The 72,089-nt window shown below is 37.9% G+C and overlaps 4 protein-coding genes and 2 long non-coding RNA genes across 6 annotated transcripts; all 6 read right to left on the minus strand.

Moving 5' to 3' along the window:
- Nucleotides 1-17,253: 17,253 nt before the first annotated feature.
- Nucleotides 17,254-18,060, minus strand: LOC147603080 (17.5 kDa class I heat shock protein-like). The gene is made up of 2 exons (XM_086797031.1): nt 17,802-18,060; nt 17,254-17,668 (listed from the first exon to the last, which is right to left on the minus strand). Exons 1-2 carry the CDS (start codon nt 17,935-17,937, stop codon nt 17,493-17,495), a joined length of 312 nt encoding a protein of 103 aa, XP_086653157.1. The 5' UTR covers nt 17,938-18,060; the 3' UTR covers nt 17,254-17,492.
- Nucleotides 18,061-25,425: 7,365 nt separating this feature from the next.
- Nucleotides 25,426-26,254, minus strand: LOC147603081 (uncharacterized). Its single transcript, XR_015265700.1, has 2 exons — nt 25,993-26,254; nt 25,426-25,909 (listed from the first exon to the last, which is right to left on the minus strand). It is a non-coding gene; the product is annotated as an uncharacterized LOC147603081 (long non-coding RNA).
- Nucleotides 26,255-29,031: 2,777 nt separating this feature from the next.
- Nucleotides 29,032-29,943, minus strand: LOC147603082 (17.5 kDa class I heat shock protein-like). The gene is made up of 2 exons (XM_086797283.1): nt 29,688-29,943; nt 29,032-29,554 (listed from the first exon to the last, which is right to left on the minus strand). The coding sequence occupies exons 1-2, from the start codon at nt 29,821-29,823 to the stop codon at nt 29,379-29,381; spliced, it is 312 nt and encodes a 103-aa protein (XP_086653409.1). The 5' UTR covers nt 29,824-29,943; the 3' UTR covers nt 29,032-29,378.
- A 10,955-nt stretch (nt 29,944-40,898) lies between these two features.
- On the minus strand, nt 40,899-41,809 carry LOC147603083 (17.5 kDa class I heat shock protein-like). Its single transcript, XM_086797065.1, has 2 exons — nt 41,555-41,809; nt 40,899-41,421 (listed from the first exon to the last, which is right to left on the minus strand). Exons 1-2 carry the CDS (start codon nt 41,688-41,690, stop codon nt 41,246-41,248), a joined length of 312 nt encoding a protein of 103 aa, XP_086653191.1. The 5' UTR covers nt 41,691-41,809; the 3' UTR covers nt 40,899-41,245.
- A 6,841-nt stretch (nt 41,810-48,650) lies between these two features.
- LOC147603084 (uncharacterized) lies at nt 48,651-50,115 on the minus strand. Its single transcript, XR_015265730.1, has 3 exons — nt 50,076-50,115; nt 49,757-49,990; nt 48,651-49,673 (listed from the first exon to the last, which is right to left on the minus strand). It is a non-coding gene; the product is annotated as an uncharacterized LOC147603084 (long non-coding RNA).
- Nucleotides 50,116-52,795: 2,680 nt separating this feature from the next.
- LOC147603085 (17.5 kDa class I heat shock protein-like) lies at nt 52,796-53,786 on the minus strand. The gene is made up of 3 exons (XM_086797425.1): nt 53,692-53,786; nt 53,452-53,597; nt 52,796-53,318 (listed from the first exon to the last, which is right to left on the minus strand). Exons 1-3 carry the CDS (start codon nt 53,784-53,786, stop codon nt 53,143-53,145), a joined length of 417 nt encoding a protein of 138 aa, XP_086653551.1. The 3' UTR covers nt 52,796-53,142.
- Nucleotides 53,787-72,089: the final 18,303 nt, after the last annotated feature.

Consider the following 72,089-nt stretch of genomic DNA (forward strand, 5'->3'; position numbering starts at 1 on the left):
AAAATAGGAGCCAAAAGCCCAATTTTGAGGCGGCTCTCTAAGGTCATGACACATTGAAAACCAGATAAATCACTACAACATAAAGCAAGCATAGATGCACAAGCTACGAGGCCGTCTTTCATCGCATCTAGTTTCTTTGAAACTAGACGCAAATATAGATGCGATTTTAGACCCGCTTATAGATGCAGTCTGCAACTATTTCCTATGAAGTTGCAATTGTGGACCTTGCAAAGAAAAACAGAATCTTCAATTTCCAAAAATATCATTTGCTGAACTATGTGCACAAGATTTTAAAAATATGCATGATTTTTTGGTGCATTTATATACAAATGAATCTCCAGAAAGCATATTTGCAAGGAAAGAGAGAAAAAATAGGTATAAATGGAGTAATGTGGTGAAAGAGATGGATACATGCAAAGGCTTAGTTATATCAAGTAATGCCATGAAAAACAATTCAAAGGACAATGATTCAATCCCCAAATCTTTTCATCAAAGTGAAGCTTTTAAAAAAATCTTGAACCTTCACAGTTGGATACATGTAAAGTCTCGGGCATATCAAGTAATTCCATGAAAAGCAGTCCAAAGGTGAATGGTTAATTAATGCCAGGAAAAGCAACATATCACAATAAATCTATACATGTAAAAAGGCATGAATCTTTACATGTAATCTCAAAAACATAAAAGCAACATATCACAATAAATCTATATCGGGCTATCTATGTCTCATTTGTCTAATTGTAGTTTCGATAATAGACATATTTGAATGCAATGAACTTCTGTATAGGATACATAAATAAGGTGATTTTCAAGACTCATGTGCATTGTGAGTCTTGTCGATTCAAAGTGCACAAATCCATCTCATATTATCCATGTCTCATTTCTCTAATTATAGTTATGAATTACTAATAAAACAATCAATCAATCACCAATAACAAAAAACCAAAAGGAAGACCATAGCTATAATAAAAATACAATCAAAGAACTAGAGTTCAATCTCATCTTCAAAGAGGCCAACCCTTGCTAAAGTATCTATCTCAATGTCCATGCCTATATCCAAATCTACAAAGAGATCAATCCCACTACTAGAATCATCACTATGAGAGGCAATATCATCATCTCCAATGGCACGATCATCATCAATGTTTTCCAAGCTATCTCCCTCCATAGTTGAGTTGACATGCTCCTCCATATGCTCAATGTGTGTGAATGTACTATAAATGGCTCTTAAATGTGGTGAGATTGGGATTTTATGCCACCATCTCTTATTGTCAATTATTGGTTGATACACAACCTATTCAAGCACAAAGATACATCATACAAAAAAATTACATCTCTAGTATCTGTAAATGCATATATTGTAACTGCCAATAATTATATGAACATGTTCACAATGTTGTGGTAGCACTAGAGTCCCATTCTTTCCTTGCCAAAAATTTGTAGAGTCAATGGTCACAAAGCCACTTGCATGACGCTTGATTGTTGCATTAGGCCACCACATCCTTTAACCATTGGATATCCAAAATATATTCAAAGAAGCTTCAAAAGTCAAGCTTAATGATATTTTGGATCAATCCACAATAATCATCCATGGCTCCATTGACTCCCTCGAAGATTGCAATTACCCCACAATCTTGGGTGTTCCTCTTCTCATCAATCCTTTGTGTGCGAAAATGTGCTCCCCCATCTTATAAATCGTCTCTCGCACTTCATGGGATGCATAATTGGAAATGCTTGTAGGAAGAATAAACTGTAAACATTTATACACCATGATTAGATACCATGATTAGATACATTATGATTGAACAAGTTAAATATGTACAACTTCAATGTTTCACTAACTTGAAGCATCTTGTGCCAATCGTGGGACTTCAAGCAAAATAATTGTTCAACACCTCTCTTCTTTGTCTTTGTGAAGGCACCTTTTAAACACCTCATGCACCCCGTTGGAGTAGTAGTACCTCATGCACCCCGTTGGAATGTAGTAATGGCATCTTTCACCAACTTCTCCTCCTTATTTGTCAATATCCAAAGTGCTCGAGGTAGAATTGTCTTCCCATTTGGTCCCTCTCGTGGCAAAGCTATTTGCATCCTCACTATGCTCTGTAGATCCTCTCTTACAAGAGCAAGGAGTCCCGTGTTACTCTCAAGTGCTCCCAAATGTTAGAGGCAACATTCTTGAAGATGTGCACTGGATCAAGAAGATGGTTAATTTTGAGGCTCGTTCAATATGGTAGGCGAAAGAAGATAGAGTACCTTATCAAATAACATTAAATATTAAGAGGATTATCTTTTCAAATCAAAGCTTGTATTGGAATTCTATGTCAAAGATATATTACCTATTCATGCCGGGGGGAGGAGGACTTTCCACTCCATATTCCATAATGCCTTCCAATCTCCCATGCTTAGTGGATGTGGAGGGACTCCCATCCAAGAATGAACAAACTTGGGATGATGATGAGGGAGAAATCGATGATGATTCGCATATATCACTTTCTTCAAGCTCTCTGGCCTAGATGCCACCAATGATGAACCACAAATAGCGCATGCATGGTATCCAAATGTGGAGAGACCTAGACAACATACACATTTAAGCATGTCAAAAAATAGTACAATGACAATAAAGAATCATCATGAATAGGAACCCATTTGACTCACCTGAACACTCGCCATAACCAGGAAAGTTGTGCATCATCCACATCAAGATGGCCTTCAAGAGGCAATCTCCTGAAGATGGATGCCAACATATGTCATGCACATGGATACCTCTCCAAAGTATCTTTCTTAAGGCCTTATACCTGAGAAACAACACAATAAGCTAGATGATAAGGCAATAAAATGTACATTTATGGGATATAGCTTAGAAAGCAAAGGTATATGTGGCCATAAGGCGAATTTTGGTGATTAAAGATGTTGTTGTCTTGGTTAAGAACTCAATTCAGCTCATCCTTTTATGCAAAAAAAACTACAAAATGTATGCTCATAGGGCATCTTTAATACACTCCTTTCTTTGTATAGACTCTACCACCTAACCATAAAATAAATTTTAGTGAGTAGAGATGTTGTCTTTATTGAGAACTCAATTTATGCCATGTTTTTATGCAAAAAAAACAACAAAATATAGGCCCACAAGACATCTTTTACACATTCCTATATTCGTAAAATGTCGGACACCCATATGTGGAGCCAATGAATGCTTAGTACACTACATATCAACCCATATACCAACAGAAAATCAACTCAAATTTTATCTCACAAATCAGCCTATGGTGAGGCAATTACATGGATGAGGAAAGGATAGCCATTCAAGCATCCAAGCGTATGTCAAAATGGCTAGTGTGCAAAGATTATAGAAGGGTAAATTAGCTACTCCCTAGCAAGACATGTACAGGTACTCATCATGTATAGGTACTCATCATGTATCTTATTTTTTTGTGGATCATACTCTCATTGCTAGTATATGCAACATGAAGAGGAACCTATTTCCTTTGAGAAAGGAAAAATTATCATTGGACGCAAGCCATACAAGATGAGTGTTACTCAATCCTCAAAATTGCAAGGATTTTGTTAAAAACTTTCTTTACAATTATTTGACTTTTTTTAAAATTATTTGTTTTGAACATCATGGAATGCATGCCATGCACGATGAGCGCTACTCAATCCTCAAAAACTATAAGGATTTTGTAAAACTTTTTAAATTTTTTGATTGGAGTATCTACGTCATTTCTTAATGTAGCTGCTCTAAAAAATCCAATGACTAACTTACGTACCATATTTTCACTATAAACAAGAATCCACACACCCAAGCATTCCAATTTAAGATATAAATCCTTTTTTCTTCAGTAGAAATGAGATGGTTTATATTTATGGGTGATGCATTTCTTGGTATAGTGTGCATTTCACATGACGTAACGCTCAACATACTTTTATATTGTATTATGGAGAAAAGTGACATAGACTTTAACGTTCTCTCTTCATTAATACTAGTACTCAACCCATGCACAGTTGCGGTATGTAAAAGTCATTAAGAAACAAAACTTAGGAATGGAAGCTAGAATGCCATGATGGTAGCTTACTGCTGCGTATCAAATCTCTTCGGAAAAATCTTGTTTCTTGTGTGAGGATTAAAGATGGGAGTTTTTATATAAAATCTTAAATGAGGTGAAAACAGAGTAGATAGTAGTTTCTCTAGCTTTGGTGTATGACACATTTGGAAGAGTTAATATAAATAAATATTATTGGTCCCAAAAAAAATCAAGATGTTTTTTTTCGCTCCTCTCCTTGTGCCTTGGTTGTCCATGGTTAAATTGTAATAGATATTTAATTATATATATATATATGTTCAACACAAAAAAAATATTTATATATTATGATTCATATTATTTCACATCCGTCTGGTGACTCAAAAGTGGGTTTTGAGTGGCTAAAATGTGCCTAGATTTTCATGTCAAGAGATTGTAGGTCCTAAACGGAAGTCAAGAATAAAGATTTAGCCTCGGATGAAGAGATACAAAGTCAAAGAGGAGGATGGCATGTTCGATATGAGCTATTGAGAATCCTCATCGAATCAACGAGGTGCGAGTGGCGCACCCTGGCGTAATCTCATGGGAATTATGATCGCGTGTAAAGAAAGCTTCCCGAACACGTTTTTTTCAAAAACGGTGACATCACCAAAAATATGGCATGTAGATCGAGAAATCCAAGCGTATGTCAAAATGGCTAGTGTGCAAAGATTATAGAAGGGTAAATTAGCTACTCCCTAGCAAGACATGTACAGGTACTCATCATGTATCTTATTTTTTTGTGGATCATACTCTCATTGCTAGTATATGCAACGTGAAGAGGAACCTATTTCCTTTGAGAAAGGAAAAATTATCATTGGACGCAAGCCATACAAGATGAGTGTTACTCAATCCTCAAAATTGCAAGGATTTTGTTAAAAACTTTTTTTAAAATTATTTGTTTTGAGCATCATGCTACTCAATCCTCAAAAACTATAAGGATTTTGTAAAACTTTTTAAATTTTTTGATTGGAGTATGAGAGACCATGAGCCTATGATTTATCCTTGCAGTATGAGGCATTTCCTTGAGGGGGGATTTGTTGGGTATATCAAGGAACTGCATCTTTTATAAACTCATGATATCACTCACCTTTCCTTCATGGGGGGGTGTTGGAACATGAAGTCAAGGTGTCCTAGTGTGTACTAGGAACTAGTCTTTGTGTGTGAGTTGCCATGTGGCACTCTTTCTATTATCCCATATAGTTGGGTGTCAGTGTAACACTTGTACTTCACTTCTATATAAGTGAGGTCTCTATCATGAATAGATCATCCAGCAAGCTCTCAAGTCTTTTTATGAACACAAGTCTCAATCTTGTGGCCTAACTGAACTTGAGTCTATGTCTGAGTAGTTAGCTTCTTCATCATGCTTGTCTTTGTGTTCTTTCCGCCTTAGCTTAGCCTTGCTCAGTTCTTCCTGCTTTCTAATCTAGCTTAGCAGTAGCTTCCATGTTCCTTCATGTGGTATCAGAGCCACGCTACCCTCGTCGTCACGTTGCCTCGTCTTCCTCCTTCTAGCCTTGATGCTGCCCTGATTCTCTTCTCCTTGCCTCGTCATTAGCCTCGTCATCTTTGCCTCAAATCTGCCCGCCATTGCCTGCATTCTACCAGCCATAAGCTGCCCCAGATCTGCGCCATTTTCTTCTCCAGATCTGCGCCATTCTCCACTGGAAATCTGCCCCACATATGTGCCACATTGCCTGAGATCTGCCCTCTATTTCTGCCCCAAAATCTGCGCCACATTTCCAGCCATCTGCCTCAGCATCTTCCCATGAATCAGCCCGCCATTTTCAGTTCACTGTCTGCGTGTATGGGAGCTGCGTATTGCTAATCTTCATTTCGAGTTGGGATATCTCTCAGATTGATTCATCATGATGAATCCTCACGCTGCCATTGAGAAGTTCAATGGCCAAGGATTCCACACCTGGCAAATGAAGATCAAGTTCCACTTGATGAAGCACAATCTGTGGAATCTGGTCAAGGGAACTTCTTCATCAAACGAGAAGGAGAAGGAAAAGGAACCTCAACGTCTCGAGCAAGCATTCGCAATCATTGCATTGGGTCTTGGAGACAATTATCTGCATCACATCTCTGATCTTGAAAACCCTGCTGACGCTTGGAATGTGCTTGACCACTTATTTGGTGCAAGTAGCAAGCATTCAAAGTTGTCACTCAAGATTGAATTCTTTGAGTTAGATCTAAAACCTGGAGCACCTTTGGATGCTCATATCAACAAAATGCGAAGCCTAATGAATCAATTGGCTTCCGTTCACTCTCCGGTGACAGAAGATGATGCTATGGCAGTGCTTCTCAAAAGCATGCCTGAAGATTATGACAACTTGGTCACGACACTGAAATATGGTCCCGATCCTTCATTTGAAGGGATCATAAGTGCATTGCAGGAAGAAGAAAGGAAGCGGGAGAAGCGAAAGGATCACCAAGTGGAGGGAGAACAAGCTTTGGCAACCAAGTTCAAAAGGATTTCTTTTAAAGCTTGTAGACATTGTGGCAAAAACAATCATGATGAGAAAGATTGTTTTCGCATCAAGCCATGTGGGATTTGTGGCAAGAATGGCCACTCTGAAAGTAACTGTTTCTCAAAGAAAAATTCAGCAAATATGGTGGAGGACACAAGTGATGAAAAAGCATATATGGTAGATGATAAAGATTTCTGTTTCTAGGGTTCCCTGCCTGGATCATGTTTCCAAAAAGGATTTTTGTAAACCTGTTGCAACCGCTATGAGTATGCAAGGGTATCTTGTCTTATCTGTTTGAACCTCTCAGAGGTATCTATTATATTTTGTGTGTTTGTCCTGGTATATCCCATATTCTGTACCTACCCAAGGATGTCCAACTTGCATGAGAGACTAGAGCCGTGGATTTATCCTTGACCAGAGACCCTGGCATGAGAGACCATGAGCCTATGATTTATCCTTGCAGTATGAGGCATTTCCTTGAGGGGGGATTTGTTGGGTATATCAAGGAACTGCATCTTTTATAAACTCATGATATCACTCACCTTTCCTTCATGGGGGGGTGTTGGAACATGAAGTCAAGGTGTCCTAGTGTGTACTAGGAACTAGTCTTTGTGTGTGAGTTGCCATGTGGCACTCTTTCTATTATCCCATATAGTTGGGTGTCAGTGTAACACTTGTACTTCACTTCTATATAAGTGAGGTCTCTATCATGAATAGATCATCCAGCAAGCTCTCAAGTCTTTTTATGAACACAAGTCTCAATCTTGTGGCCTAACTGAACTTGAGTCTATGTCTGAGTAGTTAGCTTCTTCATCATGCTTGTCTTTGTGTTCTTTCCGCCTTAGCTTAGCCTTGCTCAGTTCTTCCTGCTTTCTAATCTAGCTTAGCAGTAGCTTCCATGTTCCTTCAGTATCCACGTCATTTCTTAATGTAGCTGCTCTAAAAAATCCAATGACTAACTTACGTACCATATTTTTACTATAAACAAGAATCCACACACCCAAGCATTCCAATTTAAGATATAAATCCTTTTTTCTTCAATAGAAATGAGATGGTTTATATTTATGGGTGATGCATTTCTTTGTATAGTGTGCATTTCACATGACGTAACGCTCAACATACTTTTATATTGTATTATGGAGAAAAGTGACATAGACTTTAACGTTCTCTCTTCATTAATACTAGTACTCAACCCACGCATTGTTGCGGTATGTAAAAGTCATTAAGAAACAAAACTTAGGAATGGAAGCCAGAATGCCATGATGGTTGCTTACTGCTGCGTATCAAATCTCTTGCGAAAAATCTTGTTTCTTGTGTGAGGATTAAAGATGGGAGTTTTTATATAAAATCTTGAATGAGGTGAAAACAGAGTAGATAGTAGTTTCTCTAGCTTTGGTGTATGACAGATTTGGAAGAGTTAATATAAATAAATATTATTGGTCCCAAAAAAAAATCAAGATGTTTTTCTTCGCTCCTCTCCTTGTGCCTTGGTTGTCCATGGTTAAATTGTAATAGATATTTAATTATATATATATATATATGTTCAGCACAAAAAAAATATTTATATATTATGATTCATATTATTTCACATCCGTCTGGTGACTCAAAAGTGGGTTTTGAGTGGCTAAAATGTGCCTAGATTTTCATGTCAAGACATTGTAGGTCCTAAACGGAAGTCAAGAACAAAGATTTAGCCTCAGATGAAGAGATACAAAGTCAAAGAGGAGGATGGCATGTTCGATATGAGCTATTGAGAATCCTCATCGAATCAACGAGGTGCGAGTGGCGCACCCTAGCGTAATCTCATGGGAATTATGATCGCGTGTAAAGAAAGCTTCCCGAATACGTTTTTTTCAAAAACGGTGACATCACCAAAAATATGGCATGCAGATCGAGAAATCTCCAGAAAGGGCTACTTATGGCTTTTGGCGTGAAGAAGAGGAATACACATACAATCGAAGAGGAGAATGAGAGTGCGAGTGTGTGTGTGTGTGTGTGTGTGTGAATGCGAGTTCTTCATGAGAGTGAGAGTGTGAGTGAGATAGCTCGGGGTTGGTCGGGTGGTTCGAGCTATTTCCTCCAAGAGTGCTTCATATGAGATTGTTGTAAGATTTCTTGATTATATACAGAATTGTTCACTTTTTGCCTTAAAAAAATTATGCAAATTCTATGTTCTTGAATTGTATTGTGATTATTGAGTAGAAGCCTCACCTTGGATGCAAGCCATACAGAATGAGTGTTACTCAATCCTCAAAAATTACAAGGATTTTGTGAGACTTTTCAAAAAAATATTTGATTCGAGCATCATCGAATGCATGCCATGCAAGATGAGTGCTACTCAATCCTCAAAAACTGCAAGGATTTTGTGAGAGACTTTTTAAATTTTTTGATTGGAGTATCTACATCGTTTCTAATGTAACTGCTCTAAAAAATACAACGACTAACTTATGTACCATATTTTAACTATAAACAAGAATCCACACACTCAAGCATTCTACTTTAAGATCTAAATCCTTTTTTCTTAAGTAGAGATGAGATGGTTTATGTTTATGGGTAATGCATTTCTTTGTATAGTGTGCATTTCACATGACGTAACACTTGGCATGCTTTTATTTATTGTATTATGGAGAAAACATGGAGAAAAGTGACATAGACTTTAACTTTAACATTCTCTCTTCATTAATGCTAGTAGCCAACCCATGCATTGCCGCGATATGCGGAAGACATTGAGAGCAGGGATTTCATATTCACGTGATCACAGCCTTTTTTCTTGTGATCACAGCTATTGTTCACAAATCTCAATGTTCACAAAATTCACAGTTCTCAAATCCTAGAGGGTGGGATGACCTGGTAACCCACAATTGGCCCGCCGGGCTACAAGTCTGGACCGCCGGGCCCGCCGGGCGCGCAGAAGCCCGCCGGGCCCGACTCCCGGCCCGGCGGGCCATATTGTGGTATAAAAGAGTGGTCCAGGGGGTCACTGTTCACAGAATCTTCCTTGTACTTGGTGTCAGTGGTGCTAGTGTGATCTATTTGAGGTAATTTTTAAGTTGAAAGTGTTGGTGTCATTTAATTTTTTGCATATGCTTAAGTTTAAGGTTGTTTGTGATGCATGTGCATGTGTCGTTAAATGTTAAGAGGCCCGCTGCAGATGGCCGAGCGATTGGCTAGGTCTGCTGATGTGCACTCTTAATATTTAACTTATGTAGAAGTTTTCGTTGTGGCACGGTATCTGCAAATGGTCGGTTTACTGACTAGGTTTGCAGTTACCAAGTTACAATGCGGCTTTGTTTTTGTTAAATGCTTTGAGAGCCCGCTGCAGATGGCCGGTTTACTGGCTAGGTCTGCTGATGTGCGCTCGTAGCATTTGACATGTGTGATGCTTTGCTACTTAGTACGGTATCTGCAGATGGTCGGTTTACTGACTAGGTCTGCTGACACCAAGCTATGTGGTGAAGTTTGTTTTTGTTATTTGGTTTGATAGTCATCTGCAGATGGTCGGTATACTGACTAGGTCTGCTGACGATGTGTCAAAGCATTTAACTTGTGCCATAGTTTTCATCTTAATGCGATATCTGCAGATGGTCGGTATACTGACTAGGTCTGCTGACGTCAAGTTAAGTCGTAAACTTGTGTTTTGTGTTTGTTTTTGACGATGACTGTGATTATTTAGTTTGCATGACATGAGTCATAAGTGTGTTGGATGTAGAAATCTCTTAGTTAGCTTACAAATAGCATTTTTTGTGGTTATAAATGTTGCAACTATTTGTCAATTATATTGTGCAGATTGATGGCGACGCTTACTCCTGAAATCAAGAAATCAATTCGTATCAAACTCGTTACCCTCATTAGTTGCTTGTCACCTAATCACATCGAGGGTATTGTGTCTGATAGGAATCGATTTGAGCAAATATTAGGTGAGGTTGTCCGCGCAGTGAAAAATATCCATGAGGGTGCTGATGGAGCAGCCATCAAGCATTTTGTTACTAGCATTGTGGGCAACATGCCTAGATGCGCTGTTGACCTAGGTGACGACAGACCAGCGGAAACAAATGAATCCAAGCTGGAGCACTTCCACACAAAATGGAAGGTAGAGAAAGAGAGGTCCAAGCGTGCAAAGGCCATAGACACCCAAGCTATCCTGAGCAAGAGAGCTCGCAAAGAGCTGGACCGGCCTGCTGATGAACAAGAAGATTTATCATCTGGTGCACGTGAGGTCTCTAAAGGCACCCACTTGCAGCGCACAATGCATAATACTAACTGCAGCATGACAATTGGGTTGCCTGCAGAGGCCATCATCACAGAAAAGAAGATGGGCTCTGGATCGTACGGCGTTGTACATAAATGCCATATTCAAGGTGTCTCCTGGTTTCCAGAAGGCATTTCTTATTGTGCAAAGCAATTCCTTGGTAGCCGAAGGGCTCAATTGAAGTCTTTTGCTCAGGAGGCTTCAATCGACCTAACCCACAGGGGCATAGTGCGCGCCATTGGGCACACAAGGAAGGAGCCATGGATACTGCTCTTCCCCCTCTTTAATGGGGGAAGTCTTGGAGATATAATGGAGTGTGTTCCGCCTCCTAAGGGGACCCTCAGTTCCATGCTTGCTGCAGACAAAGGCAACAGATACAAGAAAAAACAAGTGGCTCCTCATGAAATGGAGCGATACAAGTCTTTGATTTTTCATGCTCCCGAGCTTATCTGTGCCCTTGTGAATACCATGGCCTTTGCACATGCTGAAGGGATCATCCACAATGATTGCCACCCCTGGAATATAATGATAGATTTCACCAAAGAAGGGGTGCCACGGGTAGGCATCATTGACTGGGGTCTTGCATTGAGGGATGGGATTGAGTTCAAACCCACAAATATCGCCAACAAAGCAGAGCACGATCAACGCCCCTGGAGAGCCCCTGAGCTCGCAGATGTAAGGTCCCCTTGTCCATGGAGCAAGGCATCAGATGTCTTCTGCTTGGCTTGGGTGATTGAAAAGTTTACATTATTTTGTGCTGAGTTTGCAGAAATGACCAAAGTGCCGTGGGTGGGTAAAACTGCCATCCACACAAATTTGATTAAGGAATGGACGGCTGCCTATATGACGCCATCAAAGGAAGATAGGAAGACCATGGCAGATTTTGAGGAGCAATTGAAGAATTTGGAAGTGTCACCTGCTGCATGCTTACGTCCACTATCTGAGATGACACCACACTTATTATAAAGCCTCTTGTAAATGATATGTTTTGGTTGGCTATCTATTCCATGACCTGCCTTTAATCGACTGACACTATTTTGGTCCCAATTGTTAAATATTGTTTTGATCCCAATTCTCTCTCTCTCTCTCTCTCTCTCTCTCTCTCTCTCTCTCTCTCTCTATGAGTATTTGAAAATAACAAGTTTGCAGTAAATAAACATTGATTTTATAAACTTATACCTAACATCTGAAAATAACTTTAAAGCTATTCCTAAATTAACATTGATTCTATAAACTTAAAGTGTACATACTTTTTCTCAGATGGCTGATAATAATGAAGCCGCAAAGAAGGCATTTGAACGCTTAAAGCAAATCTCGAGCAGTGGCACTGTGAATGATGCGGCACGTATTGCCGGACGCACCTCCAAATGGGCACCGGCCCATGGATTACAGTATGCCCAAGTAAACAAGAATGTGTCCAAAGAGATGGTCAAGAGCATCTGGCCTGACGTCTCCAATGATGCCATAAAAAAAGGGCGCTTGAAGCTGACACAATGTAGTGTTCCTTTAATTATCGAGCATGCGGAGCGCATTTTTGTGGATGTCATGGCCCAACCCATGCATCACGGTGACTGTCCCTTCTGGTTTGCTAAAATGCTATATGCACAATTTGTGCAGAATTCAGTTGTAGACTTTAGCTCTCGACCTCCTCATCTACATGTGGAAGACATTCGGAGTGAGTCAATCACTATGCCTCGAGATGAGTTGCAACTGGCCATTCTTGGAGCCTCAATGGAAGTTCATCACACGGTTGATGAGCTTCAAACTCAAATCAACCAAATTAGAGGCACCCAAGGCCCTCAACAGACGGAAGCAGCACCAGAGCGCGGGCAAGCACCTGAAAGTTCAAGCGCTAGAGATATACTAAGAGAGAACAAGCTCTTGAAGAGACGCATAACGCAAATGGAGGAGCAAGGCCATGCAAACTCTCCTATGACGGCATTTGAACACCCGAATAGTTTGGAGCAACCACCTCTACATGGGCACGAAAGTGGCGGACCATGCCCTATTTGTTATAGTTTCTTTCACTCATGGTCTGGCCACTACACTGTCCCATGTGGGCACATGTACCACTTGACCTGTCTTTTGCAACACATGGTCAACAGTACTACGTGTGCTTTGTGCGGCAAAGAATTTCACAAAAATTTGTATATATGTTTTAAATTGGGTGCCGACCATGATCGGTTGACCAATGCACGACACATGGACGAGTTAGAGCCGCATTTAAACTTATCTCTCTCTTAAATGCAACCCTGGAATTTAACAAGATTCGGCAACTTTGTTCAAAAGATTTCCAATGCTCTCTCTCTCTCTCTCTCTCTCTCTCTCTCTCTCTCTCGCACACACACAAACACATGCACACAGATTACTTTGGAGTGTGTCAAAACTAACATGATTTCGTATTCTAAGTTTAACATGACATGACTAAAAACCATACTCTCTAAATTGACACTAACATGTTTGATATCCAGTTGTTGCAAGACGGATTACATTGGAGTGTGTCAAAACTAACATGATTTCGTATTCTAAGTTTAACATGACATGACTAAAAACCATTCTCTCTAAAATGTTCACCAACATGTTTGATATCCAGTTGTTGCAAGACGGTTTACATTGGAGTGTGTCAAAACTAACATGATTTCGTATTCTAAGTTTAATTTGACATGACTAAAAACCATACTCTCTAAATTGATCACCAACATGTTTGATATCCAGTTGTTGCAAGACGGATTACATTGGAGTGTGTCAAAACTAACATGATTTCGTATTCTAAGTTTAACATGACAAGACTAAAAACCATTCTCTCTAAAATGTTCACCAACATGTTTGATATCCAGTTGTTGCAAGACAGATTACATTGGAGTGTGTCAAAACTAACATGATTTCGTATTCTAAGTTTAACATGACAAGACTAAAAACCATTCTCTCTAAATTGATCACCAACATGTTTGATATCCAGTTGTTGCAAGACGGATTACATTGGAGTGTGTCAAAACTAACATGATTTCGTATTCTAAGTTTAACATGACAAGACTAAAAACCATTCTCTCTAAAATGTTCACCAACATGTTTGATATCCAGTTGTTGCAAGATGGATTACATTGGAGTGTGTCAACTAACATGATTACATCAAACGTGACGAGCGTCTGCGGGTGGCTTTACTAACACCAAAATCGGGTTGCAAGTTTTCTTCTATCTCTTCAATAAAGCACAAGTTATCGCTCGTATGTGGGACATTAGGCTCTACATCTCCATTCTCTTCTGCATCATACTCATACTGAGTAATGTCATATGTCCACTTAGGCATCTCTTCGTTGTAATCATCTGACTCAATTGACTTCACCAATTTATCATTACAATACATATACACCAACTTCTCAGCTCTATCACTCAATAAACGATTTCTGCTAATAGAATGCACATACTTGTAACTGCTCCAATTACGTTCAGAACTAGAATTTGAAGCACATTGCGCAAGCACTCTCACAGCTAAGCGTCGCAAAGTTGGAACACTTTCCCCATTCAACATCCACCATTTCCAAGCAGGCTGTTCCTTAGCAAGCTTTTGCACAAACTCCAAGGCAAATCTACCTTCTTTCAATTTATACTTGGTTAGCTCAATTACCGCTGTTGCTTGCTCATCTGAACCTTCATAAAATCGCTCCACAACATCATAGAAATCATCGATTACCTCCTCATCTAGGGCATTCACGTCCATATGCCAGTATTCTGGGTCAAGACAATATGCAACACTATGCAATGGACTATGTGCTCCTACCCACCGAGCGCTTACATACTTGGCCAAGATATTTCTCCTTGCTCTGGTGAATGGAGGACTCCAATGCTTGACAACAGTTTTAGTGGGCTCCTCTGGGTTTGCGAGGCTTTCTTGAATGGACCACCACGCCATCCAAACCTTCCCGATATTTGGCAATCTAGAATCCAACTGGCGCAAAGCAAGCATAACTGGCATCATAACATGATAACAATCTGCTGCTTCCTCCCATAAACTACGATCCGATATCAAAGATCGCATGTACCTCACCTTTTCTTTAACCTTTTCGGACTGGTCAACCTCCCACTCAGAGAAGCCAGCACACACAAAGGTTTCCATCACTGCATTCCTATTTCTTAGGAGAGATTGAAGCATATAAAAATTAGTGCAAAATCTGGTTTCACAAGGCAACTTTAGCATAGTTTCCATGCGTTGACGATACATATCTAAAACACGTTGCCGTTTGAGCACAAATTTGACAATCTTACTTGCACTATCGATAATCTCCTTGAACCACTCTGTATCAGCATTTTTGTACCAATCTTGTAACACCAAGTTAAGGCTATGAGTGTTACAACCAAATGTATAGATATTGGAAAATCGAGATTCCAACATATGACCTGCTGCTCGACAATTAGCTGCATTATCCATAATCACTTGAAGTACATTTTCAGACCCAACTTGGTCGATAGCATCACCAATGATATCGGCGATAAATTGACCAGATTTAACTTCCCCGGAGGTATCAACAGCTTTGATAAAGCATTCCCCACGAGGACATACCAACATTACATTTATCAATGGACGTCTTTGGGCATTCGACCAACCATCACTGACAATTGTGCATCCAGACTGATTTGTGGTGTCAATTATGAGTCTTTGAACGCTTTCCCGTGTGTTGTCATAGCACTTGTCAAGTAATTGATTTCGCATGTGGTGATAAGTTGGTGGACAAAACCCAGGTCCATATTCTCCAATCTTCTTCCAAGCCATCTTCCATGAATCTTTCGTGACCATAGACAATGAAGAACCAGTAAAGAAGATCGCTTTCGCTAATGCAAGTTGAGCATCCTCTAAAGCAGTGGCACGAAAGCTGTCAACTAGATTAGTTTGTCTGGTACGAAACATACCCACCTGAAACTCAGGAGATGCATCCATCGGTATTGAGACATCTGGACCTTGGGTGTCATTTTGGCAAGTAGTATGTGTTGGAGTCACTCCTTGGTTGGAGATCCCTCCACTTGATGCTGCCAAATTCGGCGATTGGTGATTTCTTGCACAGAGATTGGGCCTCTTGTTTTGTGATACTTGTTTACTTATCAAAGCTCTAAGGCGCTTTGCAGCATCATCAGCTCCTGCACCCTTGCATTTACCTCCGGGATTTTTTGTGTTAGTGCCAAGCAAATGCTCCCTTATTCTGGGAGCACCCCCAGATTTTACCAAGCCACAAAAATTACACTTCCATTCGACAAATCTAGAAAGATTGGAAGCAAATTGCCATTCAGGTCCCGGTGATTTTCCTCCGCTCCTCCTCTTGCCACTTTGAGACGCAACATTCAAAGTTTGTGCTGTCATATCTCGTTGCAAGGAAACTCCACTAGTTTCTAATGGTCTGTTGCTTCGTTGGGTTGATGTGCCGCAATTAGAAGCAACCATTGTAACACCTAAACAACAATCATGCAAGATTTGAGATCCAAAACAGCCTGAGTAAAACCAAAATATGCAATTATAAAGTCTAAAACCCACTTCTTGCCAATGCAACCGAACGTTTGGTGAGATGCATTTGAGGCAATCCATCCCTAAATAGAGATGATGTCCCGAACATCTCACCACCTATATCCTCCTCTAGAGAAGCTCCTACCCAGACCAAATGGCACTCGAGTAGACCACCCAAGAGGAGGTAATTGCTAGTCGACCTAAAGAAATCAAACGTTTGGTGAGATGCATTTGAGGCAATCCATCCCTAAATAGAGATGATGTCCCGAACATCTCACCACCTATATCCTCCTCTAGAGAAGCTTCTACCCAGACCAAATGGCACTCGAGTAGACCACCCAAGAGGAGGTATTGCTAGTCGACCTAAAGAAACCAAACGTTTGGTGAGATGCATTTGAGGCAATCCATCCCTAGATAGAGATGATGTCCCGAACATCTCACCACCTATACCCTCCTCTAGGGAAGCTCCTACCCAGACCAATTGGCACTCGAGTAGACCACCCAAGAGGAGACATTGCTAGTCCACGTAACAAATACGATAAACCATTTACAGTCAAAATCTTATAAAATACAAAATATTATTAACAAGCTTCAAACAAAAATCCAGAATATTTATACTCACCTCTTGTGTCTTTTAGCCTGAGGTGAGCCACCCAAGTACGTTGGTAAAGTACATTTGGAAGTGAGGGGAAACCCTTTATATAGGTCTCTCCAAAACGGCGAAATTTTTGGCGCAAAAAAAGGCCCGCCGGGCTAGATAAGCAGCCCGCCGGGCTAAATAGTGGCCCGCCGGGCCAAGCTAGTAGCCCGCCGGGAAAACCGGGATAGCAGGTTTCTCCCGGTTGTGTGAATATCTATGATATTAACAAGTGTGTGAGAGTGTTATTAACTAGTGTTATTACCACTTCGCGGTTAACGTGATCACGTGAATGAAATCCCTGATTGAGAGACAAAACTCAGGAATGGAAGCCGGAATACATTTAAGGGTGAAATCGAATGGATTTTTTCCTCTTATTTTTTAGAAATCCAAGATTTGTTTCTTCTCTCCTCTCCTTGTGCCTTGGTTGTCCATGGTTAAACTCTAATAGATATTTAATTATATATATATATATATTGCCTAGCAGGCAATAGGCATACACATGGCTAGGGTATGGTTATCATTTACGACAATTGTAAGCCTTATTGATGCGATATGATTAAACCATTGTCAGTCCACTATATTACTTGGGTCCTGATTTGGGGATTGTGATTGTGAGAACCATGTCTTTGCAGGATGCCTGGATAGCCTCAGGGCGTGCCTCTGGCGAGAGCTGCATTCTACGCGTGGTTTTGCCGATGCTGAGGATCAAGGTCTGGTCGTCCTCCAGCTGCACTTTGGCATCTTCCACGCGAAATCCTGCACAACGATACCCAATATCGCTTTAATCTATAGTGAGACAAACATCATACAAGTCACTTTTTTTTTCTTTTTCTTTTGCAATTATTATTATTGGGAAAGAAGAAGAAGAAGCGTGACACTACAGCAGCACCTGTGAGGTTTACAGTGAAAACTAAGGCTTCAACCGTCTCCTCTTGATCTACATGCAACTGGGTCTCGTTGTGACACTGTGCCGGGCGCCCTTCTGTAGGAATAGGGCGATACTGGGCTTGCATTTCATGAGGCATGGCCACTAGACGACCTCACAAATTTACACACTGCAATGGAGGGCGCGCGGATGCTTCGAGCCCGTGATTGCACTTCACGACGGTAGACGGTGTGGTAATTGGAGCGAGCATGAGATTGCACTTCACAATGGCGGGCTTCTTTATATAGCAGCTGCAAGCGGCCAACTGCACAGTACGGCCACAGAGTGATTGAGAGGCCTCCCACGTCAAATTCGTAAAGCAGCGACTTGTCAATGACATGATGATGATGATGATGGGCATAAAAACGTGGTCTTGTAATTGCCTTTTGGCCACTAAGCTCCAGCACTCATCAACCTCGCTGTACACCACCACCCAGGTGAACCACCCCACACGCACTCAACAATATATTCCTTCAGAGTGCAAACCTTATTCCTAGCGAGGCACTCAGTGTGTGAGGGTCCCGTTTCTCCAGCCCCCTTAATAGGCTTGAGGATTTTAAGCCACTTGTGGCACTTTTTGAGATCAATAAAAGGGGTATACATTTGAATAGATGACTAAAGAATGAATTTAAGCGTAGAAGAGTAAAGTCCCATTTCTCTAGTTCGGTGGAACATTGTCCCCAACGAATGGAAGACATTGAAATCTAGCCGGTTTTCTAGCTCAAAATGATGAGATCTGACAGTTCTATAACTAAAAATAATAAAAGTTGACCGGTTTTCTTCAACACAAACTCTAGTTTTAGAGTGTGTGTGTGTGTGTGTGTGAAAGAGAGAGAGAGAGAGAGAGAGAGAGAGAGAGTAGGAAACTATGTTCTTAAATCTTCATATTGGTTTTAAATCTAGATTAATAAAGGATAATTATGAAAGATTAATATTTGCCCAAATCATGTTTTTAATGTTTCTTCTAAAAATTGTGAAGGTGAAGGTGCCATACCTACTAATTTTTGAAGACATTCACATTTACCTTTGTTATTCTTTTGGTGGCCTTTTAGTTTGGCCTTTGCTACTCATGGTATCTCAATATAGAGATTACCTTTCCCTTATGCGCTAAGGCACCTTTGTTTTTGACATCTCCTACTACTATTAATAGTCCCACATGCCTTGCCGTCTTACTGTTAATAGCCTTCATTTGCATGCTAGCCCATATTTGTAGACATCGGTAGTTGGATGTGCATTTGGTCTATCTTATATTAGACTAATGTAGCTCATGTGATGGACCAGCTCTTTAAGACCTTACTCCCTCCCAAGTTTTCTTTTCGACTAGCATCATGCCCATTTTCTGGCCATCTTGGCCATAAAATATAACCACTTGTTTTGAGTTATCGTCAAAAAAATAAATAAAGAAAAAACAAGAAATGTTTCTAATAAACCTATCATTTCTGACCCAACCCGTCAAAAATCATCATTAGTCCCTCTTGCCATTGCCTTAGTAGTCGCCTTTGTCCATGTCTCTATGTCTACATCCTATTGATATGTGTATAACAAGTATTTATTTTAAATATTTTACTTTATATATATATATAGATATATATATATCTATTATGTGATTTAATATCCTATATATCAATGTCTTCATCCTCTTGGTCCCTCTTGCCACCCATTAAATTAGCAGTCGCCTTTGAAACTGACTGACTAAGCTAATCTAACCCACTAACCTAGTCTAATCCATTTACTTAAATTTAACCAACCCAGAGCCCTACCCGAACAGTATTGTTCATATAAAAAATATTTCAATTAGTGAAATTTTATAAATGGGTTAGATTAGCTTAGCTAGTTAGTTTATTAATATATAGTATATCAAAGCACATAATAGATATGTATAATAAGTAAAATATATGAAATAAATAATTGTTATTTACATAGTAAAAATAAGGTTTCAATTAGTATAATTTTATATGTGCATATGTATAAGTTAAATCGTATATGAGATATAAAGCTGGGTGGCTGTACAATATTAAGGGTCCTCACTTTGGGATCACATTGTGCGGATGGGAAACCATTGATATAGCTCGATCGAGTTATCCTTCTAATCGTGTCATCCCAAGTGGCAATCGCTAGATGCTCGAAAGATAACTCGATCGAGTTATTACCCTTGCCACTTGACATACTGTCATGACCACGTAACTCAATCGAGTTACACGGTGGACATCCATAATGTAACTCAATTGAGCTACATGGTGGATATCCATATATGTTCAATGAAGGTTGGAGGTGAATATCCACGTAACTGGAACGAGTTATGCGGTGGACATCCACGTAGAGGTACCACATAACTCGATTGAGTTACGCGGTGGGACATACACCATAGAACTCAATCGATATACGAGCTATTTACGTGGATGTCCAATATGTAACTCGATCGATTACATAACCCTAGCATTCATGTAGATCAAGCATGCACCTTGATGACATTGCAAAAAAAGTAAAAATATATATAAATAAAGAAATCAAGAAATCAAAAAATTATTTCTTAATAACTTGAGCAAGTTACGAAACTGGACAACATAAGAAGGAAAAAAAATCAAAATTTTTTCCAAAAACAATCCCAAAAAGGTATGATTTTTGGTTTATGTAACTTGACTAAGTTACGTGGATATCCAATCCACGATGGACACGTGTTTGTTTTAATTTTTGGTAGACATTTTAAAAAATGTAATTTTCATGTAAATGGTCACCACGTGTGAAATGTTGTCGATTTTAAATTTTATTGTTTTTTCACGGAACTTGGTTGAGTTATATGCACTATAATTGTTTAGATTTTCATTTTTAACAATTATCTCTCCATAGGACCGAGTTTGCATCAAATTTACATCGAAGGATTTCCCTCTCATGAAGAAGTCTCTAGCACACATATTTGAATGAAATCAAGACACTCGGCACAGTACATGCACAAGAAGTTCAAATCAATGGTTTTTTTATTTAAGTTTTTTGTTCTTTTTAACGCTCATGTCATGTTGTTTGTGGGCTCACATCTTATGGGCACACTTCTATTGGCTCATATCTCACACATCACATCTTATAGGGTCACTTCTATTGGCTCACATCTCACACATCTATTGACTCAAATCTCACACTTTGTGGACATGCATTCATGGACTCACACCTATCTCAGCTTGTATCTATCTTCTAGCTTGGGCTTATATGTAGACTCACATCTCATTTCTAGAGGCTTGTGTCTCTCCCGTTTGTAGTCTCATGTCACATCCATATATACTCATGACTGCTAAACTCACGTCTATGTCTAATTTTCACCTCAACCGGAGAGGTGGTGACTTCTCAAGTTTCTTATGGTTCCTTGGACTTGAATATATGTGGGTGTTAAAGGTTCCTAATCCTAACTAATAGTGTTTATGTAAGTGACCAACAACTTCTTCTTTTGCTCAACGAGTCATAAAGGTTCCTAGTCCTAACTAATAGTGTTTATGTAAGTGACCAACGACTTCTTCTTTTCCTCAGCGAGTCATAAAGGCTCCTTGATAGCAAGGTTGTTTTAGAAATGATGATCGTGATTGGCTAGATTTGGATAATGACATTGATGACTAAACCCAGAGTAGCTGGGTTAGCATGATGTTAGCAATTACTTTTGTGGTCATTATATGATGTTTTTTACTATTGTGTAGTGGCTAATCCTAGAGTAGCTAGGCTAGATTTGTCCTATGTATTATTTTCTTATATTTATACATTATCCCATTTTCATTCTATAGAAGTCTATAATTTCTCCCTCTCTCTCTCTCCAAGGCACACATGCACACAAACATTCACACACACAAACATTCAAACACAAACACACACACACACACACACACACATGCACCTACATAATACACACAAACATTCACATGCACACAAATTTAAAAACTTATTCAAACATGTCTTTTTCTTTTATTAATGTTTTGTCTCTTTTCATACCTATTTGTTTGGTGGTACTTTGGCATACACATTGCAACCAAATGTACTCTGATGAAGACCAAACTTTGCAAAGTAAGGGTGGGATCCACATATACACACTCAAAGAGTTTGGTCACCATCAAAGCACATTTTGTTGTAATATTAATGTGATGCCATTTTCTTGATTTCCAATGTGTCATGGCCTTAGAGAGCCTCCTCCAAATTGGGCCTTTGGCCTACACATTGGAGCCAAATGTGCTCTGATGGTGACACCAAACTTTGTAAGAGTGAGGGTGGGATCCACATATACACACTTTCAAAGGTTGATCACCATTGAAGAACTTTTGGTTATAATATCCATGCCAAACGTCTGGTTTTCAATGTGTTGTGGGTGTTAGAGAGCTCCCTCAAATTAGTCATTTGGCTGCCACATTGTATTGAAATCTACTCCAATGGTGACCAAACTTTGTAAGATTGAGGGTTGGGTCTACATACACACATTTGCAAATTTTGGTTACCATCAGAGCACATTTTATTGCAATGTGCATTTCATTTGCGTAGTTTCTAATGTGTCGGGAGACGTTAGAGAGCCCCTTCCAAACTTGGGCCTTCGGTTTGCACTTTGCAACTAAATATGCTCGGATGGTGACCAAACTTTGTAAGAGTCAGGGTGGGTCCATATATACACACGTGCAAGGTTTGGTCACCATCTAAGTACATTTAGTTGCAATGTGCATGTCATTTTCTCTATTTTCAATGTTCCATAGCCTTAGAGAACCCCCCTTGAAAATTAATCCTTTGTCCTACACATTGTATTCAAATATGCCGTGGATGGTGACCAAACTTTCAATTGCAAGAGTGAGGGCTGGGTCCACATATACAAAGTTGTCAATTTTGGTCATCATCACAGCACATTTGGTTCCAATGTGCATTCTATTTTCTTGGTTTCCAATGTGTCGTGACTTTAGAGAGCCCCCTCAAAATTGGGCCTTAGGCCTACATAATGCATTCAAACATGATCTAATGGTGACCAAACTTTACAAGAGTGAGGGTGGGGTATACATCAAAGTTTGTTCACCCATCAAAGCACATTTGGTTACAATGTGGTCACCATTAGAGCACATTTGGCCCACACATTACAACCAAATTTGCTCTCATGGTGGTGACCAAACTTTCTAAGAGTGAGGGTGGGGTCCATATATACACACATACATAGTTTCTCCAACCATCGGAGCACATTTGGTTATAACGTGTATACTAGAGTCTTAGTTTTCAATGTCTCGTGGCCTTAGAGAGTCCCTTCAAAATTGGGCCTTGGGCGCACACATAACAACCCAATGTCCTAATGGTGACCAAACTTTGCAAGAGTGAGGGTGATGTCTGCATATACACACTTACAAAGTTTGGTCACCATTAGAGCATATTTAGTTGTAAAATGTACGACCAATTTTCCTGGTTTTCAATGTGTCGTGACCTTAGAGAGCCCACTCAAAATTCATCCTTTGGTCTATACATGACAACCAAATGAACTTTGATGGTGACAGAAATTTATAAGTGTGTATATGGGGTCCACATATACACACTTGCAAAGTTTGGTTAACCATTAGAGCATATTTGGTTGTAAAGTGCAACCCATTTACCTGGTTTTCAATGTTTCATGACCTTAGAGCCCCCTCCAAATTGGGCCTTTGGCACACACATCACAATTAAATGTGTCAGGGCCTTAGAGAGCACCCCAAAAATTGGACCATTGGCTCACACATCACAACCAAATGTGCTCCGATGATAATCAAACTTTGTAAGTCTGTATATGTGAGATCCACCCTCACTCATGCAAAGTTTGGTCTCACCATTGGAGCATATTTAGTTGCAAAATAGGAGCCAAAAGCCCAATTTTGAGGCGGCTCTCTAAGGTCATGACACATTGAAAACCAGATAAATCACTACAACATAAAGCAAGCATATATGCACAAGCTACGAGGCCGTCTTTCATAGCATCTAGTTTCTTTGAAACTAGACGCAAATATAGATGCGAATTTAGACCCGCTTATAGATGCAGTCTGCAACTATTTCCTATGAAGTTGCAATTGTGGACCTTGCAAAGAAAAATAGAATCTTCAATTCCCAAAAATATCATTTGCTGAACTATGTGCACAAGATTTTAAAAATATGCATGATTTTTTGGTGCATTTATATACAAATGAATCTCCAGAAAGCATATTTGCAAGGAAAGAGAGAAAAAATAGGTATAAATGGAGTAATGTGGTGAAAGAGATGGATACATGCAAAGGCTTAGTTATATCAAGTAATGCCATGAAAAACAATTCAAAGGACAATGATTCAATCCCCAAATCTTTTCATCAAAGTGAAGCTTTTAAAAAAATCTTGAACCTTCACAGTTGGATACATGTAAAGTCTCAGGCATATCAAGTAATTCCATGAAAAGCAGTCCAAAGGTGAATGGTTAATTAATGCCAGGAAAAGCAACATATCACAATAAATCTATACATGTAAAAAGGCATGAATCTTTACATGTAATCTCAAAAACATAAAAGCAACATATCACAATAAATCTATATCGGGCTATCTATGTCTCATTTGTCTAATTGTAGTTTCGATAATAGACATATTTGAATGCAATGAACTTCTGTATAGGATACATAAATAAGGTGATTTTCAAGACTCATGTGCATTGTGAGTCTTGTCGATTCAAAGTGCACAAATCCATCTCATATTATCCATGTCTCATTTCTCTAATTATAGTTATGAATTACTAATAAAACAATCAATCAATCACCAATAACAAAAAACCAAAAGGAAAACCATAGCTATAATAAAAATACAATCAAAGAACTAGAGTTCAATCTCATCTTCAAAGAGGCCAACCCTTGCTAAAGTATCTATCTCAATGTCCATGCCTATATCCAAATCTACAAAGAGATCAATCCCACTACTAGAATCATCACTATGAGAGGCAATATCATCATCTCCAATGGCACGATCATCATCAATGTTTTCCAAGCTATCTCCCTCCATAGTTGAGTTGATATGCTCCTCCATATGCTCAATGTGTGTGAATGTACTATAAATGGCTCTTAAATGTGGTGAGATTGGGATTTTATGCCACCATCTCTTATTGTCAATTATTGGTTGATACACAACCTATTCAAGCACAAAGATACATTATACAAAAAAATTACATCTCTAGTATCTGTAAATGCATATATTGTAATTGCCAATAATTATATGAACATGTTCACAATGTTGTGGTAGCACTAGAGTCCCATTCTTTCCTTGCCAAAAATTTGTAGAGTCAATGGTCACAAAGCCACTTGCATGACGCTTGATTGTTGCATTAGGCCACTACATCCTTTAACCATTGGATATCCAAAATATATTCAAAGAAGCTTCAAAAGTCAAGCTTAATGATATTTTGGATCAATCCACAATAATCATCCATGGCTCCATTGACTCCCTCGAAGATTGCAATTACCCCACAATCTTGGGTGTTCCTCTTCTCATCAATCCTTTGTGTGCGAAAATGTGCTCCCCCATCTTATAAATCGTCTCTCGCACTTCATGGGATGCATAATTGGAAATGCTTGTAGGAAGAATAAACTGTAAACATTTATACACCATGATTAGATACCATGATTAGATACATTATGATTGAACAAGTTAAATATGTACAACTTCAATGTTTCACTAACTTGAAGCATCTTGTGCCAATCGTGGGACTTCAAGCAAAATAATTGTTCAACACCTCTCTTCTTTGTCTTTGTGAAGGCACCTTTTAAACACCTCATGCACCCCGTTGGAGTAGTAGTACCTCATGCACCCCGTTGGAATGTAGTAATGGCATCTTTCACCAACTTCTCCTCCTTATTTGTCAATATCCAAAGTGCTCGAGGTAGAATTGTCTTCCCATTTGGTCCCTCTCGTGGCAAAGCTGTTTGCATCCTCACTATGCTCTGTAGATCCTCTCTTACAAGAGCAAGGAGTCCCGTGTTACTCTCAAGTGCTCCCAAATGTTAGAGGCAACATTCTTGAAGATGTGCACTGGATCAAGAAGATGGTTAATTTTGAGGCTCGTTCAATATGGTAGGCGAAAGAAGATAGAGTACCTTATCAAATAACATTAAATATTAAGAGGATTATCTTTTCAAATCAAAGCTTGTATTGGAATTCTATATCAAAGATATATTACCTATTCATGCCGGGGGGAGGAGGACTTTCCACTCCATATTCCATAATGCCTTCCATTCTCCCATGCTTAGTGGATGTGGAGGGACTCCCATCCAAGAATGAACAAATTTGGGATGATGATGAGGGAGAAATCGATGATGATTCGCATATATCACTTTCTTCAAGCTCTCTGGCCTAGATGCCAGCAATGATGAACCACAAATAGCGCATGCATGGTATCCAAATGTGGAGAGACCTAGACAACATACACATTTAAGCATGTCAAAAAATAGTACAATGACAATAAAGAATCATCATGAATAGGAACCCATTTGACTCACCTGAACACTCGCCATAACCAGGAAAGTTGTGCATCATCCACATCTTCAAGAGGCAATCTCGTGAAGATGGATGCCAACATATGTCATGCACATGGATACCTCTCCAAAGTATCTTTCTTAAGGCCTTATACCTGAGAAACAACACAATAAGCTAGATGATAAGGCAATAAAATGTACATTTATGGGATATAGCTTAGAAAGCAAAGGTATATGTGGCCATAAGGCGAATTTTGGTGATTAAAGATGTTGTTGTCTTGGTTAAGAACTCAATTCAGCTCATCCTTTTATGCAAAAAAAACTACAAAATGTATGCTCATAGGGCATCTTTAATACACTCCTTTCTTTGTATAGACTCTACCACCTAACCATAAAATAAATTTTAGTGAGTAGAGATGTTGTCTTTATTGAGAACTCAATTTATGCCATGTTTTAACGCAAAAAAAACAACAAAATATAGGCCCACAAGACATCTTTTACACATTCCTATATTTGTAAAATGTCGGACACCCATATGTGGAGCCAATGAATGCTCAGTACACTACATATCAACCCATATACCAACATAAAATCAACTCAAATTTTATCTCACAAATCAGCCTATGGTGAGGCAATTACATGGATGAGGAAAGGATAGCCATTCAAGCATCCAAGCGTATGTCAAAATGGCTAGTGTGCAAAGATTATAGAAGGGTAAATTAGCTACTCCCTAGCAAGACATGTACAGGTACTCATCGTGTATCTTATTTTTTTGTGGATCATACTCTCATTGCTAGTATATGCAACGTGAAGAGGAACCTATTTCCTTTGAGAAAGGAAAAATTATCATTGGACGCAAGCCATACAAGATGAGTGTTACTCAATCCTCAAAATTGCAAGGATTTTGTTAAAAACTTTTTTTAAAATTATTTGTTTTGAGCATCATGCGACTCAATCCTCAAAAACTATAAGGATTTTGTAAAACTTTTTAAATTTTTTGATTGGAGTATCCACGTCATTTCTTAATGTAGCTGCTCTAAAAAATCCAATGACTAACTTACGTACCATATTTTCACTATAAACAAGAATCCACACACCCAAGCATTCCAATTTAAGATATAAATCCTTTTTTCTTCAGTAGAAATGAGATGGTTTATATTTATGGGTGATGCATTTCTTTGTATAGTGTGCATTTCACATGACGTAACGCTCAACATACTTTTATATTGTATTATGGAGAAAAGTGACATAGACTTTAATGTTCTCTCTTCATTAATACTAGTACTCAACCCACGCATTGTTGCGGTATGTAAAAGTCATTAAGAAACAAAACTTAGGAATGGAAGCCAGAATGCCATGATGGTTGCTTACTGCTGCGTATCAAATCTCTTGCGAAAAATCTTGTTTCTTGTGTGAGGATTAAAGATGGGAGTTTTTATATAAAATCTTGAATGAGGTGAAAACAGAGTAGATAGTAGTTTCTCTAGCTTTGGTGTATGACAGATTTGGAAGAGTTAATATAAATAAATATTATTGGTCCCAAAAAAAAATCAAGATGTTTTTCTTCGCTCCTCTCCTTGTGCCTTGGTTGTCCATGGTTAAATTGTAATAGATATTTAATTATATATATATATATGTTCAGCACAAAAAAATATTTATATATTATGATTCATATTATTTCACATCCGTCTGGTGACTCAAAAGTGGGTTTTGAGTGGCTAAAATGTGCCTAGATTTTCATGTCAAGACATTGTAGGTCCTAAACGGAAGTCAAGAACAAAGATTTAGCCTCAGATGAAGAGATACAAAGTCAAAGAGGAGGATGGCATGTTCGATATGAGCTATTGAGAATCCTCATCGAATCAACGAGATGCGAGTGGCGCACCCTAGCGTAATCTCATGGGAATTATGATCGCGTGTAAAGAAAGCTTCCCGAACACGTTTTTTTCAAAAACGGTGACATCACCAAAAATATGGCATGCAGATCGAGAAATCTCCAGAAAGGGCTACTTATGGCTTTTGGCGTGAAGAAGAGGAATACACATACAATCGAAGAGGAGAATGAGAGTGCGAGTGTGTGTGTGTGTGTGTGAATGCGAGTTCTTCATGAGAGTGAGAGTGTGAGTGAGATAGCTCGGGGTTGGTCGGGTGGTTCGAGCTATTTCCTCCAAGAGTGCTTCATATGAGATTGTTGTAAGATTTCTTGATTATATACAGAATTGTTCACTTTTTGCCTTAAAAAAATTATGCAAATTCTATGTTCTTGAATTGTATTGTGATTATTGAGTAGAAGCCTCACCTTGGATGCAAGCCATACAGAATGAGTGTTACTCAATCCTCAAAAATTACAAGGATTTTGTGAGACTTTTCAAAAAAATATTTGATTCGAGCATCATCGAATGCATGCCATGCAAGATGAGTGCTACTCAATCCTCAAAAACTGCAAGGATTTTGTGAGAGACTTTTTAAATTTTTTGATTGGAGTATCTACATCGTTTCTTAATGTAACTGCTCTAAAAAATACAACGACTAACTTATGTACCATATTTTAACTATAAACAAGAATCCACACACTCAAGCATTCTACTTTAAGATCTAAATCCTTTTTTCTTAAGTAGAGATGAGATGGTTTATGTTTATGGGTAATGCATTTCTTTGTATAGTGTGCATTTCACATGACGTAACACTTGGCATGCTTTTATTTATTGTATTATGGAGAAAATATGGAGAAAAGTGACATAGACTTTAACTTTAACATTCTCTCTTCATTAATGCTAGTAGCCAACCCATGCATTGCCGCGATATGCGGAAGACATTGAGAGACAAAACTCAGGAATGGAAGCCGGAATACATTTAAGGGTGAAATCGAATGGATTTTTTCCTCTTATTTTTTAGAAATCCAAGATTTGTTTCTTCTCTCCTCTCCTTGTGCCTTGGTTGTCCATGGTTAAACTCTAATAGATATTTAATTATATATATATATATTGCCTAGCAGGCAATAGGCATACACATAGCTAGCGTATGGTTATCATTTACGACAATTGTAAGCCTTATTGATGCGATATGATTAAACCATTGTCAGTCCACTATATTACTTGGGTCCTGATTTGGGGATTGTGATTGTGAGAACCATGTCTTTGCAGGATGCCTGGATAGCCTCAGGGCGTGCCTCTGGCGAGAGCTGCATTCTACGCGTGGTTTTGCCGATGCTGAGGATCAAGGTCTGGTCGTCCTCCAGCTGCACTTTGGCATCTTCCACGCGAAATCCTGCACAACGATACCCAATATCGCTTTAATCTATAGTGAGACAAACATCATACAAGTCACTTTTTTTTTCTTTTTCTTTTGCAATTATTATTATTGGGAAAGAAGAAGAAGAAGCGTGACACTACAGCAGCACCTGTGAGGTTTACAGTGAAAACTAAGGCTTCAACCGTCTCCTCTTGATCTACATGCAACTGGGTCTCGTTGTGACACTGTGCCGGGCGCCCTTCTGTAGGAATAGGGCGATACTGGGCTTGCATTTCATGAGGCATGGCCACTAGACGACCTCACAAATTTACACACTGCAATGGAGGGCGCGCGGATGCTTCGAGCCCGTGATTGCACTTCACGACGGTAGACGGTGTGGTAATTGGAGCCAGCATGAGATTGCACTTCACAATGGCGGGCTTCTTTATATAGCAGCTGCAAGCGGCCAACTGCACAGTACGGCCACAGAGTGATTGAGAGGCCTCCCACGTCAAATTCGTAAAGCAGCGACTTGTCAATGACATGATGATGATGATGATGGGCATAAAAACGTGGTCTTGTAATTGCCTTTTGGCCACTAAGCTCCAGCACTCATCAACCTCGCTGTACACCACCACCCAGGTGAACCACCCCACACGCACTCAACAATATATTCCTTCAGAGTGCAAACCTTATTCCTAGCGAGGCACTCAGTGTGTGAGGGTCCCGTTTCTCCAGCCCCCTTAATAGGCTTGAGGATTTTAAGCCACTTGTGGCACTTTTTGAGATCAATAAAAGGGGTATACATTTGAATAGATGACTAAAGAATGAATTTAAGCGTAGAAGAGTAAAGTCCCATTTCTCTAGTTCGGTGGAACATTGTCCCCAACCAATGGAAGACATTGAAATCTAGCCGGTTTTCTAGCTCAAAATGATGAGATCTGACAGTTCTATAACTAAAAATAATAAAAGTTGACCGGTTTTCTTCAACACAAACTCTAGTTTTAGAGTGTGTGTGTGTGTGTGTGTGTGTAAAAGAGAGAGAGAGAGAGAGAGAGAGAGAGAGAGAGAGTAGGAAACTATGTTCTTAAATCTTCATATTGGTTTTAAATCTAGATTAATAAAGGATAATTATGAAAGATTAATATTTGCCCAAATCATGTTTTTAATGTTTCTTCTAAAAATTGTGAAGGTGAAGGTGCCATACCTACTAATTTTTGAAGACATTCACATTTACCTTTGTTATTCTTTTGGTGGCCTTTTAGTTTGGCCTTTGCTACTCATGGTATCTCAATATAGAGATTACCTTTCCCTTATGCGCTAAGGCACCTTTGTTTTTGACATCTCCTACTACTATTAATAGTCCCACATGCCTTGCCGTCTTACTGTTAATAGCCTTCATTTGCATGCTAGCCCATATTTGTAGACATCGGTAGTTGGATGTGCATTTGGTCTATCTTATATTAGACTAATGTAGCTCATGTGATGGACCAGCTCTTTAAGACCTTACTCCCTCCCAAGTTTTCTTTTCGACTAGCATCATGCCCATTTTCTGGCCATCTTGGCCATAAAATATAACCACTTGTTTTGAGTTATCGTCAAAAAAATAAATAAAGAAAAAACAAGAAATGTTTCTAATAAACCTATCATTTCTGACCCAACCCGTCAAAAATCATCATTAGTCCCTCTTGCCATTGCCTTAGTAGTCGCCTTTGTCCATGTCTCTATGTCTACATCCTATTGATATGTGTATAACAAGTATTTATTTTAAATATTTTACTTTATATATATATATAGATATATATATATCTATTATGTGATTTAATATCCTATATATCAATGTCTTCATCCTCTTGGTCCCTCTTGCCACCCATTACATTAGCAGTCGCCTTTGAAACTCACTGACTAAGCTAATCTAACCCACTAACCTAATCTAATCCATTTACTTAAATTTAACCAACCCAGAGCCCTACCCGAACAGTATTGTTCATATAAAAAATATTTCAATTAGTGAAATTTTATAAATGGGTTAGATTAGCTTAGCTAGTTAGTTTATTAATATATAGTATATCAAAGCACATAATAGATATGTATAATAAGTAAAATATATGAAATAAATAATTGTTATTTACATAGTAAAAATAAGGTTTCAATTAGTATAATTTTATATGTGCATATGTATAAGTTAAATCGTATATGAGATATAAAGCTGGGTGGCTGTACAATATTAAGGGTCCTCACTTTGGGATCACATTGTGCGAATGGGAAACCATTGATATAGCTCGATCGCGTTATCCTTCTAATCGTGTCATCCCAAGTGGCAATCGCTAGATGCTCGAAAGATAACTCGATCGAGTTATTACCCTTGCCACTTGACATACTGTCATGACCACGTAATTCAATCGAGTTACATGGTGGACATCCATAATGTAACTCGATTGAGCTACATGGTGGATATCCATATATGTTCAATGAAGGTTGGAGGTGAATATCCACGTAACTTGAACGAGTTATGCGGTGGACATCCACGTAGAGGTACCACATAACTCGATTGAGTTACGCGGTGGGACATACACCATAGAACTCGATCGATATACGAGCTATTTACATGGATGTCCAATATGTAACTCGATCGATTTTGTAGATCAAGCATGCACCTTGACGACATTGTAAAAAAAAGTAAAATATATATAAATAAATAAATCAAAAAATCAAAAAATTATTTCTTAATAACTTGAGCAAGTTACGAAACTAGACAACATAAGAAGGAAAAAAATCAAATTTTTTTCCAAAAACAATCCCAAAAAGGTATGATTTTTGGTTTATGTAACTTGACTAAGTTACGTGGATATCCAATCCACGATGGACACGTGTTTGTTTTAATTTTTGGTAGACATTTTAAAAAATGTAATTTTCATGTAAATGGTCACCACGTGTGAAATGTTGTCGATTTTAAATTTTATTGTTTTTTCACGGAACTTGGTTGAGTTATATGCACTATAATTGTTTAGATTTTCATTTTTAACAATTATCTCTCCATAGGACCGAGTTTGCATCAAATTTACATTGAAGGATTTCCCTCTCATGAAGAAGTCTCTAGCACACATATTTGAATGAAATCAAGACACTCGGCACAGTACATGCACAAGAAGTTCAAAAAATCAATGGTTTTTTTATTTAAGTTTTTTGTTCTTTTTAACGCTCATGTCATGTTGTTTGTGGGCTCACATCTTATGGGCACACTTCTATTGGCTCATATCTCACACATCACATCTTATAGGGTCACTTCTATTGGCTCACATCTCACACATCTATTGACTCAAATCTCACACTTTGTGGGCATGCATTCATGGACTCAAACCTATCTTAGCTTGTATCTATCTTCTAGCTTGGGCTTATATGTAGACCCACATCTCATTTCTAGAGGCTTGTGTCTCTCCCGTTTGTAGTCTCATGTCACATCCATATATACTCATGACTGCTAAACTCACGTCTATGTCTAATTTTCACCTCAACCGGAGAGGTGGTGACTTTTCAAGTTTCTTATGGTTCCTTGGACTTGAATATATGTGGGTGTTAAAGGTTCCTAATCCTAACTAATAGTGTTTATGTAAGTGACCAACAACTTCTTCTTTTGCTCAACGAGTCATAAAGGTTCCTAGTCCTAACTAATAGTGTTTATGTAAGTGACCAACGACTTCTTCTTTTCCTCAGCGAGTCATAAAGGCTCCTTGATAGCAAGGTTGTTTTAGAAATGATGATCCTGATTGGCTAGATTTGGATAATGACATTGATGACTAAACCCAGAGTAGCTGGGTTAGCATGATGTTAGCAATTACTTTTGTGGTCATTATATGATGTTTTTTACTATTGTGTAGTGGTAATCCTAGAGTAGCTAGGCTAGATTTGTCCTATGTATTATTTTCTTATATTTATACATTATCCCATTTTCATTCTATAGAAGTCTATAATTTCTCCCTCTCTCTCTCTCCAAGGCACACATGCACACAAACATTCACACACACAAACATTCAAACACACACACACACACACACATGCACCTACATAATACACACAAACATTCACATGCACACAAATTTAAAAACTTATTCAAACATGTCTTTTTCTTTTATTAATGTTTTGTCTCTTTTCATACCTATTTGTTTGGTGGTACTTTGGCATACACATTGCAACCAAATGTACTCTGATGAAGACCAAACTTTGCAAAGTAAGGGTGGGATCCACATATACACACTCAAAGAGTTTGGTCACCATCAAAGCACATTTTGTTGTAATATTAATGTGATGCCATTTTCTTGATTTCCAATGTGTCATGGCCTTAGAGAGCCTCCTCCAAATTGGTCCTTTGGCCTACACATTGGAGCCAAATGTGCTCTGATGGTGACACCAAACTTTGTAAGAGTGAGGGTGGGATCCACATATACACACTTTCAAAGGTTGATCACCATTGAAGAACTTTTGGTTATAGTATCCATGCCAAACGCCTGGTTTTCAATGTGTTGTAGGTGTTAGAGAGCTCCCTCAAATTAGTCATTTGGCTGCCACATTGTATTGAAATCTGCTCCAATGGTGACCAAACTTTGTAAGATTGAGGGTTGGGTCTACATATACACATTTGTAAATTTTGGTTACCATCAGAGCACATTTTATTGCAATGTGCATTTCATTTGCGTAGTTTCCAATGTGTCAGGAGACGTTAGAGAGCCCCTTCCAAACTTGGGCCTTCGTTTTGCACTTTGCAACTAAATATGCTCGGATGGTGACCAAACTTTGTAAGAGTCAGGGTGGGTCCATATATACACACGTGCAAGGTTTGGTCACCATCTAAGTACATTTAGTTGCAATGTGCATGTCATTTTCTCTATTTTCAATGTTTCATAGCCTTAGAGAACCCCCCTTGAAAATTAATCCTTTGTCCTACACATTGTATTCAAATATGCCGTGGATGGTGACCAAACTTTCAATTGCAAGAGTGAGGGCTGGGTCCACATATACAATGTTGTCAATTTTGGTCATCATCACAGCACATTTGGTTCCAATGTGCATTCTATTTTCTTGGTTTCCAATGTGTCGTGACTTTAGAGAGCCCCCTCAAAATTGGGCCTTAGGCCTACATAATGCATTCAAACATGATCTAATGGTGACCAAACTTTACAAGAGTGAGGGTGGGGTATACATCAAAGTTTGTTCACCCATCAAAGCACATTTGGTTACAATGTGGTCACCATTAGAGCACATTTGGCCCACACATTACAACCAAATTTGCTCTCATGGTGGTGACCAAACTTTCTAAGAGTGAGGGTGGGGTCCATATATACACACATACATAGTTTCTCCAACCATCGGAGCACATTTGGTTATAACGTGTATACTAGAGTCTTAGTTTTCAATGTCTCGTGGCCTTAGAGAGTCCCTTCAAAATTGGGCCTTGGGCGCACACATAACAACCCAATGTCCTAATGGTGACCAAACTTTGCAAGAGTGAGGGTGATGTCTGCATATACACACTTACAAAGTTTGGTCACCATTAGAGCATATTTAGTTGTAAAATGTACGACCAATTTTCCTGGTTTTCGATGTGTCGTGACCTTAGAGAGCCCACTCAAAATTCATCCTTTGGTCTATACATGACAACCAAATGAACTTTGATGGTGACAGAAATTTATAACTGTGTATATGGGGTCCACATATACACACTTGCAAAGTTTGGTTAACCATTAGAGCATATTTGGTTGTAAAGTGCAACCCATTTACCTGGTTTTCAATGTTTCATGACCTTAGAGCCCCCTCCAAATTGGGCCTTTGGCACACACATCACAATTAAATGTGTCATGGCCTTAGAGAGCACCCCAAAAATTAGGCCATTGGCTCACACATCACAACCAAATGTGCTCCGATGATAAGCAAACTTTGTATGTCTGTATATGTGAGATCCACCCTCACTCATGCAAAGTTTGGTCTCACCATTGGAGCATATTTAGTTGCAAAATAGGAGCCAAAAGCCCAATTTTGAGGCGGCTCTCTAAGGTCATGACACATTGAAAACCAGATAAATCACTACAACATAAAGCAAGCATAGATGCACAAGCTACGAGGCCGTCTTTCATCGCATCTAGTTTCTTTGAAACTAGACGCAAATATAGATGTGATTTTAGACCCGCTTATAGATGCAGTCTGCAACTATTTCCTATGAAGTTGCAATTGTGGACCTTGCAAAGAAAAACAGAATCTTCAATTCCCAAAAATATCATTTGCTGAACTATGTGCACAAGATTTTAAAAATATGCATGATTTTTTGGTGCATTTATATACAAATGAATCTCCAGAAAGCATATTTGCAAGGAAAGAGAGAAAAAATAGGTATAAATGGAGTAATGTGGTGAAAGAGATGGATACATGCAAAGGCTTAGTTATATCAAGTAATGCCATGAAAAACAATTCAAAGGACAATGATTCAATCCCCAAATCTTTTCATCAAAGTGAAGCTTTTAAAAAAATCTTGAACCTTCACAGTTGGATACATGTAAAGTCTCGGGCATATCAAGTAATTCCATGAAAAGCAGTCCAAAGGTGAATGGTTAATTAATGCCAGGAAAAGTAACATATCACAATAAATCTATACATGTAAAAAGGCATGAATCTTTACATGTAATCTCAAAAACATAAAAGCAACATATCACAATAAATCTATATCGGGCTATCTATGTCTCATTTGTCTAATTGTAGTTTCGATAATAGACATATTTGAATGCAATGAACTTCTGTATAGGATACATAAATAAGGTGATTTTCAAGACTCATGTGCATTGTGAGTCTTGTCGATTCAAAGTGCACAAATCCATCTCATATTATCCATGTCTCATTTCTCTAATTATAGTTATGAATTACTAATAAAACAATCAATCAATCACCAATAACAAAAAACCAAAAGGAAGACCATAGCTATAATAAAAATACAATCAAAGAACTAGAGTTCAATCTCATCTTCAAAGAGGCAAACCCTTGCTAAAGTATCTATCTCAATGTCCATGCCTATATCCAAATCTACAAAGAGATCAATCCCACTACTAGAATCATCACTATGAGAGGCAATATAATCATCTCCAATGGCACGATCATCATCAATGTTTTCCAAGCTATCTCCCTCCATAGTTGAGTTGACATGCTCCTCCATATGCTCAATGTGTGTGAATGTACTATAAATGGCTCTTAAATGTGGTGAGATTGGGATTTTATGCCACCATCTCTTATTGTCAATTATTGGTTGATACACAACCTATTCAAGCACAAAGATACATCATACAAAAAAATTACATCTCTAGTATCTGTAAATGCATATATTGTAATTGCCAATAATTATATGAACATGTTCACAATGTTGTGGTAGCACTAGAGTCCCATTCTTTCCTTGCCAAAAATTTGTAGAGTCAATGGTCACAAAGCCACTTGCATGACGCTTGATTGTTGCATTAGGCCACCACATCCTTTAACCATTGGATATCCAAAATATATTCAAAGAAGCTTCAAAAGTCAAGCTTAATGATATTTTGGATCAATCCACAATAATCATCCATGGCTCCATTGACTCCCTCGAAGATTGCAATTACCCCACAATCTTGGGTGTTCCTCTTCTCATCAATCCTTTGTGTGCGAAAATGTGCTCCCCCATCTTATAAATCGTCTCTCGCACTTCATGGGATGCATAATTGGAAATGCTTGTAGGAAGAATAAACTGTAAACATTTATACACCATGATTAGATACCATGATTAGATACATTACGATTGAACAAGTTAAATATGTACAACTTCAATGTTTCACTAACTTGAAGCATCTTGTGCCAATCATGGGACTTCAAGCAAAATAATTGTTCAACACCTCTCTTCTTTGTCTTTGTGAAGGCACCTTTTAAACACCTCATGCACCCCGTTGGAGTAGTAGTACCTCATGCACCCCGTTGGAATGTAGTAATGGCATCTTTCACCAACTTCTCCTCCTTATTTGTCAATATCCAAAGTGCTCGAGGTAGAATTGTCTTCCCATTTGGTCCCTCTCGTGGAAAAGCTGTTTGCATCCTCACTATGCTCTGTAGATCCTCTCTTACAAGAGCAAGGAGTCCCGTGTTACTCTCAAGTGCTCCCAAATGTTAGAGGCAACATTCTTGAAGATGTGCACTGGATCAAGAAGATGGTTAATTTTGAGGCTCGTTCAATATGGTAGGCGAAAGAAGATAGAGTACCTTATCAAATAACATTAAATATTAAGAGGATTATCTTTTCAAATCAAAGCTTGTATTGGAATTCTATATCAAAGATATATTACCTATTCATGCCGGGGGGAGGAGGACTTTCCACTCCATATTCCATAATGCCTTCCATTCTCCCATGCTTAGTGGATGTGGAGGGACTCCCATCCAAGAATGAACAAATTTGGGATGATGATGAGGGAGAAATCGATGATGATTCGCATATATCACTTTCTTCAAGCTCTCTGGCCTAGATGCCAGCAATGATGAACCACAAATAGCGCATGCATGGTATCCAAATGTGGAGAGACCTAGACAACATACACATTTAAGCATGTCAAAAAATAGTACAATGACAATAAAGAATCATCATGAATAGGAACCCATTTGACTCACCTGAACACTCGCCATAACCAGGAAAGTTGTGCATCATCCACATCTTCAAGAGGCAATCTCGTGAAGATGGATGCCAACATATGTCATGCACATGGATACCTCTCCAAAGTATCTTTCTTAAGGCCTTATACCTGAGAAACAACACAATAAGCTAGATGATAAGGCAATAAAATGTACATTTATGGGATATAGCTTAGAAAGCAAAGGTATATGTGGCCATAAGGCGAATTTTGGTGATTAAAGATGTTGTTGTCTTGGTTAAGAACTCAATTCAGCTCATCCTTTTATGCAAAAAAACTACAAAATGTATGCTCATAGGGCATCTTTAATACACTCCTTTCTTTGTATAGACTCTACCACCTAACCATAAAATAAATTTTAGTGAGTAGAGATGTTGTCTTTATTGAGAACTCAATTTATGCCATGTTTTAACGCAAAAAAAACAACAAAATATAGGCCCACAAGACATCTTTTACACATTCCTATATTTGTAAAATGTCGGACACCCATATGTGGAGCCAATGAATGCTCAGTACACTACATATCAACCCATATACCAACATAAAATCAACTCAAATTTTATCTCACAAATCAGCCTATGGTGAGGCAATTACATGGATGAGGAAAGGATAGCCATTCAAGCATCCAAGCGTATGTCAAAATGGCTAGTGTGCAAAGATTATAGAAGGGTAAATTAGCTACTCCCTAGCAAGACATGTACAGGTACTCATCGTGTATCTTATTTTTTTGTGGATCATACTCTCATTGCTAGTATATGCAACGTGAAGAGGAACCTATTTCCTTTGAGAAAGGAAAAATTATCATTGGACGCAAGCCATACAAGATGAGTGTTACTCAATCCTCAAAATTGCAAGGATTTTGTTAAAAACTTTTTTTAAAATTATTTGTTTTGAGCATCATGCGACTCAATCCTCAAAAACTATAAGGATTTTGTAAAACTTTTTAAATTTTTTGATTGGAGTATCCACGTCATTTCTTAATGTAGCTGCTCTAAAAAATCCAATGACTAACTTACGTACCATATTTTCACTATAAACAAGAATCCACACACCCAAGCATTCCAATTTAAGATATAAATCCTTTTTTCTTCAGTAGAAATGAGATGGTTTATATTTATGGGTGATGCATTTCTTTGTATAGTGTGCATTTCACATGACGTAACGCTCAACATACTTTTATATTGTATTATGGAGAAAAGTGACATAGACTTTAATGTTCTCTCTTCATTAATACTAGTACTCAACCCACGCATTGTTGCGGTATGTAAAAGTCATTAAGAAACAAAACTTAGGAATGGAAGCCAGAATGCCATGATGGTTGCTTACTGCTGCGTATCAAATCTCTTGCGAAAAATCTTGTTTCTTGTGTGAGGATTAAAGATGGGAGTTTTTATATAAAATCTTGAATGAGGTGAAAACAGAGTAGATAGTAGTTTCTCTAGCTTTGGTGTATGACAGATTTGGAAGAGTTAATATAAATAAATATTATTGGTCCCAAAAAAAAATCAAGATGTTTTTCTTCGCTCCTCTCCTTGTGCCTTGGTTGTCCATGGTTAAATTGTAATAGATATTTAATTATATATATATATATGTTCAGCACAAAAAAATATTTATATATTATGATTCATATTATTTCACATCCGTCTGGTGACTCAAAAGTGGGTTTTGAGTGGCTAAAATGTGCCTAGATTTTCATGTCAAGACATTGTAGGTCCTAAACGGAAGTCAAGAACAAAGATTTAGCCTCAGATGAAGAGATACAAAGTCAAAGAGGAGGATGGCATGTTCGATATGAGCTATTGAGAATCCTCATCGAATCAACGAGATGCGAGTGGCGCACCCTAGCGTAATCTCATGGGAATTATGATCGCGTGTAAAGAAAGCTTCCCGAACACGTTTTTTTCAAAAACGGTGACATCACCAAAAATATGGCATGCAGATCGAGAAATCTCCAGAAAGGGCTACTTATGGCTTTTGGCGTGAAGAAGAGGAATACACATACAATCGAAGAGGAGAATGAGAGTGCGAGTGTGTGTGTGTGTGTGTGAATGCGAGTTCTTCATGAGAGTGAGAGTGTGAGTGAGATAGCTCGGGGTTGGTCGGGTGGTTCGAGCTATTTCCTCCAAGAGTGCTTCATATGAGATTGTTGTAAGATTTCTTGATTATATACAGAATTGTTCACTTTTTGCCTTAAAAAAATTATGCAAATTCTATGTTCTTGAATTGTATTGTGATTATTGAGTAGAAGCCTCACCTTGGATGCAAGCCATACAGAATGAGTGTTACTCAATCCTCAAAAATTACAAGGATTTTGTGAGACTTTTCAAAAAAATATTTGATTCGAGCATCATCGAATGCATGCCATGCAAGATGAGTGCTACTCAATCCTCAAAAACTGCAAGGATTTTGTGAGAGACTTTTTAAATTTTTTGATTGGAGTATCTACATCGTTTCTTAATGTAACTGCTCTAAAAAATACAACGACTAACTTATGTACCATATTTTAACTATAAACAAGAATCCACACACTCAAGCATTCTACTTTAAGATCTAAATCCTTTTTTCTTAAGTAGAGATGAGATGGTTTATGTTTATGGGTAATGCATTTCTTTGTATAGTGTGCATTTCACATGACGTAACACTTGGCATGCTTTTATTTATTGTATTATGGAGAAAATATGGAGAAAAGTGACATAGACTTTAACTTTAACATTCTCTCTTCATTAATGCTAGTAGCCAACCCATGCATTGCCGCGATATGCGGAAGACATTGAGAGACAAAACTCAGGAATGGAAGCCGGAATACATTTAAGGGTGAAATCGAATGGATTTTTTCCTCTTATTTTTTAGAAATCCAAGATTTGTTTCTTCTCTCCTCTCCTTGTGCCTTGGTTGTCCATGGTTAAACTCTAATAGATATTTAATTATATATATATATATTGCCTAGCAGGCAATAGGCATACACATAGCTAGCGTATGGTTATCATTTACGACAATTGTAAGCCTTATTGATGCGATATGATTAAACCATTGTCAGTCCACTATATTACTTGGGTCCTGATTTGGGGATTGTGATTGTGAGAACCATGTCTTTGCAGGATGCCTGGATAGCCTCAGGGCGTGCCTCTGGCGAGAGCTGCATTCTACGCGTGGTTTTGCCGATGCTGAGGATCAAGGTCTGGTCGTCCTCCAGCTGCACTTTGGCATCTTCCACGCGAAATCCTGCACAACGATACCCAATATCGCTTTAATCTATAGTGAGACAAACATCATACAAGTCACTTTTTTTTTCTTTTTCTTTTGCAATTATTATTATTGGGAAAGAAGAAGAAGAAGCGTGACACTACAGCAGCACCTGTGAGGTTTACAGTGAAAACTAAGGCTTCAACCGTCTCCTCTTGATCTACATGCAACTGGGTCTCGTTGTGACACTGTGCCGGGCGCCCTTCTGTAGGAATAGGGCGATACTGGGCTTGCATTTCATGAGGCATGGCCACTAGACGACCTCACAAATTTACACACTGCAATGGAGGGCGCGCGGATGCTTCGAGCCCGTGATTGCACTTCACGACGGTAGACGGTGTGGTAATTGGAGCCAGCATGAGATTGCACTTCACAATGGCGGGCTTCTTTATATAGCAGCTGCAAGCGGCCAACTGCACAGTACGGCCACAGAGTGATTGAGAGGCCTCCCACGTCAAATTCGTAAAGCAGCGACTTGTCAATGACATGATGATGATGATGATGGGCATAAAAACGTGGTCTTGTAATTGCCTTTTGGCCACTAAGCTCCAGCACTCATCAACCTCGCTGTACACCACCACCCAGGTGAACCACCCCACACGCACTCAACAATATATTCCTTCAGAGTGCAAACCTTATTCCTAGCGAGGCACTCAGTGTGTGAGGGTCCCGTTTCTCCAGCCCCCTTAATAGGCTTGAGGATTTTAAGCCACTTGTGGCACTTTTTGAGATCAATAAAAGGGGTATACATTTGAATAGATGACTAAAGAATGAATTTAAGCGTAGAAGAGTAAAGTCCCATTTCTCTAGTTCGGTGGAACATTGTCCCCAACCAATGGAAGACATTGAAATCTAGCCGGTTTTCTAGCTCAAAATGATGAGATCTGACAGTTCTATAACTAAAAATAATAAAAGTTGACCGGTTTTCTTCAACACAAACTCTAGTTTTAGAGTGTGTGTGTGTGTGTGTGTGTGTAAAAGAGAGAGAGAGAGAGAGAGAGAGAGAGAGAGAGAGTAGGAAACTATGTTCTTAAATCTTCATATTGGTTTTAAATCTAGATTAATAAAGGATAATTATGAAAGATTAATATTTGCCCAAATCATGTTTTTAATGTTTCTTCTAAAAATTGTGAAGGTGAAGGTGCCATACCTACTAATTTTTGAAGACATTCACATTTACCTTTGTTATTCTTTTGGTGGCCTTTTAGTTTGGCCTTTGCTACTCATGGTATCTCAATATAGAGATTACCTTTCCCTTATGCGCTAAGGCACCTTTGTTTTTGACATCTCCTACTACTATTAATAGTCCCACATGCCTTGCCGTCTTACTGTTAATAGCCTTCATTTGCATGCTAGCCCATATTTGTAGACATCGGTAGTTGGATGTGCATTTGGTCTATCTTATATTAGACTAATGTAGCTCATGTGATGGACCAGCTCTTTAAGACCTTACTCCCTCCCAAGTTTTCTTTTCGACTAGCATCATGCCCATTTTCTGGCCATCTTGGCCATAAAATATAACCACTTGTTTTGAGTTATCGTCAAAAAAATAAATAAAGAAAAAACAAGAAATGTTTCTAATAAACCTATCATTTCTGACCCAACCCGTCAAAAATCATCATTAGTCCCTCTTGCCATTGCCTTAGTAGTCGCCTTTGTCCATGTCTCTATGTCTACATCCTATTGATATGTGTATAACAAGTATTTATTTTAAATATTTTACTTTATATATATATATAGATATATATATATCTATTATGTGATTTAATATCCTATATATCAATGTCTTCATCCTCTTGGTCCCTCTTGCCACCCATTACATTAGCAGTCGCCTTTGAAACTCACTGACTAAGCTAATCTAACCCACTAACCTAATCTAATCCATTTACTTAAATTTAACCAACCCAGAGCCCTACCCGAACAGTATTGTTCATATAAAAAATATTTCAATTAGTGAAATTTTATAAATGGGTTAGATTAGCTTAGCTAGTTAGTTTATTAATATATAGTATATCAAAGCACATAATAGATATGTATAATAAGTAAAATATATGAAATAAATAATTGTTATTTACATAGTAAAAATAAGGTTTCAATTAGTATAATTTTATATGTGCATATGTATAAGTTAAATCGTATATGAGATATAAAGCTGGGTGGCTGTACAATATTAAGGGTCCTCACTTTGGGATCACATTGTGCGGATGGGAAACCATTGATATAGCTCGATCGAGTTATCCTTCTAATCGTGTCATCCCAAGTGGCAATCGCTAGATGCTCGAAAGATAACTCGATCGAGTTATTACCCTTGCCACTTGACATACTGTCATGACCACGTAACTCAATCGAGTTACATGGTGGACATCCATAATGTAACTCGATTGAGCTACATGGTGGATATCCATATATGTTCAATGAAGGTTGGAGGTGAATATCCACGTAACTTGAACGAGTTATGTGGTGGACATCCACGTAGAGGTACCACATAACTCGATTGAGTTACGCGGTGGGACATACACCATAGAACTCGATCGATATACGAGCTATTTACGTGGATGTCCAATATGTAACTCGATCGATTACATAACCCTAGCATTCATGTAGATCAAGCATGCACCTTGATGACATTGCAAAAAAAGTAAAAATATATATAAATAAATAAATCAAGAAATCAAAAAATTATTTCTTAATAACTTGAGCAAGTTACGAAACTGGACAACATAAGAAAAAATAAATAAAATTTTTTTCCAAAAACAATCCCAAAAAGGTATGATTTTTGGTTTATGTAACTTGACTAAGTTACGTGGATATCCAATCCACAATGGACACGTGTTTGTTTTAATTTCTGGTAGACATTTTAAAAAATGTAATTTTCATGTAAATGGTCACCACGTGTGAAATGTTGTCGATTTTAAATTTTAATGTTTTTTCACGGAACTTGGTTGAGTTATATGCACTATAATTGATTAGATTTTCATTTTTAACAATTATCTCTCCATAGGACCGAGTTTGCATCAAATTTACATCGAAGGATTTCCCTCTCATGAAGAAGTCTCTAGCACACATATTTGAATGAAATCAAGACACTCGGCATAGTACATGCACAAGAAGTTCAAAAAATCAATGGTTTTTTTATTTAAGTTTTTTGTTCTTTTTAACGCTCATGTCATGTTGTTTGTGGGCTCACATCTTATGGGCACACTTCTATTGGCTCATATCTCACACATCACATCTTATAGGGTCACTTCTATTGGCTCACATCTCACACATCTATTGACTCAAATCTCACACTTTGTGGGCATGCATTCATGGACTCACACCTATCTCAGCTTGTATCTATCTTCTAGCTTGGGCTTATATGTAGACTCACATCTCATTTCTAGAGGCTTGTGTCTCTCCCGTTTGTAGTCTCATGTCACATCCATATATACTCATGACTGCTAAACTCACGTCTATGTCTAATTTTCACCTCAACCGGAGAGGTGGTGACTTTTCAAGTTTCTTATGGTTCCTTGGACTTGAATATATGTGGGTGTTAAAGGTTCCTAATCCTAACTAATAGTGTTTATGTAAGTGACCAACAACTTCTTCTTTTGCTCAACGAGTCATAAAGGTTCCTAGTCCTAACTAATAGTGTTTATGTAAGTGACCAACGACTTCTTCTTTTCCTCAGCGAGTCATAAAGGCTCCTTGATAGCAAGGTTGTTTTAGAAATGATGATCCTGATTGGCTAGATTTGGATAATGACATTGATGACTAAACCCAGAGTAGCTGGGTTAGCATGATGTTAGCAATTACTTTTGTGGTCATTATATGATGTTTTTTACTATTGTGTAGTGGCTAATCCTAGAGTAGCTAGGCTAGATTTGTCCTATGTATTATTTTCTTATATTTATACATTATCCCATTTTCATTCTATAGAAGTCTATAATTTCTCCCTCTCTCTCTCTCCAAGGCACACATGCACACAAACATTCACACACACAAACATTCAAACACACACACACACACACACACACACACACACATGCACCTACATAATACACACAAACATTCACATGCACACAAATTTAAAAACTTATTCAAACATGTCTTTTTCTTTTATTAATGTTTTGTCTCTTTTCATACCTATTTGTTTGGTGGTACTTTGGCATACACATTGCAACCAAATGTACTCTGATGAAGACCAAACTTTGCAAAGTAAGGGTGGGATCCACATATACACACTCAAAGAGTTTGGTCACCATCAAAGCACATTTTGTTGTAATATTAATGTGATGCCATTTTCTTGATTTCCAATGTGTCATGGCCTTAGAGAGCCTCCTCCAAATTGGGCCTTTGGCCTACACATTGGAGCCAAATGTGCTCTGATGGTGACACCAAACTTTGTAAGAGTGAGGGTGGGATCCACATATACACACTTTCAAAGGTTGATCACCATTGAAGAACTTTTGGTTATAATATCCATGCCAAACGCCTGGTTTTCAATGTGTTGTGGGTGTTAGAGAGCTCCCTCAAATTAGTCATTTGGCTGCCACATTGTATTGAAATCTGCTCCAATGGTGACCAAACTTTGTAAGATTGAGGGTTGGGTCTACATATACACATTTGCAAATTTTGGTTACCATCAGAGCACATTTTATTGCAATGTGCATTTTATTTGCGTAGTTTCCAATGTGTCAGGAGACGTTAGAGAGCCCCTTCCAAACTTGGGCCTTCGTTTTGCACTTTGCAACTAAATATGCTCGGATGGTGACCAAACTTTGTAAGAGTCAGGGTGGGTCCATATATACACACATGCAAGGTTTGGTCACTATCTAAGTACATTTAGTTGCAATGTGCATGTCATTTTCTCTATTTTCAATGTTTCATAGCCTTAGAGAACCCCCCTTGAAAATTAATCCTTTGTCCTACACATTGTATTCAAATATGCCGTGGATGGTGACCAAACTTTCAATTGCAAGAGTGAGGGCTGGGTCCACATATACAAAGTTGTCAATTTTGGTCATCATCACAGCACATTTGGTTCCAATGTGCATTCTATTTTCTTGGTTTCCAATGTGTCGTGACTTTAGAGAGCCCCCTCAAAATTGGGCCTTAGGCCTACATAATGCATTCAAACATGATCTAATGGTGACCAAACTTTACAAGAGTGAGGGTGGGGTATACATCAAAGTTTGTTCACCCATCAAAGCACATTTGGTTACAATGTGGTCACCATTAGAGCACATTTGGCCCACACATTACAACCAAATTTGCTCTCATGGTGGTGACCAAACTTTCTAAGAGTGAGGGTGGGGTCCATATATACACACATACATAGTTTCTCCAACCATCGGAGCACATTTGGTTATAACGTGTATACTAGAGTCTTAGTTTTCAATGTCTCATGGCCTTAGAGAGTCCCTTCAAAATTGGGCCTTGGGCGCACACATAACAACCCAATGTCCTAATGGTGACCAAACTTTGCAAGAGTGAGGGTGATGTCTGCATATACACACTTACAAAGTTTGGTCACCATTAGAGCATATTTAGTTGTAAAATGTACGACCAATTTTCCTGGTTTTCGATGTGTCGTGACCTTAGAGAGCCCACTCAAAATTCATCCTTTGGTCTATACATGACAACCAAATGAACTTTGATGGTGACAGAAATTTATAACTGTGTATATGGGGTCCACATATACACACTTGCAAAGTTTGGTTAACCATTAGAGCATATTTGGTTGTAAAGTGCAACCCATTTACCTGGTTTTCAATGTTTCATGACCTTAGAGCCCCCTCCAAATTGGGCCTTTGGCACACACATCACAATTAAATGTGTCATGGCCTTAGAGAGCACCCCAAAAATTAGGCCATTGGCTCACACATCACAACCAAATGTGCTCCGATGATAAGCAAACTTTGTATGTCTGTATATGTGAGATCCACCCTCACTCATGCAAAGTTTGGTCTCACCATTGGAGCATATTTAGTTGCAAAATAGGAGCCAAAAGCCCAATTTTGAGGCGGCTCTCTAAGGTCATGACACATTGAAAACCAGATAAATCACTACAACATAAAGCAAGCATAGATGCACAAGCTACGAGGCCGTCTTTCATCGCATCTAGTTTCTTTGAAACTAGACGCAAATATAGATGTGATTTTAGACCCGCTTATAGATGCAGTCTGCAACTATTTCCTATGAAGTTGCAATTGTGGACCTTGCAAAGAAAAACAGAATCTTCAATTCCCAAAAATATCATTTGCTGAACTATGTGCACAAGATTTTAAAAATATGCATGATTTTTTGGTGCATTTATATACAAATGAATCTCCAGAAAGCATATTTGCAAGGAAAGAGAGAAAAAATAGGTATAAATGGAGTAATGTGGTGAAAGAGATGGATACATGCAAAGGCTTAGTTATATCAAGTAATGCCATGAAAAACAATTCAAAGGACAATGATTCAATCCCCAAATCTTTTCATCAAAGTGAAGCTTTTAAAAAAATCTTGAACCTTCACAGTTGGATACATGTAAAGTCTCGGGCATATCAAGTAATTCCATGAAAAGCAGTCCAAAGGTGAATGGTTAATTAATGCCAGGAAAAGTAACATATCACAATAAATCTATACATGTAAAAAGGCATGAATCTTTACATGTAATCTCAAAAACATAAAAGCAACATATCACAATAAATCTATATCGGGCTATCTATGTCTCATTTGTCTAATTGTAGTTTCGATAATAGACATATTTGAATGCAATGAACTTCTGTATAGGATACATAAATAAGGTGATTTTCAAGACTCATGTGCATTGTGAGTCTTGTCGATTCAAAGTGCACAAATCCATCTCATATTATCCATGTCTCATTTCTCTAATTATAGTTATGAATTACTAATAAAACAATCAATCAATCACCAATAACAAAAAACCAAAAGGAAGACCATAGCTATAATAAAAATACAATCAAAGAACTAGAGTTCAATCTCATCTTCAAAGAGGCAAACCCTTGCTAAAGTATCTATCTCAATGTCCATGCCTATATCCAAATCTACAAAGAGATCAATCCCACTACTAGAATCATCACTATGAGAGGCAATATAATCATCTCCAATGGCACGATCATCATCAATGTTTTCCAAGCTATCTCCCTCCATAGTTGAGTTGACATGCTCCTCCATATGCTCAATGTGTGTGAATGTACTATAAATGGCTCTTAAATGTGGTGAGATTGGGATTTTATGCCACCATCTCTTATTGTCAATTATTGGTTGATACACAACCTATTCAAGCACAAAGATACATCATACAAAAAAATTACATCTCTAGTATCTGTAAATGCATATATTGTAATTGCCAATAATTATATGAACATGTTCACAATGTTGTGGTAGCACTAGAGTCCCATTCTTTCCTTGCCAAAAATTTGTAGAGTCAATGGTCACAAAGCCACTTGCATGACGCTTGATTGTTGCATTAGGCCACCACATCCTTTAACCATTGGATATCCAAAATATATTCAAAGAAGCTTCAAAAGTCAAGCTTAATGATATTTTGGATCAATCCACAATAATCATCCATGGCTCCATTGACTCCCTCGAAGATTGCAATTACCCCACAATCTTGGGTGTTCCTCTTCTCATCAATCCTTTGTGTGCGAAAATGTGCTCCCCCATCTTATAAATCGTCTCTCGCACTTCATGGGATGCATAATTGGAAATGCTTGTAGGAAGAATAAACTGTAAACATTTATACACCATGATTAGATACCATGATTAGATACATTACGATTGAACAAGTTAAATATGTACAACTTCAATGTTTCACTAACTTGAAGCATCTTGTGCCAATCATGGGACTTCAAGCAAAATAATTGTTCAACACCTCTCTTCTTTGTCTTTGTGAAGGCACCTTTTAAACACCTCATGCACCCCGTTGGAGTAGTAGTACCTCATGCACCCCGTTGGAATGTAGTAATGGCATCTTTCACCAACTTCTCCTCCTTATTTGTCAATATCCAAAGTGCTCGAGGTAGAATTGTCTTCCCATTTGGTCCCTCTCGTGGAAAAGCTGTTTGCATCCTCACTATGCTCTGTAGATCCTCTCTTACAAGAGCAAGGAGTCCCGTGTTACTCTCAAGTGCTCCCAAATGTTAGAGGCAACATTCTTGAAGATGTGCACTGGATCAAGAAGATGGTTAATTTTGAGGCTCGTTCAATATGGTAGGCGAAAGAAGATAGAGTACCTTATCAAATAACATTAAATATTAAGAGGATTATCTTTTCAAATCAAAGCTTGTATTGGAATTCTATATCAAAGATATATTACCTATTCATGCCGGGGGGAGGAGGACTTTCCACTCCATATTCCATAATGCCTTCCATTCTCCCATGCTTAGTGGATGTGGAGGGACTCCCATCCAAGAATGAACAAATTTGGGATGATGATGAGGGAGAAATCGATGATGATTCGCATATATCACTTTCTTCAAGCTCTCTGGCCTAGATGCCAGCAATGATGAACCACAAATAGCGCATGCATGGTATCCAAATGTGGAGAGACCTAGACAACATACACATTTAAGCATGTCAAAAAATAGTACAATGACAATAAAGAATCATCATGAATAGGAACCCATTTGACTCACCTGAACACTCGCCATAACCAGGAAAGTTGTGCATCATCCACATCTTCAAGAGGCAATCTCGTGAAGATGGATGCCAACATATGTCATGCACATGGATACCTCTCCAAAGTATCTTTCTTAAGGCCTTATACCTGAGAAACAACACAATAAGCTAGATGATAAGGCAATAAAATGTACATTTATGGGATATAGCTTAGAAAGCAAAGGTATATGTGGCCATAAGGCGAATTTTGGTGATTAAAGATGTTGTTGTCTTGGTTAAGAACTCAATTCAGCTCATCCTTTTATGCAAAAAAAACTACAAAATGTATGCTCATAGGGCATCTTTAATACACTCCTTTCTTTGTATAGACTCTACCACCTAACCATAAAAGAAATTTTAGTGAGTAGAGATGTTGTCTTTATTGAGAACTCAATTTATGCCATGTTTTAACGCAAAAAAAACAACAAAATATAGGCCCACAAGACATCTTTTACACATTCCTATATTTGTAAAATGTCGGACACCCATATGTGGAGCCAATGAATGCTCAGTACACTACATATCAACCCATATACCAACATAAAATCAACTCAAATTTTATCTCACAAATCAGCCTATGGTGAGGCAATTACATGGATGAGGAAAGGATAGCCATTCAAGCATCCAAGCGTATGTCAAAATGGCTAGTGTGCAAAGATTATAGAAGGGTAAATTAGCTACTCCCTAGCAAGACATGTACAGGTACTCATCGTGTATCTTATTTTTTTGTGGATCATACTCTCATTGCTAGTATATGCAACGTGAAGAGGAACCTATTTCCTTTGAGAAAGGAAAAATTATCATTGGACGCAAGCCATACAAGATGAGTGTTACTCAATCCTCAAAATTGCAAGGATTTTGTTAAAAACTTTTTTTAAAATTATTTGTTTTGAGCATCATGCGACTCAATCCTCAAAAACTATAAGGATTTTGTAAAACTTTTTAAATTTTTTGATTGGAGTATCCACGTCATTTCTTAATGTAGCTGCTCTAAAAAATCCAATGACTAACTTACGTACCATATTTTCACTATAAACAAGAATCCACACACCCAAGCATTCCAATTTAAGATATAAATCCTTTTTTCTTCAGTAGAAATGAGATGGTTTATATTTATGGGTGATGCATTTCTTTGTATAGTGTGCATTTCACATGACGTAACGCTCAACATACTTTTATATTGTATTATGGAGAAAAGTGACATAGACTTTAATGTTCTCTCTTCATTAATACTAGTACTCAACCCACGCATTGTTGCGGTATGTAAAAGTCATTAAGAAACAAAACTTAGGAATGGAAGCCAGAATGCCATGATGGTTGCTTACTGCTGCGTATCAAATCTCTTGCGAAAAATCTTGTTTCTTGTGTGAGGATTAAAGATGGGAGTTTTTATATAAAATCTTGAATGAGGTGAAAACAGAGTAGATAGTAGTTTCTCTAGCTTTGGTGTATGACAGATTTGGAAGAGTTAATATAAATAAATATTATTGGTCCCAAAAAAAAATCAAGATGTTTTTCTTCGCTCCTCTCCTTGTGCCTTGGTTGTCCATGGTTAAATTGTAATAGATATTTAATTATATATATATATATGTTCAGCACAAAAAAATATTTATATATTATGATTCATATTATTTCACATCCGTCTGGTGACTCAAAAGTGGGTTTTGAGTGGCTAAAATGTGCCTAGATTTTCATGTCAAGACATTGTAGGTCCTAAACGGAAGTCAAGAACAAAGATTTAGCCTCAGATGAAGAGATACAAAGTCAAAGAGGAGGATGGCATGTTCGATATGAGCTATTGAGAATCCTCATCGAATCAACGAGATGCGAGTGGCGCACCCTAGCGTAATCTCATGGGAATTATGATCGCGTGTAAAGAAAGCTTCCCGAACACGTTTTTTTCAAAAACGGTGACATCACCAAAAATATGGCATGCAGATCGAGAAATCTCCAGAAAGGGCTACTTATGGCTTTTGGCGTGAAGAAGAGGAATACACATACAATCGAAGAGGAGAATGAGAGTGCGAGTGTGTGTGTGTGTGTGTGAATGCGAGTTCTTCATGAGAGTGAGAGTGTGAGTGAGATAGCTCGGGGTTGGTCGGGTGGTTCGAGCTATTTCCTCCAAGAGTGCTTCATATGAGATTGTTGTAAGATTTCTTGATTATATACAGAATTGTTCACTTTTTGCCTTAAAAAAATTATGCAAATTCTATGTTCTTGAATTGTATTGTGATTATTGAGTAGAAGCCTCACCTTGGATGCAAGCCATACAGAATGAGTGTTACTCAATCCTCAAAAATTACAAGGATTTTGTGAGACTTTTCAAAAAAATATTTGATTCGAGCATCATCGAATGCATGCCATGCAAGATGAGTGCTACTCAATCCTCAAAAACTGCAAGGATTTTGTGAGAGACTTTTTAAATTTTTTGATTGGAGTATCTACATCGTTTCTTAATGTAACTGCTCTAAAAAATACAACGACTAACTTATGTACCATATTTTAACTATAAACAAGAATCCACACACTCAAGCATTCTACTTTAAGATCTAAATCCTTTTTTCTTAAGTAGAGATGAGATGGTTTATGTTTATGGGTAATGCATTTCTTTGTATAGTGTGCATTTCACATGACGTAACACTTGGCATGCTTTTATTTATTGTATTATGGAGAAAATATGGAGAAAAGTGACATAGACTTTAACTTTAACATTCTCTCTTCATTAATGCTAGTAGCCAACCCATGCATTGCCGCGATATGCGGAAGACATTGAGAGACAAAACTCAGGAATGGAAGCCGGAATACATTTAAGGGTGAAATCGAATGGATTTTTTCCTCTTATTTTTTAGAAATCCAAGATTTGTTTCTTCTCTCCTCTCCTTGTGCCTTGGTTGTCCATGGTTAAACTCTAATAGATATTTAATTATATATATATATATTGCCTAGCAGGCAATAGGCATACACATAGCTAGCGTATGGTTATCATTTACGACAATTGTAAGCCTTATTGATGCGATATGATTAAACCATTGTCAGTCCACTATATTACTTGGGTCCTGATTTGGGGATTGTGATTGTGAGAACCATGTCTTTGCAGGATGCCTGGATAGCCTCAGGGCGTGCCTCTGGCGAGAGCTGCATTCTACGCGTGGTTTTGCCGATGTTGAGGATCAAGGTCTGGTCGTCCTCCAGCTGCACTTTGGCATCTTCCACGCGAAATCCTGCACAACGATACCCAATATCGCTTTAATCTATAGTGAGACAAACATCATACAAGTCACTTTTTTTTTCTTTTTCTTTTGCAATTATTATTATTGGGAAAGAAGAAGAAGAAGCGTGACACTACAGCAGCACCTGTGAGGTTTACAGTGAAAACTAAGGCTTCAACCGTCTCCTCTTGATCTACATGCAACTGGGTCTCGTTGTGACACTGTGCCGGGCGCCCTTCTGTAGGAATAGGGCGATAGAGGGCGCGCGGATGCTTCGAGCCCGTGATTGCACTTCACGACGGTAGACGGTGTGGTAATTGGAGCGAGCATGAGATTGCACTTCACAATGGCGGGCTTCTTTATATAGCAGCTGCAAGCGGCCAACTGCACAGTACGGCCACAGAGTGATTGAGAGGCCTCCCACGTCAAATTCGTAAAGCAGCGACTTGTCAATGACATGATGATGATGATGATGGGCATAAAAACGTGGTCTTGTAATTGCCTTTTGGCCACTAAGCTCCAGCACTCATCAACCTCGCTGTACACCACCACCCAGGTGAACCACCCCACACGCACTCAACAATATATTCCTTCAGAGTGCAAACCTTATTCCTAGCGAGGCACTCAGTGTGTGAGGGTCCCGTTTCTCCAGCCCCCTTAATAGGCTTGAGGATTTTAAGCCACTTGTGGCACTTTTTGAGATCAATAAAAGGGGTATACATTTGAATAGATGACTAAAGAATGAATTTAAGCGTAGAAGAGTAAAGTCCCATTTCTCTAGTTCGGTGGAACATTGTCCCCAACGAATGGAAGACATTGAAATCTAGCCGGTTTTCTAGCTCAAAATGATGAGATCTGACAGTTCTATAACTAAAAATAATAAAAGTTGACCGGTTTTCTTCAACACAAACTCTAGTTTTAGAGTGTGTGTGTGTGTGTGTGTGTGTAAGAGAGAGAGAGAGAGAGAGAGAGAGAGAGAGAGAGAGAGAGAGTAGGAAACTATGTTCTTAAATCTTCATATTGGTTTTAAATCTAGATTAATAAAGGATAATTATGAAAGATTAATATTTGCCCAAATCATGTTTTTAATGTTTCTTCTAAAAATTGTGAAGGTGAAGGTGCCATACCTACTAATTTTTGAAGACATTCACATTTACCTTTGTTATTCTTTTGGTGGCCTTTTAGTTTGGCCTTTGCTACTCATGGTATCTCAATATAGAGATTACCTTTCCCTTATGCGCTAAGGCACCTTTGTTTTTGACATCTCCTACTACTATTAATAGTCCCACATGCCTTGCCGTCTTACTGTTAATAGCCTTCATTTGCATGCTAGCCCATATTTGTAGACATCGGTAGTTGGATGTGCATTTGGTCTATCTTATATTAGACTAATGTAGCTCATGTGATGGACCAGCTCTTTAAGACCTTACTCCCTCCCAAGTTTTCTTTTCGACTAGCATCATGCCCATTTTCTGGCCATCTTGGCCATAAAATATAACCACTTGTTTTGAGTTATCGTCAAAAAAATAAATAAAGAAAAAACAAGAAATGTTTCTAATAAACCTATCATTTCAAAGGGTGACCCAACCCGTCAAAAATCATCATTAGTCCCTCTTGCCATTGCCTTAGTAGTCGCCTTTGTCCATGTCTCTATGTCTACATCCTATTGATATGTGTATAACAAGTATTTATTTTAAATATTTTACTTTATATATATATATATAGATATATATATATCTATTATGTGATTTAATATCCTATATATCAATGTCTTCATCCTCTTGGTCCCTCTTGCCACCCATTACATTAGCAGTCGCCTTTGAAACTCACTGACTAAGCTAATCTAACCCACTAACCTAATCTAATCCATTTACTTAAATTTAACCAACCCAGAGCCCTACCCGATTAGTATTGTTCATATAAAAAATATTTCAATTAGTGAAATTTTATAAATGGGTTAGATTAGCTTAGCTAGTTAGTTTATTAATATATAGTATATCAAAGCACATAATAGATATGTATAATAAGTAAAATATATGAAATAAATAATTGTTATTTACATAGTAAAAATAAGGTTTCAATTAGTATAATTTTATATGTGCATATGTATAAGTTAAATCGTATATGAGATATAAAGCTGGGTGGCTGTACAATATTAAGGGTCCTCACTTTGGGATCACATTGTGCGGATGGGAAACCATTGATATAGCTCGATCGAGTTATCCTTCTAATCGTGTCATCCCAAGTGGCAATCGCTAGATGCTCGAAAGATAACTCGATCGAGTTATTACCCTTGCCACTTGACATACTGTCATGACCACGTAACTCAATCGAGTTACATGGTGGACATCCATAATGTAACTCGATTGAGCTACATGGTGGATATCCATATATGTTCAATGAAGGTTGGAGGTGAATATCCACGTAACTTGAACGAGTTATGTGGTGGACATCCACGTAGAGGTACCACATAACTCGATTGAGTTACGCGGTGGGACATACACCATAGAACTCGATCGATATACGAGCTATTTACGTGGATGTCCAATATGTAACTCGATCGATTACATAACCCTAGCATTCATGTAGATCAAGCATGCACCTTGATGACATTGCAAAAAAAGTAAAAATATATATAAATAAATAAATCAAGAAATCAAAAAATTATTTCTTAATAACTTGAGCAAGTTACGAAACTGGACAACATAAGAAAAAATAAATAAATTTTTTTTCCAAAAACAATCCCAAAAAGGTATGATTTTTGGTTTATGTAACTTGACTAAGTTACGTGGATATCCAATCCACAATGGACACGTGTTTGTTTTAATTTCTGGTAGACATTTTAAAAAATGTAATTTTCATGTAAATGGTCACCACGTGTGAAATGTTGTCGATTTTAAATTTTAATGTTTTTTCACGGAACTTGGTTGAGTTATATGCACTATAATTGATTAGATTTTCATTTTTAACAATTATCTCTCCATAGGACCGAGTTTGCATCAAATTTACATCGAAGGATTTCCCTCTCATGAAGAAGTCTCTAGCACACATATTTGAATGAAATCAAGACACTCGGCATAGTACATGCACAAGAAGTTCAAAAAATCAATGGTTTTTTTATTTAAGTTTTTTGTTCTTTTTAACGCTCATGTCATGTTGTTTGTGGGCTCACATCTTATGGGCACACTTCTATTGGCTCATATCTCACACATCACATCTTATAGGGTCACTTCTATTGGCTCACATCTCACACATCTATTGACTCAAATCTCACACTTTGTGGGCATGCATTCATGGACTCACACCTATCTCAGCTTGTATCTATCTTCTAGCTTGGGCTTATATGTAGACTCACATCTCATTTCTAGAGGCTTGTGTCTCTCCCGTTTGTAGTCTCATGTCACATCCATATATACTCATGACTGCTAAACTCACGTCTATGTCTAATTTTCACCTCAACCGGAGAGGTGGTGACTTTTCAAGTTTCTTATGGTTCCTTGGACTTGAATATATGTGGGTGTTAAAGGTTCCTAATCCTAACTAATAGTGTTTATGTAAGTGACCAACAACTTCTTCTTTTGCTCAACGAGTCATAAAGGTTCCTAGTCCTAACTAATAGTGTTTATGTAAGTGACCAACGACTTCTTCTTTTCCTCAGCGAGTCATAAAGGCTCCTTGATAGCAAGGTTGTTTTAGAAATGATGATCCTGATTGGCTAGATTTGGATAATGACATTGATGACTAAACCCAGAGTAGCTGGGTTAGCATGATGTTAGCAATTACTTTTGTGGTCATTATATGATGTTTTTTACTATTGTGTAGTGGCTAATCCTAGAGTAGCTAGGCTAGATTTGTCCTATGTATTATTTTCTTATATTTATACATTATCCCATTTTCATTCTATAGAAGTCTATAATTTCTCCCTCTCTCTCTCTCCAAGGCACACATGCACACAAACATTCACACACACAAACATTCAAACACACACACACACACACACACACACACACACACATGCACCTACATAATACACACAAACATTCACATGCACACAAATTTAAAAACTTATTCAAACATGTCTTTTTCTTTTATTAATGTTTTGTCTCTTTTCATACCTATTTGTTTGGTGGTACTTTGGCATACACATTGCAACCAAATGTACTCTGATGAAGACCAAACTTTGCAAAGTAAGGGTGGGATCCACATATACACACTCAAAGAGTTTGGTCACCATCAAAGCACATTTTGTTGTAATATTAATGTGATGCCATTTTCTTGATTTCCAATGTGTCATGGCCTTAGAGAGCCTCCTCCAAATTGGGCCTTTGGCCTACACATTGGAGCCAAATGTGCTCTGATGGTGACACCAAACTTTGTAAGAGTGAGGGTGGGATCCACATATACACACTTTCAAAGGTTGATCACCATTGAAGAACTTTTGGTTATAATATCCATGCCAAACGCCTGGTTTTCAATGTGTTGTGGGTGTTAGAGAGCTCCCTCAAATTAGTCATTTGGCTGCCACATTGTATTGAAATCTGCTCCAATGGTGACCAAACTTTGTAAGATTGAGGGTTGGGTCTACATATACACATTTGCAAATTTTGGTTACCATCAGAGCACATTTTATTGCAATGTGCATTTTATTTGCGTAGTTTCCAATGTGTCAGGAGACGTTAGAGAGCCCCTTCCAAACTTGGGCCTTCGTTTTGCACTTTGCAACTAAATATGCTCGGATGGTGACCAAACTTTGTAAGAGTCAGGGTGGGTCCATATATACACACATGCAAGGTTTGGTCACTATCTAAGTACATTTAGTTGCAATGTGCATGTCATTTTCTCTATTTTCAATGTTTCATAGCCTTAGAGAACCCCCCTTGAAAATTAATCCTTTGTCCTACACATTGTATTCAAATATGCCGTGGATGGTGACCAAACTTTCAATTGCAAGAGTGAGGGCTGGGTCCACATATACAAAGTTGTCAATTTTGGTCATCATCACAGCACATTTGGTTCCAATGTGCATTCTATTTTCTTGGTTTCCAATGTGTCGTGACTTTAGAGAGCCCCCTCAAAATTGGGCCTTAGGCCTACATAATGCATTCAAACATGATCTAATGGTGACCAAACTTTACAAGAGTGAGGGTGGGGTATACATCAAAGTTTGTTCACCCATCAAAGCACATTTGGTTACAATGTGGTCACCATTAGAGCACATTTGGCCCACACATTACAACCAAATTTGCTCTCATGGTGGTGACCAAACTTTCTAAGAGTGAGGGTGGGGTCCATATATACACACATACATAGTTTCTCCAACCATCGGAGCACATTTGGTTATAACGTGTATACTAGAGTCTTAGTTTTCAATGTCTCATGGCCTTAGAGAGTCCCTTCAAAATTGGGCCTTGGGCGCACACATAACAACCCAATGTCCTAATGGTGACCAAACTTTGCAAGAGTGAGGGTGATGTCTGCATATACACACTTACAAAGTTTGGTCACCATTAGAGCATATTTAGTTGTAAAATGTACGACCAATTTTCCTGGTTTTCAATGTGTCGTGACCTTAGAGAGCCCACTCAAAATTCATCCTTTGGTCTATACATGACAACCAAATGAACTTTGATGGTGACAGAAATTTATAACTGTGTATATGGGATCCACATATACACACTTGCAAAGTTTGGTTAACCATTAGAGCATATTTGGTTGTAAAGTGCAACCCATTTACCTGGTTTTCAATGTTTCATGACCTTAGAGCCCCCTCCAAATTGGGCCTTTGGCACACACATCACAATTAAATGTGTCATGGCCTTAGAGAGCACCCCAAAAATTAGGCCATTGGCTCACACATCACAACCAAATGTGCTCCGATGATAAGCAAACTTTGTATGTCTGTATATGTGAGATCCACCCTCACTCATGCAAAGTTTGGTCTCACCATTGGAGCATATTTAGTTGCAAAATAGGAGCCAAAAGCCCAATTTTGAGGCGGCTCTCTAAGGTCATGACACATTGAAAACCAGATAAATCACTACAACATAAAGCAAGCATAGATGCACAAGCTACGAGGCCGTCTTTCATCGCATCTAGTTTCTTTGAAACTAGACGCAAATATAGATGTGATTTTAGACCCGCTTATAGATGCAGTCTGCAACTATTTCCTATGAAGTTGCAATTGTGGACCTTGCAAAGAAAAACAGAATCTTCAATTCCCAAAAATATCATTTGCTGAACTATGTGCACAAGATTTTAAAAATATGCATGATTTTTTGGTGCATTTATATACAAATGAATCTCCAGAAAGCATATTTGCAAGGAAAGAGAGAAAAAATAGGTATAAATGGAGTAATGTGGTGAAAGAGATGGATACATGCAAAGGCTTAGTTATATCAAGTAATGCCATGAAAAACAATTCAAAGGACAATGATTCAATCCCCAAATCTTTTCATCAAAGTGAAGCTTTTAAAAAAATCTTGAACCTTCACAGTTGGATACATGTAAAGTCTCGGGCATATCAAGTAATTCCATGAAAAGCAGTCCAAAGGTGAATGGTTAATTAATGCCAGGAAAAGTAACATATCACAATAAATCTATACATGTAAAAAGGCATGAATCTTTACATGTAATCTCAAAAACATAAAAGCAACATATCACAATAAATCTATATCGGGCTATCTATGTCTCATTTGTCTAATTGTAGTTTCGATAATAGACATATTTGAATGCAATGAACTTCTGTATAGGATACATAAATAAGGTGATTTTCAAGACTCATGTGCATTGTGAGTCTTGTCGATTCAAAGTGCACAAATCCATCTCATATTATCCATGTCTCATTTCTCTAATTATAGTTATGAATTACTAATAAAACAATCAATCAATCACCAATAACAAAAAACCAAAAGGAAGACCATAGCTATAATAAAAATACAATCAAAGAACTAGAGTTCAATCTCATCTTCAAAGAGGCCAACCCTTGCTAAAGTATCTATCTCAATGTCCATGCCTATATCCAAATCTACAAAGAGATCAATCCCACTACTAGAATCATCACTATGAGAGGCAATATCATCATCTCCAATGGCACGATCATCATCAATGTTTTCCAAGCTATCTCCCTCCATAGTTGAGTTGACATGCTCCTCCATATGCTCAATGTGTGTGAATGTACTATAAATGGCTCTTAAATGTGGTGAGATTGGGATTTTATGCCACCATCTCTTCTTGTCAATTATTGGTTGATACACAACCTATTCAAGCACAAAGATACATCATACAAAAAAATTACATCTCTAGTATCTGTAAATGCATATATTGTAATTGCCAATAATTATATGAACATGTTCACAATGTTGTGGTAGCACTAGAGTCCCATTCTTTCCTTGCCAAAAATTTGTAGAGTCAATGGTCACAAAGCCACTTGCATGACGCTTGATTGTTGCATTAGGCCACCACATCCTTTAACCATTGGATATCCAAAATATATTCAAAGAAGCTTCAAAAGTCAAGCTTAATGATATTTTGGATCAATCCACAATAATCATCCATGGCTCCATTGACTCCCTCGAAGATTGCAATTACCCCACAATCTTGGGTGTTCCTCTTCTCATCAATCCTTTGTGTGTGAAAATGTGCTCCCCCATCTTATAAATCGTCTCTCGCACTTCATGGGATGCATAATTGGAAATGCTTGTAGGAAGAATAAACTGTAAACATTTATACACCATGATTAGATACCATGATTAGATACATTATGATTGAACAAGTTAAATATGTACAACTTCAATGTTTCACTAACTTGAAGCATCTTGTGCCAATCGTGGGACTTCAAGCAAAATAATTGTTCAACACCTCTCTTCTTTGTCTTTGTGAAGGCACCTTTTAAACACCTCATGCACCCCGTTGGAGTAGTAGTACCTCATGCACCCCGTTGGAATGTAGTAATGGCATCTTTCACCAACTTCTCCTCCTTATTTATCAATATCCAAAGTGCTCGAGGTAGAATTGTCTTCCCATTTGGTCCCTCTCGTGGCAAAGCTGTTTGCATCCTCACTATGCTCTGTAGATCCTCTCTTACAAGAGCAAGGAGTCCCGTGTTACTCTCAAGTGCTACCAAATGTTAGAGGCAACATTCTTGAAGATGTGCACTGGATCAAGAAGATGGTTAATTTTGAGGCTCGTTCAATATGGTAGGCGAAAGAAGATAGAGTACCTTATCAAATAACATTAAATATTAAGAGGATTATCTTTTCAAATCAAAGCTTGTATTGGAATTCTATGTCAAAGATATATTACCTATTCATGCCGGGGGGAGGAGGACTTTCCACTCCATATTCCATAATGCCTTCCATTCTCCCATGCTTAGTGGATGTGGAGGGACTCCCATCCAAGAATGAACAAATTTGGGATGATGATGAGGGAGAAATCGATGATGATTCGCATGTATCACTTTCTTCAAGCTCTCTGGCCTAGATGCCAGCAAAGATGAACCACAAATAGCGCATGCATGGTATCCAAATGTGGAGAGACCTAGACAACATACACATTTAAGCATGTCAAAAAATAGTACAATGACAATAAAGAATCATCATGAATAGGAACCCATTTGACTCGCCTGAACACTCGCCATAACCAGGAAAGTTGTGCATCATCCACATCAAGATGGCCTTCAAGAGGCAATCTCGTGAAGATGGATGCCAACATATGTCATGCACATGGATACCTCTCCAAAGTATCTTTCTTAAGGCCTTATACCTGAGAAACAACACAATAAGCTAGATGATAAGGCAATAAAATGTACATTTATGGGATATAGCTTAGAAAGCAAAGGTATATGTGGCCATAAGGCGAATTTTGGTGATTAAAGATGTTGTTGTCTTGGTTAAGAACTCAATTCAGCTCATCCTTTTATGCAAAAAAAACTACAAAATGCATGCTCATAGGGCATCTTTAATACACTCCTTTCTTTGTATAGACTCTACCACCTAACCATAAAATAAATTTTAGTGAGTAGAGATGTTGTCTTTATTGAGAACTCAATTTATGCCATGTTTTAACGCAAAAAAAACAACAAAATATAGGCCCACAAGACATCTTTTACACATTCCTATATTTGTAAAATGTCGGACACCCATATGTGGAGCCAATGAATGCTCAGTACACTACATATCAACCCATATACCAACATAAAATCAACTCAAATTTTATCTCACAAATCAGCCTATGGTGAGGCAATTACATGGATGAGGAAAGGATAGCCATTCAAGCATCCAAGCGTATGTCAAAATGGCTAGTGTGCAAAGATTATAGAAGGGTAAATTAGCTACTCCCTAGCAAGACATGTACAGGTACTCATCGTGTATCTTATTTTTTTGTGGATCATACTCTCATTGCTAGTATATGCAACGTGAAGAGGAACCTATTTCCTTTGAGAAAGGAAAAATTATCATTGGACGCAAGCCATACAAGATGAGTGTTACTCAATCCTCAAAATTGCAAGGATTTTGTTAAAAACTTTTTTTAAAATTATTTGTTTTGAGCATCATGCTACTCAATCCTCAAAAACTATAAGGATTTTGTAAAACTTTTTAAATTTTTTGATTGGAGTATCCACGTCATTTCTTAATGTAGCTGCTCTAAAAAATCCAATGACTAACTTACGTACCATATTTTCACTATAAACAAGAATCCACACACCCAAGCATTCCAATTTAAGATATAAATCCTTTTTTCTTCAGTAGAAATGAGATGGTTTATATTTATGGGTGATGCATTTCTTTGTATAGTGTGCATTTCACATGACGTAACGCTCAACATACTTTTATATTGTATTATGGAGAAAAGTGACATAGACTTTAATGTTCTCTCTTCATTAATACTAGTACTCAACCCACGCATTGTTGCGGTATGTAAAAGTCATTAAGAAACAAAACTTAGGAATGGAAGCTAGAATGCCATGATGGTTGCTTACTGCTGCGTATCAAATCTCTTGCGAAAAATCTTGTTTCTTGTGTGAGGATTAAAGATGGGAGTTTTTATATAAAATCTTGAATGAGGTGAAAACAGAGTAGATAGTAGTTTCTCTAGCTTTGGTGTATGACAGATTTGGAAGAGTTAATATAAATAAATATTATTGGTCCCAAAAAAAAATCAAGATGTTTTTCTTCGCTCCTCTCCTTGTGCCTTGGTTGTCCATGGTTAAATTGTAATAGATATTGGGTGGGGTCCATATATACACACATACATAGTTTCTCCAACCATCGGAGCACATTTGGTTATAACGTGTATACTAGAGTCTTAGTTTTCAATGTCTCATGGCCTTAGAGAGTCCCTTCAAAATTGGGCCTTGGGCGCACACATAACAACCCAATGTCCTAATGGTGACCAAACTTTGCAAGAGTGAGGGTGATGTCTGCATATACACACTTACAAAGTTTGGTCACCATTAGAGCATATTTAGTTGTAAAATGTACAACCAATTTTCCTGGTTTTCAATGTGTCGTGACCTTAGAGAGCCCACTCAAAATTCATCCTTTGGTCTATACATGACAACCAAATGAACTTTGATGGTGACAGAAATTTATAACTGTGTATATGGGGTCCACATATACACACTTGCAAAGTTTGGTTAACCATTAGAGCATATTTGGTTGTAAAGTGCAACCCATTTACCTGGTTTTCAATGTTTCATGACCTTAGAGCCCCCTCCAAATTGGGCCTTTGGCACACACATCACAATTAAATGTGTCATGCCTTAGAGAGCATCCCAAAAATTGGGCCATTGGCTCACACATCACAACCAAATGTGCTCCGATGATAATCAAACTTTGTAAGTCTGTATATGTGAGATCCACCCTCACTCATGCAAAGTTTGGTCTCACCATTGGAGCATATTTAGTTGCAAAATAGGAGCCAAAAGCCCAATTTTGAGGCGGCTCTCTAAGGTCATGACACATTGAAAACCAGATAAATCACTACAACATAAAGCAAGCATAGATGCACAAGCTACGAGGCCGTCTTTCATCGCATCTAGTTTCTTTGAAACTAGACGCAAATATAGATGCGATTTTAGACCCGCTTATAGATGCAGTCTGCAACTATTTCCTATGAAGTTGCAATTGTGGACCTTGCAAAGAAAAACAGAACCTTCAATTCCCAAAAATATCATTTGCTGAACTATGTGCACAAGATTTTAAAAATATGCATGATTTTTTGGTGCATTTATATACAAATGAATCTCCAGAAAGCATATTTGCAAGGAAAGAGAGAAAAAATAGGTATAAATGGAGTAATGTGGTGAAAGAGATGGATACATGCAAAGGCTTAGTTATATCAAGTAATGCCATGAAAAACAATTCAAAGGACAATGATTCAATCCCCAAATCTTTTCATCAAAGTGAAGCTTTTAAAAAAATCTTGAACCTTCACAGTTGGATACATGTAAAGTCTCGGGCATATCAAGTAATTCCATGAAAAGCAGTCCAAAGGTGAATGGTTAATTAATGCCAGGAAAAGCAACATATCACAATAAATCTATACATGTAAAAAGGCATGAATCTTTACATGTAATCTCAAAAACATAAAAGCAACATATCACAATAAATCTATATCGGGCTATCTATGTCTCATTTGTCTAATTGTAGTTTCGATAATAGACATATTTGAATGCAATGAACTTCTGTATAGGATACATAAATAAGGTGATTTTCAAGACTCATGTGCATTGTGAGTCTTGTCGATTCAAAGTGCACAAATCCATCTCATATTATCCATGTCTCATTTCTCTAATTATAGTTATGAATTACTAATAAAACAATCAATCAATCACCAATAACAAAAAACCAAAAGGAAGACCATAGCTATAATAAAAATACAATCAAAGAACTAGAGTTCAATCTCATCTTCAAAGAGGCCAACCCTTGCTAAAGTATCTATCTCAATGTCCATGCCTATATCCAAATCTACAAAGAGATCAATCCCACTACTAGAATCATCACTATGAGAGGCAATATCATCATCTCCAATGGCACGATCATCATCAATGTTTTCCAAGCTATCTCCCTCCATAGTTGAGTTGACATGCTCCTCCATATGCTCAATGTGTGTGAATGTACTATAAATGGCTCTTAAATGTGGTGAGATTGGGATTTTATGCCACCATCTCTTATTGTCAATTATTGGTTGATACACAACCTATTCAAGCACAAAGATACATCATACAAAAAAATTACATCTCTAGTATCTGTAAATGCATATATTGTAATTGCCAATAATTATATGAACATGTTCACAATGTTGTGGTAGCACTAGAGTCCCATTCTTTCCTTGCCAAAAATTTGTAGAGTCAATGGTCACAAAGCCACTTGCATGACGCTTGATTGTTGCATTAGGCCACCACATCCTTTAACCATTGGATATCCAAAATATATTCAAAGAAGCTTCAAAAGTCAAGCTTAATGATATTTTGGATCAATCCACAATAATCATCCATGGCTCCATTGACTCCCTCGAAGATTGCAATTACCCCACAATCTTGGGTGTTCCTCTTCTCATCAATCCTTTGTGTGTGAAAATGTGCTCCCCCATCTTATAAATCGTCTCTCGCACTTCATGGGATGCATAATTGGAAATGCTTGTAGGAAGAATAAACTGTAAACATTTATACACCATGATTAGATACCATGATTAGATACATTATGATTGAACAAGTTAAATATGTACAACTTCAATGTTTCACTAACTTGAAGCATCTTGTGCCAATCGTGGGACTTCAAGCAAAATAATTGTTCAACACCTCTCTTCTTTGTCTTTGTGAAGGCACCTTTTAAACACCTCATGCACCCCGTTGGAGTAGTAGTACCTCATGCACCCCGTTGGAATGTAGTAATGGCATCTTTCACCAACTTCTCCTCCTTATTTATCAATATCCAAAGTGCTCGAGGTAGAATTGTCTTCCCATTTGGTCCCTCTCGTGGCAAAGCTGTTTGCATCCTCACTATGCTCTGTAGATCCTCTCTTACAAGAGCAAGGAGTCCCGTGTTACTCTCAAGTGCTACCAAATGTTAGAGGCAACATTCTTGAAGATGTGCACTGGATCAAGAAGATGGTTAATTTTGAGGCTCGTTCAATATGGTAGGCGAAAGAAGATAGAGTACCTTATCAAATAACATTAAATATTAAGAGGATTATCTTTTCAAATCAAAGCTTGTATTGGAATTCTATGTCAAAGATATATTACCTATTCATGCCGGGGGGAGGAGGACTTTCCACTCCATATTCCATAATGCCTTCCATTCTCCCATGCTTAGTGGATGTGGAGGGACTCCCATCCAAGAATGAACAAATTTGGGATGATGATGAGGGAGAAATCGATGATGATTCGCATGTATCACTTTCTTCAAGCTCTCTGGCCTAGATGCCAGCAAAGATGAACCACAAATAGCGCATGCATGGTATCCAAATGTGGAGAGACCTAGACAACATACACATTTAAGCATGTCAAAAAATAGTACAATGACAATAAAGAATCATCATGAATAGGAACCCATTTGACTCGCCTGAACACTCGCCATAACCAGGAAAGTTGTGCATCATCCACATCAAGATGGCCTTCAAGAGGCAATCTCGTGAAGATGGATGCCAACATATGTCATGCACATGGATACCTCTCCAAAGTATCTTTCTTAAGGCCTTATACCTGAGAAACAACACAATAAGCTAGATGATAAGGCAATAAAATGTACATTTATGGGATATAGCTTAGAAAGCAAAGGTATATGTGGCCATAAGGCGAATTTTGGTGATTAAAGATGTTGTTGTCTTGGTTAAGAACTCAATTCAGCTCATCCTTTTATGCAAAAAAAACTACAAAATGCATGCTCATAGGGCATCTTTAATACACTCCTTTCTTTGTATAGACTCTACCACCTAACCATAAAATAAATTTTAGTGAGTAGAGATGTTGTCTTTATTGAGAACTCAATTTATGCCATGTTTTAACGCAAAAAAAACAACAAAATATAGGCCCACAAGACATCTTTTACACATTCCTATATTTGTAAAATGTCGGACACCCATATGTGGAGCCAATGAATGCTCAGTACACTACATATCAACCCATATACCAACATAAAATCAACTCAAATTTTATCTCACAAATCAGCCTATGGTGAGGCAATTACATGGATGAGGAAAGGATAGCCATTCAAGCATCCAAGCGTATGTCAAAATGGCTAGTGTGCAAAGATTATAGAAGGGTAAATTAGCTACTCCCTAGCAAGACATGTACAGGTACTCATCGTGTATCTTATTTTTTTGTGGATCATACTCTCATTGCTAGTATATGCAACGTGAAGAGGAACCTATTTCCTTTGAGAAAGGAAAAATTATCATTGGACGCAAGCCATACAAGATGAGTGTTACTCAATCCTCAAAATTGCAAGGATTTTGTTAAAAACTTTTTTTAAAATTATTTGTTTTGAGCATCATGCTACTCAATCCTCAAAAACTATAAGGATTTTGTAAAACTTTTTAAATTTTTTGATTGGAGTATCCACGTCATTTCTTAATGTAGCTGCTCTAAAAAATCCAATGACTAACTTACGTACCATATTTTCACTATAAACAAGAATCCACACACCCAAGCATTCCAATTTAAGATATAAATCCTTTTTTCTTCAGTAGAAATGAGATGGTTTATATTTATGGGTGATGCATTTCTTTGTATAGTGTGCATTTCACATGACGTAACGCTCAACATACTTTTATATTGTATTATGGAGAAAAGTGACATAGACTTTAATGTTCTCTCTTCATTAATACTAGTACTCAACCCACGCATTGTTGCGGTATGTAAAAGTCATTAAGAAACAAAACTTAGGAATGGAAGCTAGAATGCCATGATGGTTGCTTACTGCTGCGTATCAAATCTCTTGCGAAAAATCTTGTTTCTTGTGTGAGGATTAAAGATGGGAGTTTTTATATAAAATCTTGAATGAGGTGAAAACAGAGTAGATAGTAGTTTCTCTAGCTTTGGTGTATGACAGATTTGGAAGAGTTAATATAAATAAATATTATTGGTCCCAAAAAAAAATCAAGATGTTTTTCTTCGCTCCTCTCCTTGTGCCTTGGTTGTCCATGGTTAAATTGTAATAGATATTGGGTGGGGTCCATATATACACACATACATAGTTTCTCCAACCATCGGAGCACATTTGGTTATAACGTGTATACTAGAGTCTTAGTTTTCAATGTCTCATGGCCTTAGAGAGTCCCTTCAAAATTGGGCCTTGGGCGCACACATAACAACCCAATGTCCTAATGGTGACCAAACTTTGCAAGAGTGAGGGTGATGTCTGCATATACACACTTACAAAGTTTGGTCACCATTAGAGCATATTTAGTTGTAAAATGTACAACCAATTTTCCTGGTTTTCAATGTGTCGTGACCTTAGAGAGCCCACTCAAAATTCATCCTTTGGTCTATACATGACAACCAAATGAACTTTGATGGTGACAGAAATTTATAACTGTGTATATGGGGTCCACATATACACACTTGCAAAGTTTGGTTAACCATTAGAGCATATTTGGTTGTAAAGTGCAACCCATTTACCTGGTTTTCAATGTTTCATGACCTTAGAGCCCCCTCCAAATTGGGCCTTTGGCACACACATCACAATTAAATGTGTCATGCCTTAGAGAGCATCCCAAAAATTGGGCCATTGGCTCACACATCACAACCAAATGTGCTCCGATGATAATCAAACTTTGTAAGTCTGTATATGTGAGATCCACCCTCACTCATGCAAAGTTTGGTCTCACCATTGGAGCATATTTAGTTGCAAAATAGGAGCCAAAAGCCCAATTTTGAGGCGGCTCTCTAAGGTCATGACACATTGAAAACCAGATAAATCACTACAACATAAAGCAAGCATAGATGCACAAGCTACGAGGCCGTCTTTCATCGCATCTAGTTTCTTTGAAACTAGATGCAAATATAGATGCGATTTTAGACCCGCTTATAGATGCAGTCTGCAACTATTTCCTATGAAGTTGCAATTGTGGACCTTGCAAAGAAAAACAGAACCTTCAATTCCCAAAAATATCATTTGCTGAACTATGTGCACAAGATTTTAAAAATATGCATGATTTTTTGGTGCATTTATATACAAATGAATCTCCAGAAAGCATATTTGCAAGGAAAGAGAGAAAAAATAGGTATAAATGGAGTAATGTGGTGAAAGAGATGGATACATGCAAAGGCTTAGTTATATCAAGTAATGCCATGAAAAACAATTCAAAGGACAATGATTCAATCCCCAAATCTTTTCATCAAAGTGAAGCTTTTAAAAAAATCTTGAACCTTCACAGTTGGATACATGTAAAGTCTCGGGCATATCAAGTAATTCCATGAAAAGCAGTCCAAAGGTGAATGGTTAATTAATGCCAGGAAAAGCAACATATCACAATAAATCTATACATGTAAAAAGGCATGAATCTTTACATGTAATCTCAAAAACATAAAAGCAACATATCACAATAAATCTATATCGGGCTATCTATGTCTCATTTGTCTAATTGTAGTTTCGATAATAGACATATTTGAATGCAATGAACTTCTGTATAGGATACATAAATAAGGTGATTTTCAAGACTCATGTGCATTGTGAGTCTTGTCGATTCAAAGTGCACAAATCCATCTCATATTATCCATGTCTCATTTCTCTAATTATAGTTATGAATTACTAATAAAACAATCAATCAATCACCAATAACAAAAAACCAAAAGGAAGACCATAGCTATAATAAAAATACAATCAAAGAACTAGAGTTCAATCTCATCTTCAAAGAGGCCAACCCTTGCTAAAGTATCTATCTCAATGTCCATGCCTATATCCAAATCTACAAAGAGATCAATCCCACTACTAGAATCATCACTATGAGAGGCAATATCATCATCTCCAATGGCACGATCATCATCAATGTTTTCCAAGCTATCTCCCTCCATAGTTGAGTTGACATGCTCCTCCATATGCTCAATGTGTGTGAATGTACTATAAATGGCTCTTAAATGTGGTGAGATTGGGATTTTATGCCACCATCTCTTATTGTCAATTATTGGTTGAGACACAACCTATTCAAGCACAAAGATACATCATACAAAAAAATTACATCTCTAGTATCTGTAAATGCATATATTGTAATTGCCAATAATTATATGAACATGTTCACAATGTTGTGGTAGCACTAGAGTCCCATTCTTTCCTTGCCAAAAATTTGTAGAGTCAATGGTCACAAAGCCACTTGCATGACGCTTGATTGTTGCATTAGGCCACCACATCCTTTAACCATTGGATATCCAAAATATATTCAAAGAAGCTTCAAAAGTCAAGCTTAATGATATTTTGGATCAATCCACAATAATCATCCATGGCTCCATTGACTCCCTCGAAGATTGCAATTACCCCACAATCTTGGGTGTTCCTCTTCTCATCAATCCTTTGTGTGTGAAAATGTGCTCCCCCATCTTATAAATCGTCTCTCGCACTTCATGGGATGCATAATTGGAAATGCTTGTAGGAAGAATAAACTGTAAACATTTATACACCATGATTAGATACCATGATTAGATACATTATGATTGAACAAGTTAAATATGTACAACTTCAATGTTTCACTAACTTGAAGCATCTTGTGCCAATCGTGGGACTTCAAGCAAAATAATTGTTCAACACCTCTCTTCTTTGTCTTTGTGAAGGCACCTTTTAAACACCTCATGCACCCGTTGGAGTAGTAGTACCTCATGCACCCCGTTGGAATGTAGTAATGGCATCTTTCACCAACTTCTCCTCCTTATTTGTCAATATCCAAAGTGCTCGAGGTAGAATTGTCTTCCCATTTGGTCCCTCTCGTGGCAAAGCTGTTTGCATCCTCACTATGCTCTGTAGATCCTCTCTTACAAGAGCAAGGAGTCCCGTGTTACTCTCAAGTGCTCCCAAATGTTAGAGGCAACATTCTTGAAGATGTGCACTGGATCAAGAAGATGGTTAATTTTGAGGCTCGTTCAATATGGTAGGCGAAAGAAGATAGAGTACCTTATCAAATAACATTAAATATTAAGAGGATTATCTTTTCAAATCAAAGCTTGTATTGGAATTCTATGTCAAAGATATATTACCTATTCATGCCGGGGGGAGGAGGACTTTCCACTCCATATTCCATAATGCCTTCCAATCTCCCATGCTTAGTGGATGTGGAGGGACTCCCATCCAAGAATGAACAAATTTGGGATGATGATGAGGGAGAAATCGATGATGATTCGCATATATCACTTTCTTCAAGCTCTCTGGCCTAGATGCCAGCAATGATGAACCACAAATAGCGCATGCATGGTATCCAAATGTGGAGAGACCTAGACAACATACACATTTAAGCATGTCAAAAAATAGTACAATGACAATAAAGAATCATCATGAATAGGAACCCATTTGACTCACCTGAACACTCGCCATAACCAGGAAAGTTGTGCATCATCCACATCAAGATGGCCTTCAAGAGGCAATCTCGTGAAGATGGATGCCAACATATGTCATGCACATGGATACCTCTCCAAAGTATCTTTCTTAAGGCCTTATACCTGAGAAACAACACAATAAGCTAGATGATAAGGCAATAAAATGTACATTTATGGGATATAGCTTAGAAAGCAAAGGTATATGTGGCCATAAGGCGAATTTTGGTGATTAAAGATGTTGTTGTCTTGGTTAAGAACTCAAT

The sequence above is a fragment of the Cibotium barometz genome, chromosome 65 (assembly GCF_041138505.1).
Source record: "Cibotium barometz isolate CiBa-2024 chromosome 65, ASM4113850v1, whole genome shotgun sequence".
In the NCBI taxonomy this organism is placed as follows: domain Eukaryota; kingdom Viridiplantae; phylum Streptophyta; class Polypodiopsida; order Cyatheales; family Cibotiaceae; genus Cibotium; species Cibotium barometz.

Bases quoted from the DNA above. Each gene is read 5' to 3' on its own strand.
- LOC147603080 (XM_086797031.1), bottom strand. From the start codon at position 17,937: ATGCCTCATGAAATGCAAGCCCAGTATCGCCCTATTCCTACAGAAGGG. The intron at 17,669-17,801 runs GTGCTGCTGTAG...ATCGTTGTGCAG, and splicing joins TTTCACTGTAAACCTCACAG to GATTTCGCGTGGAAGATGCC.
- LOC147603082 (XM_086797283.1), bottom strand. From the start codon at position 29,823: ATGCCTCATGAAATGCAAGCCCAGTATCGCCCTATTCCTACAGAAGGG. The intron at 29,555-29,687 runs GTGCTGCTGTAG...ATCGTTGTGCAG, and splicing joins TTTCACTGTAAACCTCACAG to GATTTCGCGTGGAAGATGCC.
- LOC147603083 (XM_086797065.1), bottom strand. From the start codon at position 41,690: ATGCCTCATGAAATGCAAGCCCAGTATCGCCCTATTCCTACAGAAGGG. The intron at 41,422-41,554 runs GTGCTGCTGTAG...ATCGTTGTGCAG, and splicing joins TTTCACTGTAAACCTCACAG to GATTTCGCGTGGAAGATGCC.
- LOC147603085 (XM_086797425.1), bottom strand. From the start codon at position 53,786: ATGCCCATCATCATCATCATCATGTCATTGACAAGTCGCTGCTTTACG. The intron at 53,598-53,691 runs GTTGGCCGCTTG...ACCGTCGTGAAG, and splicing joins CTCTGTGGCCGTACTGTGCA to TGCAATCACGGGCTCGAAGC. The intron at 53,319-53,451 runs GTGCTGCTGTAG...ATCGTTGTGCAG, and splicing joins TTTCACTGTAAACCTCACAG to GATTTCGCGTGGAAGATGCC.